Raw genomic sequence first — 71,084 nt, 5'->3', positions numbered from 1 at the left:
CACGATCTGTTTATAACATTGCCTAATATTTTTGAAACTTAGAAATTTGGGAAATGCGAGTGCGAGATGTGTGACGTGAGGTCTCTCTCTTTTTTCTTCTTCTTCTTCGTTTTCCTCTTTTACCTCTTTTGTGTGGTCACGTAGGTAATAAAAATAATGAAAAACAATTCAGCGTTTTCTTAAAGGAGAAGAAGATTAATTAATCGCATAAAAAGGGTGATTTCAAATTAATATTTGACCTCTTTTACCACACGTTATTCAATTAGTAACAAATTAATAAATTTTAAAATTAGAAATAGGGTTATGTTTAGAAACTTGTTATTATTATTTTAATGATATTCTGGACCGTTTCAATTTAAAGTATAGAATAATATTATATTGGCTGTACCTGCAAATTGCTAGTAATGTGTTTCAGAGGTAGAATTTTGAAATTTTCTTCTTCTGCAAGAAGTCTCCATCGATGGTGGCTAGGGGATAAATAAACTTTTTATACCAAATACGTATCCTCAAGTGCTCCTCTTGACCGCAGCTTAGTTTTTCTTTTTTTCTTTTCTTAAGGGCGAGCGCTGTTCGGCAAAGAATAATTAATTACCCGATTTGGTTTTTTATATAGATAGAGGTCCAAGAATTTAAATTTCTTTTATTAAATTAAAATATGAATTGGTTTCAAGAGGCGACTTTTACTTTCAACCCGATTCATTGCTTACGTGTCTTTTACGCCCAGTCATTGTGAACTAGTTAAAAGAAAAGTTATTTGGGGAGGGAGAACCAAATTATCAGGATTTTTTTTAATTTTTTTTATGATGTCATATTACAACTTTGGTTATGCATATAGAAAATGATGATGAGCAAAGTTGCTCGTATGATATTTTTCTGAGTGCATTAGTTGGCCAGGCCACTAGGCAACAAAGAATTAGCTGGAACGTAGTGAATATGAATTGTGTATTCACTGTGCTTCACCTTATTCCTGAACAGAATAAATACACCACGTTTCAGGAAAATAATAATAATACAATAAAATACATCAACTTTTACAATTTTTCCAAAATGTTTATCTTCTAGCATTTCCTCTTCTTTGCAAAAAGTATTTTTCAGCTTACATTTTCTTTTTTAATTTTGTGTGTCATGACTGTCTGAATTGAGAGGCAAGGAACTAGTATCTTTTTCTATAATAATCTCATGTTGCGTACAAGGGGGAGAAAGAAAGACAGGTTTTGGAGGAATTTCAATTGCATCTACATTTCCCGATAACATTTCCAACACTCCTGTCCTTGAAGGACGATCTTTAGGATTTATTTGAATGCACCATAGACCTACTGTAATCATCTTCCTTGATATATCATCGTCCTCTTCTGCGATAGAATCTGCAATCTCTATATTCTTTTCTTCAATTAATTTATCGTATATCCAATCCGGAAAATATGCTTCACTTGAAGTGCTTAATATGTTACGTTCAACCTGTTTCCTTCCCCCTATCATTTCTAAGAGCAACATCCCGTAGCTATAGACATCAGATTTATGCGACGGATTTCCTAGGTTTCTCATGAAAATCTCAGGAGCAATATAACCAATTGTTCCTCTTGCATCCGTCATTGTCACTACACTTCTATTCCGAGAGTATATTTTTGCCAATCCAAAATCAGAGATTTTTGGATTCAAATTTTGATCTAGCAACACATTTTGCGGCTTTATGTCTAGATGCAAGATTCGCGACTCACAACCATTGTGTAAATACTCTATTCCGTGAGCAATTCCTATAGCAATTTCAAGCATCCTTGATAGTCTTAAGGATAAGCTAAACTCCCCATTAGATAATAAGTCGGCTAGCGATCCATTAGGCATATATTCATATATCAGAGCTTGTTTTGAACCATTCCAGCTGAACCCTAATAATCTTATAACATTAAAATGATGTATCGTACCGATGGTGGCAACTTCATTCACAAAATCGCGACCATTGCTGCTCAACTTCTCTAGTAGTTTGATTGCAACTAGGCGACCATCAGATAGTCTTCCCTTGTAGACATTTCCATAGCCTCCTTCACCTAGTTTTTCCCTGAATCCATTCGTCATCTTCCTTATATCTCTGTATGAATAATTGCTTAGCAAGGCTGATTGATAAGTTTTAACAAATTGCTCAACATTTTTCCTATTTTCAGTGTTTTGGTTCTTCTTCCTCTTCAAGGCCGGCACTCGTCCTTTTAAGACTAGAAGGACTACAAGAAGCAAAGTAAAACAACTTCCAGTTGCAATACCTATACATATTAATAAGCAACACGAGTATAAGAGATTTAACTAAAGTTACAAGTTTGATATCGTTGTTAGCTGCTACAGAAATGCATCTATCAGTTTCCAATTTTCTTTCTTGAGTTCTCATAATTAAATAAGAAGCTTGAGTGTTTCTCCCAGTAACAAATTAATGATCAATCAAATTTAACATTGTCACATACCTATGATAAGTTCCCGTTTTTTTGGATTCTTCTTTGAGCTTCCCGGCCTGCATGATTATACAAGTTATGATGATTAATTGATTTAAAGTAAAGTCTTACCTGGATATGAATTCTGCAACTCGATCCACCTATTATGACTATTTTAAAAAGAAAAATATTAGCCGATAATTTAAAACGGTCAAGCTCTCTAGACTACCAATCTTGAATCCCATTGTTGAATTAGTCCAATATTAGATGGTCGTCAATTATATAAATGAAGTAAGAAATTAAAATTGATAACCATTATCGAACACTATATAAATGAAATGGTAAAAGCTTTTTCTAATTAATTTAAAAATTTAAGCCTACTGATTCTTCTAAATTGGTACTTGACAGAATCAGAAATAATACCCTTACTTCTGTGTCGATTGCTGATAAGATTCATATGGAATTTGTCATAATCATCAATATGGATTCAATATTTCATTATATAATATCATTAATTTTTTTTGTTCGTTTCCAAGTCATTGTTCTTCTAGAGGTAAATGAAACATGAATATAAGATTTAAGTAATAGAAATCAATAAGTGCCAAGACTTTTCTGGTCTTGGCAAATGAAAGATTGTAAATTTGCGTTTCGTCATTTCTTTTATTAATGTTGGGGTTTTATTCTAGTCATTGTTAGTTGGTTGATCTGTTCTTTGTGTTGGTCTGTTGACTCGTGTAAATAGCTAGACATTGACATTTCATACTATTTATAATATAAGTTGTATACATTTAAAAAAATCTCATTGTACACGCTTAAATAAAAGAAATTTATTCTATAAAACATATTTATCTTTTTTAAGTTGTATCCACCTATACTATTGATAAATAGAATGCTTAAATATTATACAATTAAATTACTGTCTTGTTACTGTATATACCAATTCATATATGCCACATAATTGGAAAAAGAAAAGTCTTCGCAGATATTAGCATCATGGCGAGGAATCGAGGAACTTACTTGTGAAAGCAAACAATTCTGCCCAAGCTCCCGTCAAATCCACATCGTCCCCCTACTGAACTACAGTTGGTGCACTCTTTAAAATCAGGCCAAGTCAAAGCGAACCCATCGACCAATATATGAGCCAGTTGAATCCGATGATCATCAGAAGTACCATTACTTATATTCAAGAAACTATTGCTAGGAACCGTCACGACACTACATTCGCTTGGTGCTAACAAAGGGCTGAGTTTCAGCTGACTGGGGGGATCCCATACATAAAGTTTATCCCCTTCCATACAAGTAAAACTATAGCTACCCTTCTCAAGGAAATCTTTGGAAAGCTCTAGCTCGGCTGGACACATAAGTAAAGTGAAGTTAAGGGTCCCAGGAGGAAGACTGAGGCTGAGAGAAGGATTATAGGTACTAGAAACTGTAAAGTTCCGCAAAGAAGAGCAGGAACCAGCAGTCAAGTCTTTGATAAGTTGAATGTCAACAGCAGTGATCAAGCGATCCGACAAGTATAGGTCTTTAACTTGGAAAAACCTACCGGAGAGAATGATACCTGAAGAAAGGTCATCGCATGTGATTTGGTAGCTAGGAAGGCCGCAGGTTTTGGGCCCTGAACCGAATGTGAGAGAAGAAAAAGGGAAGGAGAAAGTGATGTTGCCGCACTTGAACGGCGTGCAGAGGTCGTAGTCTGAGGTACTGTTCTGTGATTTGATATGGGTAGGGAAGGTAGTTGAGATGATCAATGATAGTGTTATTATGAATGAAGAGAGGACAGAAGAAACTGGAGCCGGTTTGCTCAACATTTAATTGGCCTTGATGATTTTGAGTGGATATTGTAATTCCCTGTTTGTGTTTAAACAAAAAAAAAACAAAAAATCGTCTTGTATTTGGCCTTTTTCATTTCCCCTTTTTTTCCCGATTTGTTGGGTCACTTACCGTAAGTCAACCTTCCTACAGGAGTGCTGTTTGTGGAGAAGTTTTACTTAGTCTTAGTCGGTAAGAAGCTAAATTTACTTGGTCCTTTTTTTCTGGTCAGGAAATCTACCTAGTCAATTGGGCTTTGATTGTGTTGGCTTTTTCGAAGCCTTAAGCTTCTGTAAACTGGGCTTTTAATCTGCCATAATCTTTTCGATCCCTTCTTATGAGTAAGAAAACAATCAAAGGGAGAAGGAAAATTCCATACATTATGGCTCTAGGATCGACAGATCACAGGGTCTCGTGCTTTTCTAGTGGGTTTAATCTCATATCCCTTGCCCCCTCTTGTGTTGGAGAAGACAACCGCGATGACGGAGAAGGTTGGCAGAGATGAACCATAACTACTGTTTTGGAATAAAGTCTCCCTAATCTTGTTGCTTAGATTCAATTTAACACTTTTTTAAATTTTTGATATTTTAATTTAAATCTTTACATATTTAACTCAAATTAGCTCTTTATTTAATAAAAATGAGAGAATAAGTTAAACACTCCCTAAAAAAAAGAGTGGATAGAATGAAAAATAAAAAAAACTAATTTTTTATATTAAATTATTTAAATTAAAAAATATATATTGATATTTAAATAAAATATATAAAAAATAAATATTGCTATAGTGCTCTTACTATTTTTTATTAATACAACAAGAGGGGTATATTATGACGATAATTTAACAACGCTTTTAAATAATATCGCCAAAAATTAGAAATTAACAACACTTGCTAAAAAGCGTCTGTCAATTACAAACATTAGCAATACATATGAGTAAGTGTCAATATAATTATCAATTTAACGATGATATTTACTATAACGTCATTATTTATATAAAAGTACCTATGGTTTTACTAAAATGTTATTAAAAATACTTATATTGTTACTGGTGTGTTATTAAAATGGTAACACTCTTAAATAGAAGCGTCATCAATTTCAGCAACACTAATATGAGGTGTCACTAGATTAGTAATACATTGAATATAAGGACGAAAACTATAAAGTGTCATTAAATTAATGACGCTCTCTATAATATGTTGTCAAACTTGACAATTCATTATGTTATGTGTATTAGTATTCTACTATAATAAAGACTCTATTTAAAGGTGTCTTTATTAAAAGAACTCATTAACTCAATCACGATAATAAAGAATCTTCTTTAGTTCCCAATTTTTCTTTTTCCTCATGTCGCATAAATTATCAATATATTATTCTTTTTTCATTTATTTTTGACAATTTGAAGAATTATACATTAGATATGTGAATATAATAATATTTTTTAATTTCTAATTTTAATTTAATCTTCAATTAAATTATATGAAATATGGAATCACAGAGGATACGTGTGGCCCTTGCAATTTCTAAATGATATATGGAATCATCCATGAACTCTCATATGCAAAGCTTTATAAATTTTATTATGGCTTTCATGGCATTAATCTAGTATTAATATCAGGATGCAAATTTAAATCCTTTTCTCTTGTTTATCATAAATTCTTAAAAGTTTAAGTGATAATTACATTTTTCACTTTCCACTTATCCCTCTTCAATGCACGTTTTTTTTGTGCTCTCAAGACTTGTTATCTTCTTTCACACTACTGTGTTGCTACCATTTCACTATTTTCTTTGCCAAAAATCTTCAGCACCAAGTACATGATTACATCATTCCTTTTAACTGTTATGAAGGAGAATTAATCATTAGAATTGTTAGTATGCTAATGGACTTTTATATTTGTTCTTAGAGCATTAGAACTCTCTATGCATGCGTTGAAGCCTTTGTTTCTGTTTTTCTAAATAAGTATTTTAAGTGTTTAAGATGATGAATTGGTATATAAAGTTTGGTCCTTTCATGGTGATTTTTACTGCTAATGGTCACATATTGTGGCTCAATCTTTTTCTTGTCACAGATAAGAATTCCAAAAATATTATGGAGTAATTATTTTGGTATTTTAGGAATTTGTTAATTTAGTTACTTATAATATATTATATATTTTATGAGTTGATATGAAATCAATTGTTAGTGTTAATTAGTAGGTGATTTTATAGCCCCTACTAATGGTAAGTTTTATATAATAATAATTAGATAAAGGCTCTTATTATTTTTAGTATAGTTATATTTTTTTCTCTTATATTAATGTATATGTGAATCTAATTATTAATGAATCCTTTAATAGTTGTGTTAATAGGAGACAACTACTAATATAGTTACAGAACGTACATCAACATTTGAGGAACATGATGCAAATGTTATTAAAGATGAAGTGTTTATTGAGCTCTTAAGACAAGATCAATATAAGAGGGTGAAAGGATATGGTGTAGGAGTAACACCATCACAACTATTTGGATCGAAATTTCGGCCAATAAAAATAAGACAGACTGAAATGGATAACATGCAAAATGAACTTTTTGAAATGCATGCACATTATGAAACAAAGATAGCAAATTTGAAAGATGAGTATGAATGGAAAATGGCAAATATGAAAGCGAATTATGAATGAAAAGTGGCTAGGTTATAAAAATACATGGATAATTTTCGAATGGAATTTTTTCACTTTAGAAGTTTTATATAAGAGGTATACACTAATAAATATTAAGCTTTCATATTAAATTATAAATTATGAAAAACTAATCTTGATTTTTGTGTTAAATAGTTCTAATTTATCATTATGGTATTGTTGCTTTTGCAGAGTTACCCAAATTCTTTAGAATTTGAAGATTCTTAAACTTGAATTAAATATAAGTATATTATATATTATGAATCTTTACTTTATGATATTTGAAATGAATTTTTTTTTATTTTAAATTTTACTCTAGATGTATACTTTTATTTTATTGCTCATTCTTGATTTTATTATTTTACATATAAATTAAGATCTTTATTAATCTTTTTTTGTGTCAGTTGTTAGTCTTCAGTTCACATGCTTAGTCGTCTACTCTAATTTTATTTTTAATTTTTTTAAATCTTTCAAACTCTTAACACAAATTTTTCTATCTTTTTATTCATAAAATCAGCCATTTCGGCGGTAGTTAATCATTTTCTTCTATTAGTTTTGAAGTTCACTGGTTCCTTTTATTATTTTTTATTCCTTTCTTTTTACCTTTGGGGTTAAATTACATGTTTTGTGTTTTTAATGGGTAGCTTGAATAATTCAGATTTGACATTTGGGGGACGAGATTTCTAAATTAAATAATTAATCACTTAAATTTACAAACATACAAATTAATAAAAATTGGAAACATGTGTGCGCAGCCATTATATTGAGAGAGAGCATTTTGGGGCTTTAACTGACTGAATGACAACATGATTCATGTGATGGGCCATGGCATGAAAATAGAGGACATAACTATCGCCCAACTTAAATATGTGGGGAATCATTTCCACTTATTGATGGGCCCAATCTTCTATCTTCGAATGGTCCACATCAAGCTAAAACTTCTTCCCCTGAACTAATAATAATAGTGGACTTTTCACAAACTAAAATAATATAGAAAAAATAATAAAAATATCTATATTTTTATCTTTTTATTAAATTTACTATATTTTTTTAATTTTAATTTTTATTGTGTTAAAATATTAAAAATATAATCTTTTAGTTTTTATTTTATTTTTAGATAAAACAACTAAACAATAACTAAAGAACAATTAAAAACACCTCAAAAATAACCACAAAATAACTAAAAATAATCAAAACGTAAATTTGAAAAAAAAAGATAGAAAAAAGCAATATTTTTAAAAAAAAATTACACAGTAAAAATAATATTTTTTTATTAATTTTAGAAGATTTCTAAAAAGTTTCCGAATTTTTCAAAGTTATTTTATTTTCTCCATTTTATACTTCTCTTTTTCTATATCAAAGAAATTAATAATTATTTTTCACTTTTATATATCCAATACACGTTTAAATTCTTCTTTTCTACTTTGTTATTATATTGGAATAGTCATAATAAATTCTACAATAATTATAAAAAGGCAATTCAATCTAATTTAACTATTTTCTTAATAATTAAATCCATTACATATTATCTTAATCCAAATTAATTATTAAGAAACAACAATTAATATAAAATGATAATTTAGTCTAATTTAACTAATTTTTTATAATTAAATCTATTAATATTTTCTTAATCCAAATTAACTATTAAAAAACAACAGTTAATATGAGAGAGAGAGAGTAATAGACAGGGTAATTACTACTTACCCATTGTGTTTTGATTTACTATACTAACATGTCTTTTTAATTTTTTTAATCCTCTGATAGGTCACTTATTTTTATTGGATTTATTTTTATTAGTCATGATATATACATTATCGCTGAATTATAAAGATGAGCCGTTGATGGTCGCAACAGTTATATTCATGTATATGTTTGCATCCTCTAATAAATTTCTATAAAAAGGTTTACGTTTGGCATCATCTGTTGAATCTAAGATTATTGCTTTGTGGTTGAATTCAATTGTAAGTCTTTTCTTGTTTCTCTTTCTCCCTTTATAATGTTGTTTCTGTTTTAGTAATGTTTAGTTTGTTCGGATTTTGTTCAATTTTGTTGTCTCTTTGTTTTTGTTTAGAATAGCATCTTGTATTAGTATCTTTCTTAAAGTTTTAAAAATATATTATATAATTCCATCTATTTCACTGTATTATACTAACACCCTCTTTTATTAATTTTTTTATTAATTAATTTTTAAATAAAATAACAGAGTTATATTTTATTTCCACTCCATTTACTGCATTTAAACTCCCCCATTTTTTATCATTAGAAGTAAAATGGTTAAATACTTTATTATACTAATATCTTACTCACATACGTTACATATAAATATTGATAGGTGAACTCATTTTTTATTGTAATAATAAATAGAATAATTATTTAATATAAAATACTAAATACTCTTAATATTAAAGAATAACATAATCTTTGTATTATAATCAATATATCTAAATTTCATTTTCATTAATTAATTAATCCATTTGTGATTTTATGGTGATCGCATATAATTTATTATATTCATAAATGCATTGTTCCACTCTTGAAGTTTCATCTGTACAAGAATAATATCACATGTTAATTTGCTAAACCGATTCACTTTACTTAAATATCCATATAATCTTCTAAGTTAATGTTCATTTTGCAAATATATTGTAAGTTTTTTACTTTTGTAGCATACAACAATAATAATAATGATAATAATAATAATGATAATAATAATAATAATAATAATAATATTATTATTATTATTATTATTATTAATATTAATATTATTAATATCAATTTATTGTTTTTCAATATGTTGATTATAATTTATTGTCCGTTGCCTGTATCTATCAAGAAAAATAATATTTGTAATTATCTATAGTTTCTGACAGAATGATCCAAAGCAACTTAGAATACAATTAGATATATATATATATATATATATATATATATATATATATATATATATATATATATATATATATCATTTATATTTTTTATTAATATTTTTAGTTAGTTGCATTTTTTAGTAGGATTATTAATAAAAATATAGTTTGTTAATAGTTTTTTTAAGTCTTTAATAGTTAATAATGAACCAACTTAATAAAACTTTCTGACATATTAATACCTTATTATCTAATAGGTTCATATATATATATATATATATATATATATATTAAGATTACTAGTTCCATCTTTATAAAATAACTTATATTCCATATTATTTGTATTTTACAATTAATTCCGATAATTAGATTTCATACTTATATAGCAAATTATGATTATAATTAATTTTTTAATTTTACTTTAACTAAGTTCCACTGTGCAAAATACTCCTAATTTATTAAAAGTGTGACCTTCTTTTGTAGCCAAATAGGTGAGAATGAGGGAACTATGCAAGATAAAACACTGTTATTTCCTTTATAAATAGTAGTTAAATAATAAAAGTTTATCATTGCATATAATATTATTTATCTATTTTTTAATATAATAAAATTCTATTTTATAATTAACATTCAAATCTTAATAGAATAAAACTTATAGAGTTAAACATATATTTGTTGTTGTTAATATTATTTATTAATAAATATTAAATTAACCCTATTTAAGTAAATAATTTAGCAAGACCTTTTAGTTAAATTTCTTCGTTCACCAACTCCGTACTTTTATATATACTAATTGTAATAGTAAATCACAACAAAAACTAAAGAGAGAAAAATAGAAAATTATAATGCTTTATTTATATTTGCGTCGAACCCTAACTTGATGGTGAATAAACTTAAATGCTGTCGGAGATCCTCGACCAGAATTATAAAAAAAAAAAAAAAACAAGCAAAATTATCAAGCGAACACCAAATAGTTTTTTGGTAATTTTAAATAATTATTAGAAAAGAAAAGGAAGAGTAAATTGTAAAGCTTTTTCTTAGACACCAGATACAAATTTGACATAGAGTTGAAAAGCAACAAACAATTATAAAGACAGCTCCAAGCAAAGTGAACCAAATCCATGCTTAATCGAACAATTGCTAATTGTTAGGAAAAAGATAACAGATTAAGTTTGCATCAGTGTCCGTCCGTGTCTTTGGTTTTTGAACTTGTTCTTAAACAGTAGAAAACCTTTGTTCAGTATATGTTGGCCTATTCTACTTCCAGCTCAAACAAAAAAAAAAAAAAAAAAAAAAAGAAAGAAAGAAAAGAAAAGCAAAAGAAAAAAGAGAACTTGGTGGAGTTTGAAAGGTTGATTTCTCTTTATCAGGCAAATCACTAATAACTACTAATCATAGCTAATCTGAATCATTTATTTCAGATCAAATGAATCAGAGTAGATGTACCACACAGCTGCAATAGCTTAATCTGATAATTGCAGCAGCATGCTTTAATACATGCCTTCCCAGCATGAGCAACTATTGCTGACCCCAGAAGATCATTTTTCTTTTTTTGATCAAAGGATAATATTTAAATATCGTTAAGATCCTCTAACAAGAGCAAAAGGAGGGAATAGTTCTCAACAGAGTAGCATTTGCTACTCAATCTGCCCCTGAAGATCACTTCACTTATTAGGATGGTGGCAAATGGTTTAAAAAATGAGTTAAAGGGATGCCAGATATGGAGATCAATATTCTCTACCTTTGAAAATTATGACAAAAGTAACCTCATGTTTGAGAGGAGAAACATTGTAATTCTCTTTCCATTATCTGGAATCATACAAATTCAACATTGAGAACGCAAACACTGCAAATGGTCACCATACAAACACCAGGTGCCCTAAAACCATCACCCCCCGCACCATGGATATTGACCATCATTCCACCATCATCATAAATAATGACTTGGCATTAATTAGAAATCCAACAAAATGCAGACCAACCATGGCCATATCATCAACTCAGGTATATGGCCGATGGTCCTGCACTGAACCATTGATTAGACAAAATCTGAGCCAATCATTCTACATTTCTCCAAAATGATTTTCATAGAGCCTCCAGTACTTCTGCAGGACTACCACTCACAAAAATTCAACTAAAACATTTTTAAGAATACAGGTTGCAGATCTGGAAACATGACTTTTACGTTTCCATATTTGCAATAAGTTTATCTCGAGTTAGTCATCAACAGCAAAAAGATCATGGAGTATATAATATGGGGCCCATCCACCATGAATAGGTGGAATGGGTGGATCCAGTGCAGGTGGAAAAATTGAAATATTGAATTAACTATTGTAATGACGTATGATTTACAAAGCCATGTGGAATGGACAATTGAGATTTATGCACTGAGGTGTTAACCTATTTCAGCTATAAGAAAGTTATGCCCTCACTGGTTTGAAGTTGAGCAGTGTGAATTTGTTGAATCAACCTTGATTACTCTAGTATTATAAGATCCACAATACCTGCACTTATGGTACAACCAGTGAAATGGTGCTGTACCCTTCTTCTCACAGTCATTGCACAATATATCCTGGATTACAGAAATCAGTTTTAACATCACATAGTAAGACCAAGAAGCAGAAGAAGATACCAGATAATTTACCTGACAGCGATCCCGGTATTCTTCTGGAAGCTCCTCAGAAGCCAATAGTGCATCAAGCATACCAAAGTAAACCTGAAAAAAGAAATTTACAAAATAATAGAGATCCTTTCATGAATCTCAAAAGGCATACTTCTTTATTTCAGTCTCAGCGCAAATATGGGTGTGGCAAGGACACTCCCTCCACATTCCAATTTACAAGTCAAAATCAAAATGAATCGGTATCTGATACTTTACACTAATGCATGTTTAGTACTAAGAAGCCTATAAAATTGTGAAGGACTAAGTTCATATATCTTAACAAAGGGGGATAAAAGAAGAAAAGAAAAGTTCAATTTCACATGAGACCATTAGCCTTTCACTTTATAGTTACACAACTGAGAAACTAGAGTGTTATTTCAATATTTCTTCATTTCCCCTCGCTTCCATAAGAATTATTAGAGGGCAAGAGAGATCCCAGTTGTTTTGACTTGTTCTCGACAGCCTACAGGCTTAGATCGCAGGGATCAACAAGCCTCTTCTGTTGGAATTATAGTCATATCTAAATCTGAACATAATTCCCAAAGTGAATCACATGTTCCTTGGTATGCACAATTCTTTCATGAAAACTCAATACATCAGTGAAAAAACATCATCTACATTCATAAAAATCGAGTAGGTTTAACAGATAGTTCATTAAAACTTACCGACATATCTCCCAGGGATTTGCTACAAATTGGACAAATGTAGTGACTGCAAGTATATGCCTGTTAAAGATATGTACCAAAAATTCAAAAAATGATTGCTTTTCTTGCAATAGGTAATATTTGAGAAAGGTCAATAAAGCAAAAGGCAAAACCCATTAAAGGAATGGACCTGAAAGCAATTTGAATGCATAAAATGGCCGCAAGGAAGAGCTTTAACACTTAAACTTGACGTGAACAAACAGTCACAACAAATCGGGCAATTCATCTCCATGCCTTTCTCTCGGCATTTGTGATCCAGTAATTTCATTGCCAGGCAACAATTACACTTCATGCAATGAAAGAAGTCAACACCAAGTCCATTTCCAACGCGACATAAATTGCAGAAAGGACAATGATAAATATCCCTGAAAGAAATTAAAGGAATAGAAGGAAATATATTAATAAGAGATCTAATCTAATGGCAGTTATCACAGACCAACACAACAGGTTATCAGGTTTCTTTCAAAAAGGAAAAGTAACAAAAAGGAAATGTAACAAAAAGGAAAAAAAAAAGAGAGATAAGAAGTCAAGGGATATATCCTATATGACAGCAGATTAAAGCTGTCAGGTTCCTTCTAGAGGCGTAGTAGAGCTAAGCTGAGTCGAAACAGTGTGAGGCTTGAGCTCAACTTGATCACAAAACTCAAAGCTCAAAACACGAGCCAAGCTCAATGGAACTTTACTTTTGAAGCTTGAGCTTGATTATATGGGATATTGGAAGTACTAAAGCTCAATTCAACTCAACTCTGCTCAATTACTAGGATTAGAGCTTTTGACAACCTAAAAACTAAACTAGAATAGCTCAATTGAGCTTGAGTAGTAGATGAAATGAATTATAAAGGTATAAAATAGTAAAGAATCAATTAGGCTTGCGAGCTTCTCGAGCTGGGCATAATGGGTCTCAAACTCAACTTGTCAATCCACTCGAGTAGTTCGAGTTCAAGCTCGACTTCATTAATATCAAGTCAACCGTAAGTGTTTTTTCAAGTTAATATGAGTAACTTGCGAGTTGAATCGACTCATTTACACCCCTAATTTCCTCTGAGAATAAAAAACCACCCGTAATCTCCTTCACAATAGAATCCAGTACACAAAAATACACTACTTCGTTCTCTTTAGATTCACATAAACTGGGCATACCACACAACTGACTCCAGACACCCTTTTTGATATAATTAATAAATTTCCACTGCAGAAAAATTACAGGACGCAAGACTGCTGAAAAAACACGAAATAGAAATGATATATAATCCTTTACTCAAAGCCAACATATCAAACAATTGACCAACTAATTACAGTATATTTTGTAAGACTAATGTCTTTTAAACGTTCTAGCAACAATCTATATGAAAAGACAAGGCATCTTATTAAAGCCCATACCTTTCATCATCAAAAAATTTACAGATACTGCAATAGTATTTCGCCATTTGCAAACCGCCACAAGAAGGTGTAGTGCAAGCTGGTCCAATGGGCTGAATGTTCAGGCAGCGCATACACATCATTTCAGTTGTAGCCTTCCTGAGAGTATAAATACAATTAAAGTTTATAGAAGACAAGCAGTCCAGCCAAAACCAGATTTGACAATATGTAACAAAGATTTACCTATCCATTGAATGGTCACTGACTTTATCGTGGCAGAACCTGCACGTAAATAACTTGCTGCAGCAGGCAGCACGAAGTTTACAGTTTCGCTTGTAATGCTCACATCCAAAAATTTGTTTCTCTAGATCACGAAATGAAGGAAAACATCCAAGTAAGTCTTCACTGTTTGAGCATTCATCAGTTCTTGCTTGAGGTGACTTCTGCTGAGCAGCTATCCAGCGACTAAAAGAACCCAGATACTGATCAGGGCAAGCAGAAAAATAATAGTTCAAGCAAGTGCAGACAAAACACAGCATAAACACACCTCGTCATCAGATTTTGAATGAGGTACGCTTTTCTTCTTGGATCAAGAGATGAATCACGAGAGACTTTTCTTATTTCTGCTTCCAGTTCATTTTGATTCATCCGGAAAATATCTTTCCAGCCAGGCTTAAATGTATGATCGCTGTGATCCAAGCTTTCATGGAGATCAGCACCTAAATAAGAGAACAAAGAAACACAACCCAAGAAAATCTCCACAATGTTATATTTATTGCATAGAAAGGGGAAAAAAAGAAGCTAATTTCAAGAAGTAGAATTTCAGCATTCTTTCAAAATTGCAGTCACAATATCATTCAACAGAGAATAACAAACAGATACTCAGAAATAAGAAAAGAATCTTGCGGACCTAGGGATATACAGCTCTCTGATGTTGCTTGTGAAGCTGCAGCAGAAGTACCCTCCCACCATTCATTGAGCCACTCACTGAACATTGTGTTTTTTGTCGCATTTTTCCATGTATCCATCATTTTGTTCTGCTCCTCCAGAGTAAGAGCAGATGTAACCCATGGCAGCATCGACTGAAGCACCTCTGCACCTGTAGAACCAATTATTCGTCCAACAATTTTATCCTGTTCCTCCACTGAAAAATGCATGTCAAATAAAGGCCACAACTCAAGTTCTTCCCTGAAAACATGTTGATCCAGTGTTACTCGTATGGATTTGCACATGCCCTGAAGCTTTGTTGCAAGCTCATTATACTGCCTAAAAGTATCATCACTATGACCAGAAGCATCATAACCATTTCCAGTTAGATCATCAGAAATCCTAGCACTCTTCAGGCATTCTTGAAATTTTGTAAGCTCAGAGAGCGCAGATGAGATATCTTCAAATAGTTTCTCTTCCTGCTTGTGGTCCAGAGTGTAAGAGTGGCTAACATTATGGAGCGTCTCTTTAGATTCTAATGCTGGAAAAACTATATCATCCTCTGCATTACTGTGAGCTCTGTATAAACCCCATAAGAGACGAAATCTACCCGTAAACTGCCTGAGCAAAGCTTCATTACAATCATTAAGTTTTCCTGATTCAACGTCCAAATATTCCAAGTCCTTGCGGATGGCTTTATGAAATTTAAATATGTTATCGATTGGACGTGATGCACAAGTTGTATCAGTGGGACTTATATCTGTTTCCCAATTAAAAAGACTAGAGTTGATGGAGGGAGCAGAAGGACTAAAAGTCAAGGAACGCAGAGATTTTGCTGCAGAAAGAGAACTAATTCCTAGATTACTGTTGTTCACTCCTAACCCAGGGACGCAACATGCCTTATTACCACAAGGAAATTTGGGAATAGTCTCTAAAGAATGACAAGCATTATTATCTTCCTGTAATAATAAGTTTCCGCGCTTAACCGGCCGTCTTCTGTCATCTACTTCTTCTGTTTGGATAAAAGAAGGCTTCTCATTGATGGATAACGTAGGATTGCAATCACAACATGATTTTTTGATATCCTCCTGTGCTCCAGTTAGAATTCTTGCAGGACAACAACCAATTGCACCTGAAGATAAACAAGTGCTCCTAGGACAACCTTTGCAAGCCCAACCAGAAAAAAGCGTAACTAATGCAGAATCTGAAGCTGGAGCTGCACCATATCATTCCATGAGTTAAAGAATGACAAAAGGAGAAAATGCAGAGAACACAGAAAATATACTTGTTAATAAAATTAATCAATAATGGTAGAGAGGAATAGTTGGAATTAATGTTCAACCTGCCATATACATGTTTTGAAGAAAAGACTTGGCTTCTTCCTCACTAAGTGATCCTACCAACCATGGTAAGACACATTCAATCAATTTCAAGGGCATCACACATAAGCTTTGATAAAGAAGTTCACGCTGTCTTTTGGCACTAAAATGCTTTCGAGCAAGTGGGAGAACCTACCAACAAAAATATGTGCATTATTTTAAGATATTATATAAATGCCAATCAATATGGTAGCAGGATGAAGACTTGTTAAGAAATAAGAAACTAGTTATTAAGCATATGCCATCAATGGGAAAGACATGCTTCATATACTATTGCACAGCAATGTACCTGAGCTTCCTCATTTTGGAAGTGTTTCTGTATGGAATCCATGATATGATCAGCTTGCATACACAATTTTGTGTAGAATTCAGTATGAGATGTATTTGCTCCAGCACTTTGAATGCTCTCTATCAGACATCTAAGCTTGTCGAACTGAATTTCTTCTTCTGCATGCTCCTCGGCAAAATTGAGTTCTGCATCTACAGCGGGGAATATAACTTTGTCCTCAGCAATACTGCAGTGGAGACAGACAAGAAAAGCCCACTTCACAATGGTAAATGGTCACAGCATAGGCAGCAAAGAAACTTCATAATCCTTGCATTCTCTATTGCTATTTCAAGGAGAGAGAAAGAGTTTCAAATCTGTTATAAGCTAGAAGTAAAGCCCAGAAAGGCACAAAGCTGAGAGAAGAGAGAATCACTAGTGTTTCGCTTTTTGGTAACAACGTGCAATAAGACCCTGCAAAAGGATTTTACAGCTTAAAGCTTTCCACACTTTGTGGACTAGAAGTTTTTGTCCCAAGGCTGTGCTTTCAAAACATAAATACGATAACAGAGGCAATATTTCATGCATCAGGCCAGTGTCAAGAACCTATCTCCAATAACTGATCATCCTAATGCACTTTTAATGCACTATTGTTGAACTTAAGCTTGTTGTGTTTGGACAATGTTTAGTTCACTGGAAAAGAAAAATAAAACAAAAGATAATAGACAACCACACCTGTGAAATATGCAAACTTCTGCAATGAACTGCAGCCTTTCATTGAATGCAGACAGATCATAGAAATCTCCAGAAAGTTGTATCTTTCTAGCTGCTTCAGCTATGTCATTCAACTCTCTTCTTATTGCAGCATGCCAAAGCAAAATATCATCAATGGGATGGAACGAAGTTGAATCCGCAAGATCAGAAGTGAGCTCCATATATTTCCTTTTACCAATTCTAGAAGATTCACATGCACAATTTATCTTCTTGCTTTCACATATTAAGGCTGGTCGACCTGAATCTTCGCACAAGATCTTGGAATCATCTTTGCAACCTGTACACATATCGGACAGTTTTGCACCTTTCATCCAGGCAAAAATTACCTTCATCAACCAGAAATTAAAAGTCAGCCTTCTTTCCATTTCTATAAATTCAATCTGAAGATTGAATGCACACCAAAAAAGACCATCACCTGATGAAGAAGTTTCTCTTTTGGGATTATCTTGCACAAGCATTTGTGCATATCTTGATACTCCTCAGATGACACAGATGAAGAAAGCCAAGGAAGAAACTCTGCCATCATATTAACAGGAATACTGCACAGAAATTGCCATACCAACGATGCTTGCTCTTCAAAAGAAAATTTCTCAATAAGCAACGGAAAGACCTGCAACATTAACCACAAGCTAGTGAGATTCAACGTTCCTTTTCAATTCAGCATAACAAAGCCTATTCGCATTATTAACAAAATATGATAGCCAAATAAACATAGAGGTTGCAATGACATGGATAGTTGGCAACTTAGGAAGCATATAACTTCAACTTTAACTTCCCAAGTAAATCCGAATAAAATACCGTCAACTCTATATTACATAAGCAGCAGTCTCCCCTGGAGTGGCAAGAAGATGCAAACTCTATACCTTGGAAGAACCCTTAAAAAGGATCAAATACTGTCTCGCTATATTAATTTCAGAACCATTAATGTATTATAGAGCAAAAGGTTAGCAGGACATAGACTCCTCATGATTGATTATTTGATATACTGTACGCCTGTCCATAGATATTTCTCTTTTTCATTTTTTTCTTGAAAGAAAACAATGTCGAACTATTGCATAGAATGGAGCTTTCCTCTTCATAATATTAATGTTACAAATTAATTATTGAACTTTGTGTTTGGTTGAAATCCATTTCATTTGCAAATGAAATCTTATATTTGATGTGTTAAATAATAATTATAAAATTCATTTTAAATGAATGAAGATTGCGTTTGGAACACATTACAATAAGAAAAAATCTATTAAGAGAGAAAATAAAATGAAATATCAAAGTTGAAAGAGATACTTTGATCTTATAAAATATATAGGCTTACTAACGTAGAATTCATTTGGAAACTAACTATTCCACTAGAATTTAGTTTAGTTATAACCAATTCCATATATTTAATTATGTAAACTTTCATTCCAAGTTGTCAACCAAACACATAAACTTTAAATTTGCATATGAATTCCATAAAATTTTATGTAATCCATTTCAACTGAACGCAATGAGAAATAATACAACTTGGGAAATCTCTACCAATTTGTCATGCCACCACATAACCATAACAGATCTTCCATACAGATTAACTAAGATGCAAAGGAGGAGCAACATCAGGCATAACAAGCAAACACAATCTAAACACCATGTGAAAGAAGAACATTTAGACTAGCTAAAATAATTATTATAAGAGCATTTACTGTCAAACAAGCAAAACAACACTTGTAACTTGTTGCACATTACAATTGTATTACCACAATGTGAAGGGGTAATAATAGTAATCATGTCAACCCAAATATTATTGTTCCAACTTTTGACATAAAATAAACAACAATTTTGCTAATCCCAATTACTACCACTAATTGACCTAAGCTAATTTAATCACTAATTGGTCTAAACTAATTTATTTATTGTGAACAAAGCATGGAAGGTAGGGATTCTCAAAAGCACATACTTAACAAAAAAGTATCTCCAAATATGAGTCTATCCTGATTGCCACAAATTGAACTGAGGATACAATCACCATATGTTGAAGGAAAGACAACATTTTGTGGTCATACTAAGCAGTTCTATGCATGTTAAAACTTCTTGGGAAGTGCAAATCCTAAGCCTTATATGCTGCCTAATTACAAGAATCTGCTATATTAAAGACTCGGATACATGCACCAGTAAAATGAAGAATGCATAGCTCATCCCAACAAGTTACATAATATTCAGCTTGTTCAACTTAGTTTGTCAAAATGTACAATAAGAACAATGCAAACCTATCATCAAATTGAACACAAATAAATACCTGCTCCTCTTCCTTGGACATATGCTGGCTAATTGATGTTTGAAGAGCTCCGGTACGAGAAGCTAACTCTCTGCGGTAGCTTTCTTCATTTTGCTTATTGGAATTCAGAAGCTCATATAATTGATCAAAAAGAACACTTTCTCCCTCATGTTCCAGAGAGTATGTTCTTGCCACATTCTTCACCCGTATATCAAGAGCTGGAAAGATAACCTAAATTTTGCAAAATAATATATTGTTAAAATCTTCAACTAATATGTACTTAAAGAAACATGAGTTGCATGGCATGCTGTTGGTGACAAAGAGCTAAAGTATCCAAGTGAAAACATTGAAGTTTCCATTAGGACTTAATCAAAATTAACCTCTGATGTTCATCATATTTTCCTATTCCAACCTAGATTATAACAAGATGAATGCAGCTGCATGCTATAAATCATAAACCGTGTGGCAATATTTAAACTGATAGCCAGGGGAAAGGAAAGATCATTCCAGTATCAGCTAAGGTGTCTTGCACAGCCAAAGCCTTCTTAGATATCACAAAACTTTAACATGCTTAGCTGATGTTTTCCCAATTTTGAACCCGCCAGCTTAAGGTCATTTCATATCAAACAATACCCATCTCACAAACAAATCTGAATGGCGGAATTATCAATTAAACAATAAAGACACTGGGAAAGCTAGTGTATGAGAGAGAATATTTGTTTTCACTAAACGGAACAGAAGTGCAAAACCATGTGAAATTCAATAATTAGTAACTTGAAAAGAAATTTCAATATAATATCAAATGCTTGGATTGCGAAGGCATCTCTGGGAGCAATTAATGGTGAATAATGCATGCCAGAATCAAGGGTATGCAGTTAAAAGTTCATACATTACTGTCTGTGGAGTCTCTTGCTCAACCACATTACGATATCAAAGAAGCATTTAATATATTTTTATACTAGGATAAATAACAAGGAAAATTGCAAACCAAAACAGCACAGAAGTCAAAAGTCTCATCATATATTTTCATGATTATCATATCCACAGCAGTCAAGTGTGTGAATCTAACATATTATGCTGTGGCAAGCCCAATAATTTGACCTTCTTACTAAACAGCTACCTAGTGAACATAATTAAACAAATAAATCAAACAAAAGAGTTGATAAGAAGTATTTTCACTCAGGAACAGACATAAAGCATCTCATGTTTAAAAAATTTCATGAAACCTAAAATTAAATGAATAACAGAGCATCATTGTTTTGTCCCCCACACCTCCAATATAAAAACAGAGTGAGAGGTAGTAGCTGGAGCATCCAAAACTCAGATCCAATAAAAATATAACCAATGTACTTCTATCGACTCTAATTCAACCCAAGGAAAATATGGCCTTTTATGATACAGCTAAGCTAACTGAGATTGCAATGCAGTTTCAATGGACAAAAGGAAAGAGACGTGTCAACTGATCCATTTCTAACAGGGTTGAAAATTGGTAGTTCCAAATCATGCAAAAGTTATAAAGCAAAAGGCACAAGCCTTTATTACACACCAGTTTCATGAAAGACATAAGTCTTATTTATAACCAAAAAGACTATATCTGAATGTCTCCCTAGTAGCAGTAGAATGTATAAATTCTTTAAACTAGCAGTATGGCAGCTATTTCCCCAATGAGTTACATGCGTTTCTAATTTGCAAACTTAACATCAAATTGAATTCAGCTTGTCAGGACCAGATACTAGAAGCAGCTTGAGGCTTGGGGTTACAGTAAACGTACACAACTTTATCCAGTTTCAAGACCGTGAATCGAATTGTCACTAAAGATTCTAGGTGCTGATGTAGAAATAAAAATTCTATTCCATCAGAAAAGGAGATTCAAATTCTATTCAACTTTTGGCACAAAACTGCCACCATGTTAACTGGAATAACATAGAAGTTTCTATTTCTCACTGTCTATTATCCCTTGCTTCCTATTAAGCAAATTAAAGCTTGTTTACAAGCAACATAAAAGAAACTAAGAAATAGAAAAGGAAAAGAAAAACTCTTATGTTTATGCAATAAAAGTTTTAAAAAGAAATTAATCCAAACACTTCATGAAATGAAAAATTAGATACGAATAGAAAATCCAATTAGGTATATCTAAAACAATAATTATAAAAAACCTAACAGCTACCTCGTCTTCAGCATTGCAGTGATGCTTATAAATCGCGCGAAGAAAATGATATCTCTGAAGCAAAGGCTTAATATCACCACCAGTACTGGTGGCAAAAGCCATAGCGGCACGGTGGAGTCCATCGAGCTCAGACCTAATAGCTTTATGAAAGAAAAGAAAAATAAGAATTGGAGATTTAAGAGCTGAATTCTTATTAATATTATTGTTATTATTTTTCGAAGGCGTAGAAGTAGAAGAAGGATCTATTGCTTTCACTGGTCCCGCCATTACCGCTACTCCTCCTCCATCCACTCCTGAAAATGGCGTCGCCATTACAGTTCAAAAAAAAAAAAAGAGAAAAAGAATTCGTCGCGAAAGATCTCGAAATAATAAACTATATCTTGAAATCCCTAGTTTCTCTCACTTCTAAATTTCTATCGTGCTAACAATTTGCATAAACTTCCATTGCTGCTATTTTGGAGTGTTGATAAAAACAAAAGAAATTATATGATTAAATAAAGAGCGAGATTTCTATTGTTCTTTTTCTTTTTTCTTTTTTGGCTTTGTTTGTTCTTTGTTAGCAAAAAGGGAGAGAAGGATGTAAGCGAGAGAGAGAGAGAGAGAGAGAGACGATGGGCTTTGTTTTATAGTTAGTCCACGCGGCAGTAATCGGTTGCTCTGTTCACCATCATCAGTTCAACATTTTTCCCCTCCGTTTTCCTTTATTATTTTTCTTACCTGTTCTTTTTTAATCTTAAAACATTTTAAAGAATGATTTTTTCTTGAAAAAAGAAATTATTCAGTAGTTGAATAAAAATAATAATAATTCAGTAGTTATCTCTGGATACAGAAAAAATAGATTACGCAACCTGCTACGGTTTACAATAATACGTCACTTCTTTTTTGCTGACTGTGCTGGGTCCTAATTAAAATTCTTGTGATTTATGAATGATCGTGAATTCTGTTTATTTTTTCTTTATTGCCTAGTTGGCTTTGCATTTTAATTGATTCAAGTTTTTGAACACATGGAATTTGACCGACTACTGTTAGATTGAAAATTATTTTTGTTTTATTATTTTTTGGTTTAATTCATATCAAGTCCTACTCACTTGATACGGTATAGTATTGTAATTATATAAAATTATTTTATTAATAAAATAATATTAAAAATAATTTAATAAAAATATTTATATTATATTAAGACATTAAAATTAAAATTGGACTATACAGTGTTACTGGTACTTAATCTTGAAAAATAAAATATTAATGTTTTCTAAAAGAGTAAATCTAGATAAATGCTTTTTATGAGAATATTATGTTTATTAAAATAAATTATTATTTTTTGCAATAATTATCCTTAGATAACTAAAACTAGTCACGTCTTATAATGAGAATCACAAACTAAAAATCAAGTAATGAAATAATAAAATCATTGCCCCTAGAATATATATTTTCAAAGAGGTTGAATAAATTTTAATTTAAATTGACTGTTATTAATTTAACAAAGAAATATGTCATCCTCAAAAGTTATTATATTTTGATTATTTTTATAAAAAAAGTAAGAAGCCTAATAAAATTATTAATAAATAGCAAATAATAGAAAAAATAAAACATTACATTTTCTGTGTAGCGCTTAAATAGTAGTAGACAAGTGAATTGTGTGTGATGTTAAATTGACTTTTTAATAAAAAGAAAAATAATAACAGTAAAATCTAAATTTCTCCAAAAGAAAATATAAAATATTTGAATAATAATAACGATTTTATTTATTTCAGATGGTCTTTAATACATTGAAGCATACAGGAATTCTTAAATTTAAACTAAAAGAACTTTCCTTATATTTTCATTAAACTTTTATTTATATAATTCCATTAATAAGTCATGACCTATGTTCATAGAGATTAATATAAAAAAAGAGTGATATCCATTAGCATTAAATTATTTTATGTTTTGTGTTGGTTAAACTGTTAATTTATCCTTTGAATTTAGAGTAAATGATTAATTCACTCAATATTTAATATTTTAAAAGATCTACTCTCAACTTACTAAGAATCGTCAATTTACTCCTATATTCATAAAAAAGAAAAAAAAATTAAATCGAGTCTTATTATAATAAATGTTATTAAATTATAATAAAATTATTTAATTGCAATAAAATTTTATTATAATATCTAACATAGATAACTAGATAATATTTCTTACTAAAATCATATGAAATTATACTTTTATAAGATTAGAGTAAAATGTTATATTTTAGTAATTTTCTTAATTTTTAATAAAAACAATTTGATAATCATTTTAGTCTCAAACTTAATTCAAATTTTCATAATTTGATATGGTACATAGCTTTATATTTCAGAATTACTAGATTTACTATGATAAAAATTATTATAAAACCATACAATTATATTTTTAACTTTTATAGATATAATAAATTATTATAATCTATAATTATTAATTATTTTAGTTGACAATTATTAAGTTTTATTAGAAACTAAGATCAAATTATGTCAAATAATTTTACTTTAATTCAGTTAAAAGTATTTTTATAGAGTTTAATAAGTATTACACTTTCAGAGTTAAATTGAATTTTTATTATAAATTCAAAAATTTAATTATTATAAAATAGCAATTTCTGATAAATTACCGAACAGACTAGAAAGAAAGTTAAAGTATAGATAAATTACTCATTACTTCTAAAATATAGGGGTAAGATTGTTACTTTATCCTTTTTCTGGTTGGATAAATAAATAAAACACTGGAATGATATGGATTTAGGGCGTTGGCATGACACGTGGTATGACTGAGAAAAGAGGAGCCAGGTAAGATAAGAAAGGCAAAGGCAGCAGTAAGTATGGGGACAGGATCCGTGCGCGCATATGTGGAGCACGGGTGAATCTCGCTCCACCACGGATGGGGGCGGGACCCTTCTTGACTTGTCAACGGAGTCCACCTCAGCTTCCAACGAGTCTGGAATCTGGATTTCGTAGATTCAGTGTGCTGACATGGACTCTGCAAAACGGTGCCTGTTATTAACTCCAAGGGTATCATGGTCATTTCGAATTTGTCAATCACAGACAAAACAAGGGTCTGTTAGATTACGAATTAAGATTACTAAAGAGGCCAATGCGCTAGAAAAACGTTGAAAAGCTTAATTTTGTCAACCGTATGACATCAACTTGGTCGAATTATTCTCGAGAGCTGTTTCGTTCACATTAAATTCATAATTAAATCCCATTGATTAAACATGGTAGACTGATTCTGAATAATATTTTTGATCTGGAAAGTATGTTATAAGATCAGTCAGAAGTATCTAATTCAAAATATTTTACAAATCTATCTACATTTATATGTATTTTTTAATTCAATAAACTTTCTAGTAAATAATATCTACAATACAGAAAAAAAAACCATAATAGAGAAATACAATTTGATGGAATAATTAGGGTCATCCAATTAATCACTCTATTTGTAGTTCTATAAAAGACTTTAGTTATACTATTAAAAATAACTTTATAATCAAACCAGAATTACAGTAACAGTATCAATTTCTCATACTCTATTTATATGAAAAAAGAATGGCATTTTTAAGAACGAAAATAATTCATTTTTAAGATTTTAATAAAATATTATATTTTATCAATTGACGATGAATAAGATATCTAAATTTTTCTTTGCATAAGATATTAAAATGTATTTTACTTACTTCATCTATTATTTTTCTATCATAATTTTTATAAACAACTGCTCAAGCTATAGTATTCAAAAATACATTAAATGTTGTATTTAGCTATTTAGATATTATTAAAAATAAATATAAAATTCTTACTCAAGATTCTAAATTTTAAATCCATACATGTATATAATTTGAATTATAAATATAGTTCAAGTAGTAAATGTTTATTCTTAAAAATAAATGTACTGTGCTGAAGACACTTTTTTATTAATTACAATTATTTATAATGAAATCTTGAGTTCAGAAATTGGGCACGAGTCTAATTCAAAATAAACTATGAAGATAGTAATTAGTGTGAGGAGCAATTAATAATTAAAAAAATTGTAAAAAGTTAAAAATGTTTAGAAAATGATGAGAACAAAATTTGCAAGGGATACAATGGTAACTATATAAGAGAGAAGGGAAAGTTGAATGGTAATCACAAGGATGGCATGAAGGGAGCACAAGAAGCCGTTAGGTGGCACGAGAAATGCCCGTGTCGTGGTCACACCTCGCGAGGCTATCAAATATGAATACAACACTTAAAACAGACACGGGACCATCGTCCTTCTCATTTGATTAATTAGCGTGAACCGGATGCCTTGCCTTCAATTCAAAGTCAAATATGAGCAATTTTAATTTAATTGTAACTTTTTCTCAAAATAAACATTATTTGTTGGATAAGTTATATTTATTTGTCTTTTTCAATTCAACACTTCTAAACAAAAAATATTATATTGTTTGTTTCTTTCAATTTATATGTGAATTAAAAAAAATTTAAGGTTTTAAAATGAATACCATAATTTTCATTTCTATTTTTTTAAAACACACTTATTAAACTTTTTATAAATTTTATAATTTTAGACATAATATATATATATATATATATATATATATATGGAAATAATTTCATTATGGACTACATTTATCTTTCAATAATTAAAAAAATCAAATAGTAAATTTTAAGAAAAAAGAATACTGAAATTCGAATTCTGCTCTTTTTGAATATAAAAATAAAATAATAGTAAATTGCACTTGGTTAGTAAATTGTGATTAGATGGCAACATATTAGAAGCATTTAGACTTGACCACCATTGTATCATGAACTAATGCAGAAATTAATTAAATAGAGGAGATTCTTTTTCAATTTGTGTATGAGTTACAAGAGCCATTATTTGTTTATATACAAATGAAAATACAAAATCTTATACATGATTCCAGAGTAATATAAAGTATAGCAATCCCTTTGATTATTCAACAGTTGATCCATTGAAAAATGCTGATATTCTTCTCCTCTCAACTTAACGTGATATTATAAAATGCTAATTTGAGTTGGCTAATCTGATCACAAAACCAGTTAAATTGAGAAGATGAGTTTTTTTTTTTTTTTAAAGTAAATAATAAAAAAGATAAAATAATATAAAATTGAACGCTTATCTATAATTCAATATTCGTTGAATTAGATGGTTTACTATGTGAGATTAATTTAGATAGATATTCAATCTTGATTATGTATAGGTATATCGGACATAAAAATAATAAAATAAAATATTATAATTTTATTGGATAAATTTTTTAGTAATACAATGAATTAAGGTTATGTAATAATTTCTTTATTCAAAAATAAAAGCCATACATGCAAAATAAAATTATTAAAATTTATTGGATAAAAAAGACATAACATAAAGAGAACATGACAAAGAGTAAAAAGTTTTGTTTTGACACAGTAAAATCATAAAATAGAAAAATAAATAAAAATAGAAATATTCCTAGGGCCGTAAAGGATAGAGGTCTCAATCCTCTTTGTTTGTTTTTTTTTTTTTGGAATACACTTTTCTTGTTAATATATATATATATATATATATATATATATATATATATATATATATATATTTAAATACTTTTAAATGCATTTAATTTAAGAAATTATTTTTTCTACTTTGAATAAATTTAATTTACTATTTATAGTCATAAATATTACTATTTAGTAAATTTTAATATATATAAAATAAAAATATTAAGTTATAAAAATATTTAGTAAATTTTAATATATATAAAATATTAAGTTATAAAAAATGATAAATTATTTCTAAATATAGAGATAGCGTATCGAATATTATTATTTATTTTTGTTACTGTAACTTAATTGGAGAGAAATCTATTTAAAATTATAGTATATTTAACTACATTTTAAGAGATTTTATTAACCGAATAAATTTAGTTATATGTCAATTGAGAATTAAAAATAAATATTTAATTAGTTTTACATATCAAAAATAATAAAAATAAATTTTAATATTTATATTATTAAAAGACTATCAAATTAACTATTGCTTAGGGCTATAACTATAATTGAGCCGGCCCTAGATACAAGGCTAATAAATGAGAAAATCACAATAATCCTACGCATGATCTTAGGCTAATAATATTCCGTCGGATTAATTAACAGTTGACCCATTGAATATGCAAAAAAAAAATAGAGACAGAAGTAGGAGATCAACTGTCACATCTTGATTTTATTAACAGCAAATTACTGAAAAATGTTTCCTAATTTTTTTATATAATTCATATTTACTTTCAACGAACTTTAATCTCTCAATCAAAATAATATTTTCTTCTCTATAGAATTGTTATTGAATTTTGTTAACTAACAGCATTTTAATCCCCAATAAGTTAATAATTTGAGTTATTTTATTTACAATGTAAGAGATTAAAAAGTAAATTTATTCTTAAAATTGGGGACTAATATTTAATATAAGAACTAAAGGATAAAAAATTTAACATAAGAATTTGAGTATATATATTTTTTTCAAAAATTAAAAAAGGATTACATTTAATTTTAACATAAGAAAAACAAGAATGTGAATTTAAAATTTTATAAGATTAATTAGAATTGCATCTGTGCAATGCGAAGATAACAACTTGAGAAATCAAAATCAATACGACAACAACAACAACCATCCGAATATTAAAGAAATATAGGAAAGTAACAACAAACAGAATTAGACAATTCCAAAATAATTAAACAATAAGGTGTACATGTGAAATAAAGAAACATAGTGAAACATGCTACGTACTGAAGACCATATTACTATATTATTATCATAGATAATTTTAATAAATAAAAAAAGAAAACAGACTGAAACAAGAGAAAGAAGTGTTTGATTTTTAAAGTGTAGAAAAATAAGCAATCTTGGGTAGGACTTCAACTCCCCCACTGAAAACAGGATTGCATGTGTCATGGGTGATGATGAATTGAATCAAAGGCTTATTTCGTGCATGAGGCCATAATAGAAGTAATGGGAAAATTAATTAAGTGTCGAATCCTAAAGTTTAGGATGTGGCGAAGCTATTAGCAAGATGACTTGACTTTTTTTATATTTTAATTTGATTTTTGTCATCCATATCTTACATTCAGCCATAGTTGGATTATTTACATTTATCATAAATATACTTTTTATTTTATTTTATTACAGAAGGGTTATTGAATGTACAAACAAATTCCTACATTAGCTAGAAATGGAGAGAATCATGAATGTAATAATAAGTATGGATAAATCTCTAGACCAAATAAACAATACAGAGATTTGTAGTGTCCATATTTAGTACAAGCCTGTGAATTTATATAACAAAGGTTGAACATAATAATTTCTTTTAATATGTTGTTATATAATTTAACTAGTAGGTAGAATTTTTCTTCTCCTTATTAATCAATTAGCATGATGATCATTCTCTTCTTCTTAAAATAATGTCATTTTTTCAGAAGAAAATATCAATTTGATTAAAAAAGTCAAAATCTATGTTAATTATTTTCAAACGTATTGATTTAATGGATAAACTAAAACTTAATATTCAAGAGGACCAATATATATGTTTAACAAAGTGTAAAACAAAAAGAAAATTATATGACCGTTTATTTCATACATGAAATAAAGATAATAGTTGTTATTTGACAAATATAGTAACTAAAGTTATGAATTTCATTTCGGCCGTCATTTTAAAATTATTATTGAAATAAAAATTTTAATATTGGAGTATTTTGATATTCTGTTTCAGACTGTTCTAAATTATATATAATTTAATTTTAAACCATTAAAGTATAACATTATAAAATCATTATCCATAATTTAATTAGATAGTATACTAGAAATTAACAAGCAAACATATATCTAAATCTTTATTATTATAGAATTACAATAATAAAATCTTTTTTTATACACAACCAATTAAGGTACAAAATAGTATCTTCTAGGACAAAGCCATGAAAATCAAATTACATAAGTTCTAAATCGGTATGATTGAGTGATATAAGGTTAAATCACAAAAAAATTTAATAAATTAGTGAAAAGAATCTATAATTAATTAAACTATATAACATAAAATGAGATGATAAATAAAGATAAATAGATGATTATACGAGATTTTTAAATTTTTAATTTTAAAATTTTAGATTTCAATTCATTTTATTGATGGAAACAAAAATAATTCATTGAGTTAGGATTAAGTGTTATTAAATTATTTAACTCAATTTAATAATATAATTTTTTTTATAAAATTACTTCATCTCGATCTATCTCATTAATTTCATTCAAAATGGTCATTTCGGTCAAATCTCGATTTTTCCGGTTTGAAATTACCAAGATTTTAACTGATATGAAACAAAATCTATCTATATATATATATATATATATATATATATATATATATATATATATATATATATATATATATATAATAAAACTGGCCATTCTAGCTATTCTGAAATGTAACATAATCAATAACTTTGATAGTAAGTGTTTATGAATATAGTTTTCTTAAGAAAAATAAATATAAAAGGAATGTGTTTTGTTCGTATTCATCGGCAATGTGCATTAGCATAAGCTTGCACATTTGTAAATTCCATGGCTAAGAAATGAAAATAAATGAGACATTTTTTGGTTTCTTAATTCAAATATGATATTTAAGGTAGTAATGACAAACTTCCCATTTTAACTTGCTCTATCTGAGATTCAAACTTAAAATTTTATACTTTTAAAAATATCTTCTTTATTAGTAAAGTTACACTAATTGATAAAACAACTCAAATTTTTAGTTAAATTGCACTAAATTAATAAAATAACTCAAATTTTTATTATAATAGAACACGAATAAACCGAGCATAAATGTCAAATAAAAATAAAAGCAAAAGTGATCAATTAAATACTCTAACTTACTAATAAAACTCAATACTTGACTCCTCACATCTGTGCTTTAGCATACTTTAGAATCTGATACAAAAGATTATACTTATACTTATGCAGAGTGTCTTCTTGACCTAACTAATGATCTAAGAAGAATAATTAAACAAAACTTGAGAAATAAAAATATATTTGCCAAGAAGATGAACTCTATAAGATGAATGCGAGGAAAATGCTTTCTTAACTCTTTTCTATGTTCTTGCACTTGAGTTCCTTAATTCATAATCCTAAAAAATTGAATCCAATTAATAAGTATAATCATATGTGTGGCTTATTTAATTTCTACTGGACTGGCTTTCCTTTTTGTTTTTTTTTTCCTCTTTCCCTATAAAAGACCTGGATTTCCCATATCACCTCACCATTAAAAGAATTTTTAAGAAAAGAAAGTCTTATTAATTATGGACATAAGACCAATCACTTTCAATACCAAAAATTCCATTTGAACAGCAGTCTACCACAAATTTTATTGTTAAATAAACGATAAATAGTTTAAATATTTTATACTTAAATAATTAAAATAAGTATTTTAATTTATATAATTTATTATATGAGAGTATCTTTTAATATCAAACACATTCGATTCTTGGTGACCCACTACTGTTATGCCTCAGTGGCGGCAGGACACAAACAACTCCTTCTGTTTCTTGCTTTTGATATGTGAAACTTAATTAACTAAAGGCCTCTCCAGTCATAGGTCACACCTGTATGAAGAAAAAAACAAAAGTAAATAAAGAAACATTGGAATGGGATTTTCTTGAAATTCTTTATAGGTCATTGACAATTTCTTATTTGGTCATGCAATAAAACTATATATATGTATATGACAGTGATTGTCAGGGCACTTGTATATATATCTGAATCAAGCCAAAAACTCAAAACACAAAACATATTTCTTTACAAAAAGGAATTGGGTAAAGCACTATATAAGATTATGTGGACGTGTGTGTGTTGGTAAGAGGATGAATGAGGAACACCAACCAATAAATTTAATGATCGAGTGTGTCATCCTTATGTTTGGCACACTTTCTTTCAATTAAATAATTTTGTCACTTAAATTGTGGATAACCCACCAAGCAAGCATACAAAGTTTCCACTAACTTTGTCCAAATTTGGCCTGTCCACCGGCTAAAGATTAATTAAACAACTTTCCCACAGAATTTGGCAGCTTTGAATTTAATGGATTGGTTGATAAGTTGGAGAGCATAGTAAGGATATTGTGCGCAGATTTTGGAAAATGATTCCAATAAATGATCTTTGTAAAGAAAGTCTTCAGTCCCACTAGAAGAGAGTTCAGTTGATTTTTTCTTTTTTAATTTTTTTTACAATGTCTACAATGGTATCCACGTCCTTCTTTAGATAAATATCAGTAGCCTGAAATTTTTATGGTAAGTGAGAGAAAAGAAGCTTCTAATGCATGTGAAAAGCCAAATCCTATTCCCAAATGCCTTCTCTAGTGTCCCGTAGTTTCTTTAATTTTACCCCGACTCATATGTGGTGCTATAGCAGACTTATTTTCCAATTTGCAAGCATATTGATTAGCCCTTTTTAAGTATGTCGAACTTAGGCAAACAAGCTAGAAAAATACTAGCTAACCAAGCTTAAGAACCAAATCGAGCACAAGAGTATAGTAAATCACGTTTATAAACAACTCTATGCACACTATTTTGCTCATAATGTAGTACATGTAGAATTGGGTCTTCCTTCTTGATCCCAATATTATTGATTGCCAAGTAGATTCCCATTTCAGTTAATTATAAATTTATGAACATTTTGCAGTAGAAAAAACTCGTATGGTTACGTCCAATAAAAATTATTACCATATGAAAAGATTTTGCAAGCTAATCTCTAGTTTCTAATATACCATTTTCAGAGTGAATGGGTCAATTTCTAAAAAAAAAAATATTACTTGTAACTTATTAGTATTTTAGTACTGATCTGATTGCAATATATTTATTATCTCATTGAAAATTCAATTTTATAGCTCATATATTTATTTTTTGGACCCTACAGATGGTAAATATTTTGGCTTTTCATTATATCCAGTTGTGATACTTAGACCCAAATCCGCGACACTGTCATCATTCAAGGTAAATTACAGTTATTTGTTATAATTTGATCCTTGAGGAAGCAACATTAGCTCCGTAATTTATCAGATTGATACTTGAAATCTCAAGAATCCCTAAGGCCCGATGAATATTGTCAATATTCTATCAATACAAGCGAGTAAAAACCAGAACCTTATCAGCTAATACTTGATGACCTAAATGTTTGATTAAAAAAAGAAAGGTAAAGTCCGATCACAAAGAAGTCGAGCAAATACATGGAGCTCTGATTCTGCAGTTGAAACAACGCATAATTATAACATAAGAAAGAAGTGGTTGACCCTCTAAAATGGCTGACCTGTGGACACTAATAAAAGAAAAAAGAAATAGAAAAAGGAAAATACATGAAATATACTTGAGCTTCTGTTACACATGCACCCTGGAAAAGAAAAATGGTTTGACTAGATAATGCACTGTCTAACCAAAATGAGAAATGTAGGCCAAATTGGGTAGCGTTACTTGGTGAACATTACTCCTGCTACACTACCTAATTCATGGTGGCTTCCACAATTTCATGCCCAAAGTTGATTCACCCTTAGCCCTTTTCTGTTGGGTCTCAATTTATTAGGCTTTTCACAGAGTTCGATTTTGGCATCTCTTCCATGAAGAGATAATTTTCCTTCTAGTTTTAGAAAGAGAAAAAGCCAATTCTAGTTAGCATAGGAAAATGGGTCTTCATTACAATGGAAAAAAGAAAAAAAGAAAAAACCAGTAACATATGGGTGCTTTTCTGCGGTACCTTTCTTTTATTAGTTTATTATTTGTTCTGCTTCTATCACTCGTGTGCCTTTCCACCAATTTATGCCATTTGCTTGCACCTTGCAGTAAAACCCTCCACCATATAGTCATGGTGTCAAATCTTTCTCCTGCAAAGCCCACATTAATTCCTTTATCAATATTTGAAATAACATTTTTTTTTTTTGAAAAAAAGATTTAAAGTAGATTGCTGTTTGATATTGATTGTCTCCACCAAAAATGATTGGACACTAAATCATTACAACTTTGGATTGACTTCAATCTTTTTAAGATTGCTGTTTGACATTGATTGTCTTGTTGGAGCAACAATACTCATACCTCTATTTTCTTTAATTCATAACCCTGTTCTTGAAAATTCCTAGAATGAAACAGATTTTTGTTGTTCGCAACTCATAAAGTAACTAACCAATATAAAATAAATTAAATATATGCGGAGTATTGACTGAAAAAAAAATAAAAAAAAAGTATATTCTTGATATTGGCAATGTCAAGCCAAGCCAAGCCATTCCATTTTTATTTGGGCTTAGGTCCATACGGAAGTCATAGTTATCGAAGCCTATGAAAAATGGACCGACGATCCGAAATGTATAGGATTTTTTGGGCAAAATGTTAGCATTGACAGCAAGTTGAAAGGGCAATTTGACACTTGAGCCTAAGGGCCTCTTCGGTAAATAGTTGCAGATAGCTAAAAGCCGGTAGTTGTTACTATTATTGATAGACAGTAACTAATAATCGGTAAAATTAGTTATAATTATTTCTTTTTATTATTTAATGAACGATATAAACATTAATTATTATATTTATTTTGAGCAAAAAGAATAATTATATTTTTTTATTAGGCTTAAAGAAATATACGTATATGTTTTTTGTTATTAGCATATAGAGCTATTATCTAAATTTATTTTAATAGCAATCAATAAAAAAATAAAGAAATAATAATAATAAGTGTTAAGTGGAAAAATTGGACCAACTAATAATATATTATTTTTAAAATTTAAAACAATTTTAATTTTATTTGGTATGGAAAAAATCCAAATCTAAAATAAACGAATATAAAAAAATAAAATCAATCATAATTTATAAATAAAAATAAGTTATGCTCTCTTCAAGCTATACTAAAATTTTGATAGTCTTGAATTTCTAGATCTAGAAAGATAAATAATTTTAATTTAAGAATGAAAAATATGAAAATAGAAATCTTATACTCAAAAGAAAAAAATTAAAAGCTTAAATATTAATTTCTCTTAATTTTTTAATTTAGATTTTTGAAATAAAAAATGATTATTATTATTTAAATCTAAAAAATTATTTATAATAATTTTAATTTAAAAACTAATATAAACTGTAGCGGTTAATAGACTCAGAAACCATCCTCAACTGCTTAAAAAAAATTATCAAAATATATTGACATTACTGTTAAAAACTAAACAACTATCAGCTCTCTCCAACGGTATGCCAAACTAAAGGAACAACAGAAGTACCGAACTCGACAATTTTCAGTTCTTTCAACTAACCCAAACTGTCACTGTCGCTCCCATTAATTTCAAACACAATTCGTTGCCGTTTCAGATGAAACCAGCACTCCAATCAATTTTCCATTTCTCACTTCCTTCAACCCTCACATTGACCTCTCTCTGTACCACAATCTTTTTAGAGAGCCAAAAAAAATGGCCACTTACAACGTAGCTTTGATTCTCAAAAACGCCTTGAAAGAAGCTGAATTCCTGTTGATCAAACAAAGCCCACCTCCCAAACTCGGCAATGAAGAATACGACTCTTTTGTCGATTCTGATCTCTGGGACTTGCCTTCCACCAAACTTAACCTTGTTGATGGAGAATTGGAGCCTGCAATTCTAATTGACGGAATGGATTCGCATTTGGGGAAATTTAATGCTACGAAATATGATATCGAATCGGCTATGAAGAGGGTACTTTTCAAGTTTTAATTTTGTGGGAATTGTATTTTTTTTTTCAAAATAAAAGAGTTTTGAATTGGGTATGTGAAGGTATTGGAGCAACTGGGGACTAAGGCAGTTGAAGTCAAAGACTGGAGCTTTTTCAAGTTTGTAGAAGAACCTGAGTTTGGTCCTGGATCGCCTATTCATACAATCTACATTACGGGGAGATTGGGAACAAGAAATGCAGATTCACCAAGTATGTTTACATCAAGGATGTTGGTTATCGGTTAATTTTTGGAATTATTTTATTTTTCTTGACTAGTTACTTAAAAATATAAGCAGTCACTGTTGCATTGGAATTCAGTCAGTCTCACTGCGGCAGATGATCGCTCTTTCTTTAGTCTTTAGTTAGAACTGCCACCGGAAAGAACTTCAATCAAAGGAAGCTCGATATGACTGGGAGGCTAGTTTAGGCTCGCACACTTTTGTTTCTTTATGGAATTACTCAGAAAGCTTTCGAGTTACTTGTCATTAAACAACAATGCGATATCATATTTGGGAATCAGGGGAGTTCAATTTGTGATGATAATACAACTTAGATAGGAAGAGTTTTTGTTTTTTTTGATACATATGCTTGAAATCATTTTATAAATGTTCTCATTTCACTATTTCTTCAATGTTCAGCAAAAAAGTTTGACTAATCTGTAAACAAACACAATCTCTGTTTGCAGAATTATGGAAGTGGATGTCTATTCAGAGTTGTCTGAATGACCTTGTAGATGTGAAACCCAATAGAGATCGTATCGGACCCTTGGTAGTGATTGGTGTTATTACTGACTCGCTGCAATCTCCAAGGATAAAAGTTGATACCACTTTGCACCACCAGGTTTGCTTGATAGATTTCTTGAAGCAGAAGCATAATTTCTTAGTTTCATATCAAGTGCAGAATTGAAAATGTAGTTGCACTTAGAGACTTCCAAATCTTTCAGCTGGTGCCTATTATGCTTTGAAAAGCTCTGGTTTTTATGAAGCATTACCTGAAAAGCTACATGAATTATTTTGATTGTTTTTAAAAGTGACTTAGTTAGTTTCAAATCTACCCTCCATGTGATAGGTGCCTACTTTTCTCCCATCCAATTACTTCATGCAAATATTTCATGAAATTTTTTCGCAGTATATAGCACTACTCTTATGCTTTTAGACTTTGGCTATACAACCCTGAAAAGCACACTTTTAAGCTGTTTGACCTTCTTCCGCTAGAAGTAACAGGGTTCACTCAAAAATTTGTACCTCTGTTAGTAGCTTAGAGTGTTTTCTTCCACAAATTTGCTTTTGGATGTGACTCGCTCTGACAATTGCCTCTTGAAACTCAGAATTTATTGTTAACCGAATGGAATTATATTCTCTTGACATTACACTAATGATTTGGCCCCCAGATGCCTTCATTTCTGAGCTTTATGAAAACCTTATAGATGTAAGTATATGTACCCCTTTAACTAAACAGCCATGTATATTTCTTGTTTTTTACATTAGCTTCTATGTCAACTCCAGAAATCACACTAAATCTCATTTTCAGGAGTACCCTCCAGGTGTTGCAGTGGTGCCAATGAAAAGTAGGACAACAAAGCCTTTCTGCACAACAAACTTGGTCATATTTGCACCTCAGAATGTCTCAAAAGATGGTGAAGATTCTAGTTTTGTAGCTTGTGGAGATGCATTAATAATAGACCCAGGGTGTCTTACTGATTTTCATGGGGAGGTATGTCGTGTTGTTCCTTGACCACTAATCTGATGTTTTTGATAAATGGTTTCTTTCAGAGTCACATTTTTCTCAGAAATGGTAACAGAGGGTCTGGAACATCCAATGTACTTAGAAAATCATGCCTTGCATTTCTTGACCTACTGTGCTAGTATATTCAGGGTAATTAGTTTATTATGGAACTCTAATTGACTTAAATGAATTAAAACCTGTACCAGTCTTTTAAAATTCTATATCCTAGACAATACCCATTGATGCTCATAGTTTTATCATTTTTAAAGGAACTAAAAGCAGGATTTATCTTGTTTGAATGTTGTAAAATCACACTCCTTCAGGTAAGATCTGCAAACTAATCTTTTACTTTTACTTAAGCATATGAAAGACATATATAATAAGTAAAAGAAATGGCATGGTATCTACTCCAATGTGGTTAAACATTGTTCTATATTGGAAGGCTTAAAAGCCTTGAATTTTTTTGCAGCACATATAGTCCCTTGTTAATTGTAATCTTTTTGTCAAATTTAATCTATGATCTAAGACAGAGAAAGACATAAAATTAGAAGTTCAATTACTTGATTCTAGATTCAGTTTAATTAGCATTATGGTGCAAGCATGATACATTGGTTCTTGCATGGGTCTCTCTTATATTATTTATTTCCTTGATATTGTTGTCTATGATGTCAGTCAAGTTTACAGTAGCTTGAATAGTTTTTTTATTTTATTTTTTTGAATCATAGTCTTAAATAGTTTATTCTGGTGGTTTTTATTATTAAACTTTTTTACACCTGTTCGATATTTTTTTCCTTGATCAGCTCTTGAAAATTGTTGCTGCTCTGTCCAGAAAGTTAGTAGTCTTTGTTACCCATCACCACCACGACCATGTTGATGGTATGGCCATTACTGACATTGTGTATACAAGATTGTTTTCTATCTTGTGCCAGCTAACCTTCATAATTAGAGTTCGATCTCCATTCTCATAAACTCCTGCCCCCCTCTTTTCCCATTTTGAACCTTGCACTTAATTCAACTCAGGAATATTTTAATGAGTCCTATACCACTAAGCCTCAAGGCTGTGCACAAGATTTTGCTTCAAAATTAAGAAAACACTTAGTTGGAAATTGCTTTATATGCCTCTATCTGTTAGAGTTGGAATTGCTTTATAAGAGAACACTTCGTATAATTCTTATGACTTATCTACATAATAACTAGAAAGCTAATATGTATGCCAAAAAATATTATTGGTAGATAGGAAAAGACAGCGAAGCACTGATGTGGGATACAATATCCATAACTTCCTTTTTGGGTACATTTTTTAATCTTTGGTTCTGTATGTCTTACTTGAGATAATTACTGGAAAAGTTGTTTGAATTCTAGCTTTATGAGCCGCACATAATTAAACAGCTTCTGTTCTGGTTATAATTTTCTGTTTCAGGTCTTTCTGTTATCCAAAAATGCAATCCTGATGCAACATTATTAGCACATGAGAACACCATGCGCCGCATTAAGAAAGGTTATAACTATTAACTTTGAATTTTCTTGTAGACTTTGATAAAGTGGTGACACCATTTTCTGATAGAGTTGTAGTGTGATTTTTGTAAAGTGTGTGTGTATATATATATATATATATATTTTTTTTTCTTTCTGAATTATGATTGAAACTTATTTTAAATCGTAGTTATTTTATCTGAGAAAATAATAATTAGTACTGAACACAAGTTCCAAGCATGGATAAATGATGCAAACAAGGAAAACATCAACAAAAACAAAATTCAAAAGCTCAAGAGATTCAGAATTTTGATCTAAAATTTACAATTTCAATATCCAAAGGGTATTTCTGTAATATTCATGAATTCTGTCCCTTTATAAACAAAATTTTCCAATCTCATTCAGTTTGTGGACTTTACTATTCATATAATGCCAGGTGATTGGTCTCTTGGCTACACCTCAGTTGCTGGAGGAGAAGATATTTGCATTGGTGGTCAAAGGTTGAAAGTCATTTTTGCTCCGGTAATCCATGGTTCATTTGTATTTGCTATTGAAGTTATAGCTATGACAAATGACTGTGATTAATTGCGATTCTATCGCGGGTTTTAGAAAAATTACCATTTAATCTTAAATATGTTTGAAAACTATCCCCTTGGCTTGAAACCCACTTAAGTCAACAGTGCAAAGGCTTTTTGCCTATTAAGTGTAAGTGAGTGGTCACAATTTTTTGCTTGTTGTATAGAAGGAATATATCTATGCATATATGACTTTTACCATTGTCCCTTAGACAAAGCTCAGCATTTTAACTCGTTGACTCTAAAATACGTTCTTATTCATTATTCAGGGACATACAGATGGCCATGTAGCACTACTTCATGTCAGTACTCACTCACTGATTGTAGGTGACCATTGCGTGGGGTAAGATCCTTCAGGAAACTACCATCATGACACTCTCAACCATGTGATTGAGAAATTTGTAAATGATGCAAGGATTACTTAACATTTCATAATAGGAAACCATAATCATGTAAAGCCAAAAATACCCTCCTTTTAACGCTTGCATGTGAGGGTGATTTTTGTGCAATAATGAGGTTTTCTCCATTGTGACCTACAGGCCACAGGTTCAAACTGTAGAAACAGTCTCCTTTCAGTCCTAGGTTAATGCTGGGCACCTCTTACCTCATTAGAGCTCATAATGCAGGAAGTCTCATGCATTCTGACTAAACTTTAATGTTGTTTCTTTATGTGTAAAGAAAATAAATGAATTTGGTCGAATTCATAAAAAAGTGGCGTCTGCATCTGCAGACTGCAGTTTTAATATAGTTAGTTTTTGCCTATGATTATGTGAGAGAAATGAAAGGCATGTTTAGTTGATCTTTGATTAAAGCAAGTATAGAGTGACAAATTACTCATGTAGTGGCTGGTGAACTCCAAAATAATTTTTGACGTCTATCCTAAAATTGCCGTACAGGGTACTTGAAAGGATTTAGGCTCATGATAAGAATTTTCCTCTCGTTTTCTTCTTTCACATTTCATATTAATACTACTCATTTATTATAAGATTTGTTTGTATATGTAAATGCTGCACTTAGTTTAGCTTATGCAGAAAATCAAAGATATGGAGTATGAGGAGTATATTTCCTATGTAAAAATCACAATATTGTTATGTGAATGAATCACAAATGTGTGTCAGTTTAGCTGGAATAATGTTATATTTGGAATGAATTGATTTCATGTGTTCTCTACCTCCTTCCCCCACCTTTCTAACTTTATTCCTTTCATGAAAAGGAATAATTTATTCCTTTTGTTATCTAAAAATTGCATCACTAATCTATTTATCGGTTTGTTGCAGTCAAGGAAGTTCCCTCTTGGACATTAATTCTGGCGGCAATATGATTGTAAGTAGATAAAGAATTGCCAAAGATAGGTAGAACTGGAACTTATCATATGGGATGGGGGGGCTAATTTTTCTTTTTTTTTTTTAGTAGATGGAGCTAAAATAAAAATTTTAAAAACTTAAAAAAAAGTGAAACTTATGACAAAAATATAAAGATTAAAAAGATAAAATATAAGAATGTATTGAGAGTTTAAAATAAAGGCTTAAGCAGATATAATTGATTTCCATAAAAAATGTAGGGGCTGGAATACATTATTTATTCTGTTGGTAAAAGGATGATCAACAGTAGTGGGGTGGGGGTTGTACTGTGTATTTAGATTCTTTTGCATCATATAGAATAAGCTTGCTACATCTGACTTCTTTTAGGTAAGATGGAGATCTTAGCTTTGCACATTTCTAGATGTGTAGGGTGTGACAATATCTTCTTTTAAATGGACCGTAATTGTAATTGGAAATAACCTGCCTGTGTTAATAACTGCATGAATTTGCAAATAAACAAGAATGCTTAATAGAAAATAAAGTAAAGCATTATCAATGAATTTAATACGGTTGCATATAAAATTTGTTTATCCTCCAGCATGGCAAAGTTTGTTCAAAGTTTTATATCTTGTGCAGGACTACTTCCAGTCTACTTACACATTTATTGACATGGCCCCGCATGCTTTAATCCCAATGCACGGGAGAGTCAATCTGTGGCCAAAGCACATGCTTTGTGCATATCTCAAGTACTATCCGAATCACTTTCCTGCTTCTGAAAAACTACATGGGGCCTGTTTTTGGCTAGAGTCTGTGTAGAGATTCACCCACCATAGCATTTTGGGAATGTATTTTACACCTTTGTCAAGCATTTTCTATTCCTTTATGCTAGTAAGATATTAGGTCACTCTTTCATGGCCAAGTTTGAGCTAGTGATACTAGCTCATATAAGATGTGAACACTTCATATCTGAAACATTCATTTGTGCTTCGCCACCTCTATGAATGGTGGATGGTCATATTATTGAATCAATAGTCTCTAGCTCACTCAATCGTGCTGCATGAGCTAACAGGATTATCAAATATGTACGATTAATATTGTAATTTTCTTTTTCTTAGGAACCGTAAAAGTAGAGAAAAGGACATTCTGAAAGCTATAGAAAATGGAGCAAAGACATTAATTGACATAGTTGCAAGTGTTTATTCTGAGGTCGATCCTGGTTTGTGGATTCCTGCAGCATCAAATGTGCAGCTTCATGTGGATCATCTGGCACAGCAAAATAAATTACCAAAGGTAACATCTCTTGTTTTTATGCTATGGACTTCCTTTCCCTGGCTGTATATGGTTATATACAGTAAATTTCCCTTCTCAAAGAACATAACATCTCCCATTTTCAATTTCTATTTAGTTTTAATGGTCGCCTTTCACCTTTAATTGTTTTTATCAATCTACACTCTCATCAGTCAAGGGGCCAACTTCACAAATGCAGTCACTAAATTCAAACATGTCTTCACTAGACATAGAAATAACAGGTTTTTTCCTGATACATACGACTTTATGAATGTCGTGGATAGCCTATCTTGTTCATATGTAATAGCTTTTATCAGAGTAAATCAATTTGGCAAAAAGTGAGCCAGGGTTGAATAGAAAATATCTATTTGGTTTTATCTACCCATCCAATTGAAAAGCAATAGGGATAGAGAGAGAAGTGTAGGTGGAGAGAAAGGAAGATTGGCTGTAACCTTGAACATCTGTAGCACAATAGCAGAAATTAGGTCACAGTACAGATATAACCCTAGGAAAGAAGAATTTACTTGCATGTGACCAAATGTAACTTTGGGAAACAGGTCTGCTGAATGTTACTGTTTTTTTTTTTTTTTTTCTCAGTTTCAAAAACACCACACAACAGAGGCCACATTACGGTAGTAGTTATGTACTCACGGACCTACCTCTAGCATCTTATATGATCATTTTTATAAAATTCCATTGGTTTTATAGAATTGTAGCGTTTTCTTGCATTGGAAATATTAAAATATGGGATGATAATAACAAGGTGGTTTGAATTTCTATTGCTAGCTTGCTCATGCTACTCTGCAAGCATATATGTACAATGACACATTCCTCTTTGTGTCAAATCCCAACAATTTCTCTGGAGTGTGCAGGGCTTTTCTTTAGATACATTCAATTGCAGTGTGGTTACATTTGTTGACGACCTGAATAAATTTAAGCCTAAGTGAGGAAAGCTGCTCCCTTTGGCCCACTATCTACTTTTCTTAGGTTGGACCACTTTCCTGATTTAAAATTTCCCTAATCATTATAAACCATAAATTTCCATACAGATGCTATTTTTCACTTTTTGCAAACAGAGTATCAGTCATAATAAATATATGTGAATATTAATACTGATGACTAGTCCAATCTGTTGTGCAGGAATTTTCACTCCAGAAGTTCCGGAGAACTTGTAGGCTGCATTTCTTTGCCAGATGGGTGTGGGCATACCTTACTGGTGGGTTTCTCACGGGGTGTAAGAAGCTAAATAAACCTAAATTACTAATTGCTGGAGCGATGGCTGGCTTTGCTGTAGTTTACTCGGTTAGATACAAGCATAGTTGGAAATAAAATGGGCGAAGGTATATTCTTTGGTCCTTCCTACCAATATTAAATGCACTATAACATTTATATTTCGGATGGTTGAACAGAAAATCATTATCAACATTATCTCCTACAGGAATTAGAGGGTTGCTAAAAATTGTTTACCATTTGTTGCAAATTGATAACTATCAATGCACATTGTCTAATTTTGCAGTTCACTCCTCTTCAACAGAAACAGCTAAACCTCCTGATAAAGGATAAAAAGAAATCATGCATAAGAATAGCTATTAGTGCAAAACTAATAATCACTTATTCCACTGCTAAAATTCTTTTCCTCTTCAAAGGAAACAACTAAACTTTCCTGATAAAAAGTATTTTTCTTTCAACTTCATTTCATTTGATGGCTGTTCTCTTTGCCTTCTTTGATACAGCAACAGCACTCACCATGTCTTACTTAGATCCCAATTAGCTACTTGTCAATATTTTCATATTAAAAAAAAAAAAACAGCATTTTAGATGATAATAAAGCTATGTTATATGTGATTGATAATGTATACATTAAGTGAAGCATGCATGCTAATTGTAATGGCAAGAGGCCAAGGATGTATTACCCAAAGCAAGATAGCAATGACTTTTATCATGCTTTCTATTGTGCATGTAAATAGCAGTTGTGAATCCTCCTTGTCCTGGCACTTCCCCATGTGCCTTGGTCCTTGCCTATTTTCATGTCGAACGGCCCTAGCTACCATAATTATACCTTTAACAACTCCAGTTATCAGGCACTAAGAGAAAATCTTTGCTAGCTGCTGAAAAGTCTTAAGCTCTAGAAAGAAAACAAAAAAGAGATAATGCAATATCATTGTGTTTGTAGAGGATTTCTCCGTACTATTAAGAAAGAAGTTGCAGGAATTTTTGTACTCGTCTTTATGTTACAACCATCACAGTACTATGTCTGTTACTGACATCGTTTCTTCTACTTAATCTCAAAAAATTTATACCTTCCCTTCAGTTGGATAAGTTTACACCTGTAGCATCTGGTCTCCGTAGACAGGATACCAATTTTTCAATTAGCAATAAGCAAAACTCCACATATATATTGGGTTCTTTGCAGCCAGTTGAATGGGAAAGAGCAACAATGTTAGATGCCTAATGGTGTACTTGACTTCTCCAACGAGAGATCTGTGCTATTGTCCAAATTTTGTATTCCTTACTTTACTATCATTTACAACCACTTCATGAACTATAACCAAAGTTTCCAAGGTTCATTTGATGATCCAAGATCAATTGGCGTGGCCACTATAACAAGCGGATGTGGCCAATCGCGGCATTGTTCGATAGGGGCAGAGGTCGCCAATGGTTCGAAGTTCACCGCAAATTTGCAATCAAGATGGTGGCCGACCTAAAATATTCTTTTGCTTTCAGAGACCGTTATAAAATCTTTTAAAATTATTATTGAATAAACTCTGATTTTTCAATTTCATCAGAGTCATTATAACCCACTACACTCCCTTAAATGGTGCATGGATGGGCATTACTTCCAAACAAATGTGACCGAGATTCTGCCTGAGCTTAATCCAAAAAGAAGCATTACTTTGGTTGACGGGTCTCAAGGTGGCTCACATCCTAGAAGATTTGTGACTTGTGAGAGAGGATGTGCTGAAGGATCAGGAATGGGTATAATTTTCTCCAGCCTGTGTTTGGGGACCTACAAGGGCTTGTATGCATTGTTGTTGTCTCTCTTTTTTCTATCTATGAATATAATCTATTTACTGTAAAGAAGAAAAAAGGAGAAAGAGTTCTGGGATTCTAAGAATCTGATATTGTTATTGTTCAAAAAATAATTAAGAATACAATTACCCATGCTTAACTTGTTTGATAGCACTCGATAAAATTAGTGAAGCAGTCGAGATTGATGCCAGGATATATGTCTTGTCTTTGTACCAAAAGAATGATTTTGTTTTCTCAATAGTTATTTGGAGAGATTTCCAAGGAAATCTAGTTGACATTTCCAAAGAATCCAACATCTCAAGAATTTTTCCAACAAGGATTAATGGGTTTTGTCAATATCTCCACCCTAAAACTAAAGTTCTAGGCTTCTAACAACCTCATTTTATTACTAGTACGAAAAAAAATTATGTATTTTAATTTTATATATATTAAGAATTAGTTTTTCTTATAATTAACATAATTAATTTTTTTAATTTATCAATTCTAACTACAAACTAAACTTTTATTTTAATTTAGAAATACAGTTTTAGGAAAGCAAAAATACTAGATTTTTATTTTTGAAGCAAAAACTTTAAGTTATTACTAAGATTGGATAATGCTACATAGTTTATTTTAATTTGTCTTAGTTCTTGTCTATTTTGACATGGTATTATAATGCTTTATATTAACATCCTTAAGTTGCTTTTTTATTTAACAAAGTAAATTTATATAAATATTATATATCACATGAGCTGAAAGAAGTTGACACAAATAAAATTAAAATATTTATTATTTGTTTTTAAACAATTAGTCCTCACAAAATTTTTGGTTTGTTGGGTATTTGTTTCTAGCACTAATTGGTGGCGATTCCAAGAAAATCCAAATGACAAATCCAAATAGTGAAGAAATTTCCAAATGGGTTCGGTGATATTTTCAATTGGGATACGTTTCTAATCATTCCTTAATCAACTGCATGAAACTGTGTAATCTTTTCACCATTTCAGCCTTTTCTCATGGCCAAAGGAGTTTCTTATATCTTAGCTCTAAACCATGTTTTTGCCCAGAAAAGAAAAGGGTTGTTGTAGCCAACAAGTAAAGTACTTGTCTTTCTCTTTTTAAAACCAAAAAAGAATAAAAAAATGCAAGCACCTTCCATTTTTTTGTGTGTATTACAAATGAAAGTACCTCACTTTCATGGAAGGCTAGGGTAGTATTAACTGGCGGCTCAATTTCCTGATTACCAAAAAATTCAAAGTCCACGGGAATGGGCTTTTGTTTTTTCTACTTTGCCAAACAGATGATACATATGAATGGTTTGAATTGCTACATTCAAGTTTTATACCAGGTCAAAACTATATATATATATATATTGGCCTTTGTGTTGAAAAGACATTGGTGTTCTGTTATCATACATTTGTGAATCTGTGGAAGCAGCAAAAATAAGGGTTGTACATGCCAAAATATTACTCTTCTCTAGTTGAAGTGTATATATTAATTTTAAATTGTTAAGTATGTACTAATTATATATATATATATATATATATATATATATATATATATATATCATATTAAAGTATATAATTATATTGATTGCATGTTTTTGAATCTTTGAATATTATATATACACAACTGGTTGGTTTGAAAAGAGAGAAAAGTCCTATTTGGTCTACAAAGCCATCATACACATGCACTAATTGGCCACCCATAAATTGAAGCCAAAAGAGCCATCTTAATTATCTATTTATTTCATTTTCCTCTGTCCCCTTTAAGCTTAACCTTCTCTCTCTCTCTCTCTCTCTATACAAGTCATAAACTTGAAACTTGTGTTCTCGTTCTTTTTACTTTCTTTTTTTCTAAGTTCATCTCATTCCTTCATCATCTTCTTACATCATGCTTATTATCTCAGAAATTTTTGATGTGGTTCTCTGTTTATTAATAATTACTTCTTTCATCATAGATTTTGTTACTTTCTAATCATATTTATATTGGGTTTCTAAATAAGTTACAATATTAAATATATTAATTGCTGAAACAGTAGAAGTTTTAATAAGCTCTCTGTCAGTTTCATTCTCTCTCACCTTTTCTTTTTCCTTTTTTCTTCTAACTGAAGTCTCTTGAGCTCAAAGAAAAGGGAACTTCTTGGATCAAGAAAGGCACAAACCTTTCACTTCAATACTATATACTTTGTACAGTTTCTTTCAAGTTATTGAAATATAGACATCCTTTTTGCACTAAAACCCAGAAAGAAGCACCCATTTTTCCCTTGTTATAATCATGAAGAATCCTCAAAAACAAAACCAGGTCACTTCATTTACAAAACAATTCAATACCCAGTTGCAGCTTGTAAATGTCGTTTCTTTTTTCTTCCTATTCTGCTGTGGATTAACAACAGGTCTCATTCTCAGTTCCTACCTCAAAAACATATCTTTCAATCTTCACATCACACGGTTCTCCCTTTCTGCCACTGCTACAGCAATACCACTATCGCCTGCAGAATCGACAAAGAATGAGACAACTGCAGCATTGCCTCGTGTTGGCCTGAAAGAATATCTGAAAGTGGCTGGTGACGCTAAGCACGATATGGAAGATGAGGAATTGTTGTGGAGAGCTTCAATGGCTCCAAGAATACCCCAGTATCCATTTGAAAGGGTCCCTAAGGTTGCATTCATGTTCCTGACAAGAGGTCCAGTTCTGATGGCTCCATTGTGGGAGAAGTTCTTTAAAGGGCACGAAGGATTGTATTCAATCTATGTTCACTCCAATCCGTCATATAATGAATCAGAGCCTGAAAGTCCTGTGTTTAATGGCCGAAGAATTCCTAGCAAGGTTAGTTTATTATTTTCACACTTTCTTGAGCTTGATCTTAATTTAACGTAGCATTTCTGAATTATAGAATTTTTATGTGCACATTAATTCTTACACAATTTTTTTAAAAAAATTTCTCTTAGCGATATATAAAATTACGAATTTTAGATAAATGAATCTGTTTCTTCTAATAACTGACAAAATTGACGAGTTCAATAATTATTAAATATTAAAACTATTAACTTGACTAAGAAGGCAAAAAGATTGAGTCTTCTTCTTTATATTCAATAAGTTAATACTTATAAATTACGTAAAATAGAAATTACCCAAACTAAACTAAGTTAAAAAAAAATTACAAGCTAAATAAGAAAGGATGAAGAACCAATTTCTTTTTTCCGAAAACATCAATTTTGATGGAATGTTTTGAGTAGGGAATGTCGTAATAAATAGAAAAAAGAAAGAAAAGAAAAAAAACACGAATAATGCTACTACTATATTATTATATTATTAGTGTATCAACAACCAAGAGAAATATTTTATTGGTGCCATAAATATCTTTTTAATAATTAAATAATTATAAAGCATTCTCATCAAAATCTATTAATTGTTAAATAACAGAATTTTATATATATATATTAAAAGGACTTTCACATTTCATCTGTGAACTAAATGCCACTGGTTTGGAACGTGTGCAGTGGATGGATAACCTGATCAAAATTCTTTCAATTAAAGATAGAATCAAACAGCATTAAGTGCCTGTTTCATGCTAATCCGTTTCTCGCTTATGCTGTTATTGCTTTTCAATACTAGCACACACCATTTATCATCAAAAGCCAAGCAAATTACTGACCACTTTCACCTAAAGACGAAATCAATGCACAATTTCATATAGTACATGATTGGTGGACCAGTGCATTTACTTTGATCCAGGGTATGTTGATAACAACTGATGATGAAGAAAGACCCATGTGTTCTATTGCATTATCTCAGCAGAATATACATTGCCATTAATATTGTTAGGCAGCTTATTAATTTGTGAAAGCAAATGTTTAGTTTGTACGTATAGATTTTTAACAGCACAACAGCTGCCCTTTAGCACCAAATCCTTACAGTCTTGTTTCACAAGGAGGGATGGATAGGATTCAGGACATCCATTGATTGTCCAGCTTGTCTTGATGTTCCATTTGGGTCATCCTGACGTAAATTTTTTGCCACTTGATAAGGAAGTCCTTCACAATTGTCCAAATTAAGACCCACCCACTGTCTCTCTTAAGACATTATAGAATGTATGCCACTCTTAATGGAGATGTAAACTCTCCCGATCTGCATTAGTCGTTCATATCCTAAGACTTTGCAGTGCCAGACAATTTCAACTTAGAAAATTTGCTGTGGCAGATGGTCAAGTTTTACATTTAACTCTGTTTTCCGCTACGCGTTGCGTCCATAACATGCGAATAATAGTCAAGATTTTTGAGTCCATCTACTCGTCCCCAACCTTTAACTCATAGGGGATACAAAAAGAAAAGAATATCAGAATTTGAAACTTTACAAGGCAAACACTCTACCATTAAGTTATTTGCTCAACAACGCAAATAAGATATTGAATTGAGAAAATACAGGAAAAAAGAATTTCAAGCTCTAATTATGTTAATTATTTTATCTGCCATTGTTATTAATTCTTTCCTGTGCATAATTCATTTCAGGAGGTCAAATGGGGAAATGTCAATATGATTGAAGCAGAGAGACGCCTTTTAGCCAATGCACTTCTTGACATATCAAGCCAGCGTTTTGTTCTCCTCTCGGAGTCATGCATTCCTCTCTTTAACTTCTCTACTGTCTACTCTTACCTAATGAACTCTAACAAGAATTTTGTGGAAGCCTACGACTTAGACAATCCTGTTGGTCGCGGCCGATATAACTCTCACATGAGTCCTGAAATCACCATTGATCAATGGAGGAAAGGCTCGCAGTGGTTCGAAATGGATCGAGAACTTGCCGTAGAGGTTGTATCGGATCAGAAATATTTTCCAATTTTTCAGAAGTACTGCCGTGGCAATTGTTATGCAGATGAGCATTATTTGCCAACATTTGTGAGCATCAAACACTGGGAGAGGAACTCTAACAGGACTCTGACTTGGGTTGATTGGTCGAGAGGCGGGCCCCATCCAACTAGGTTTATAAGAACAGAGGTGACTGTTGAGTTCTTGGAGAACATGAGAAGCAGCAGCAAGTGCTTGTATAATGGAAATAGCAGCACTACTACTTGTTTCTTGTTTGCAAGAAAATTCCTGCCTACTGCTTTGGATAGGCTGTTGAGATTTGCACCAAAAGTAATGCATTTCAACAGATGAATTTGGGGGAGTTTCACATTTATTCTTTATTCTTTAATTTGTATAGAATTTTTAAGCAAAAGGTCAATCAATTGCCCTTATTAATTACTTCTTTTTGTTATATATAAAACATGAGAAAATTGGTAACTTCATTTTCTTCTCTGGGTAGCCAACTGGTGGTGATTTTTTTCGCTGTCATAAAATAGCTATCATAATTAATTTATTTACATCAATATTTATTACATTCTGACTAGAGAAAACATTGACAAACTTTTCTATGCTCTACATTATAAAGAACTAACGAACTTCAAAACTTTGCAATTAAAGTAGATAAAAGAAGTGCCAAATTAATGTTTGTCTCAGAAACAGGGGATTAAGCGTTCAGAATTCCAAACGGTTAGTGTAAATGCAGCAATTATTGTATATTAAAAATTTTAATACAGTTAATATTATTTAAGAATTTAATTAAGCTGTTTCTTATATAAAATTTTATATTTTATTACAATTCTATATGGATTAAGGCTCCAATGGGTAATTATTAGGATAGAATCTTGTTTAGTCTTATTCTTTGTGCCTCATCATTTGCCATCTACTGCAGGCATGGCAATTATTAGTTTTTTCTTCCTTTTATTTTCAGACTGAAAGGCAAGAAGAAGAATATGATTTGATTAAGGCCAAATGCTCATTTAACAGGAAAAGAAAAAGACTCTGGTTAAGAATCTCTAAAGTAAAAATAGAAAAAGGCAACCCTTGATTTACACCTAACCTTCTTAATCTCAGTACTTTATAAAATTAAATAAACGCCAAGAAATAATCTTTCACTCACTGGCTAGCTCCACACGTGTCCTCAGACACGCAAGGCGAATCCGAAACCGAGTCGTATGTTTCATGACAGGGCGATACTTCCACTCCTCGCATCTCCTCAATCATCTTAACCACGTGGCTAATTCTAGGCCGTTGATCAGGCGGTGATGCAGTACACGCCATAGCAATCTGCAACACTCCCACCATCTCCTCCTCAATATCCTTATACCTCATCAACTCTAAATCAAAAACCTCAGCCGTCCATTCTTCTCTCACAACAGACTGGACCCACCTAGGCAAATCCACGACCCCACCGTACCCACTTCCGGGGCCACCGCAGTCCATTATAGAAGGGCATTTCCCCGTTAATAACTCAAGTAGCAACACCCCAAACGAGTACACATCAGATTTCTGATTTGGTTTCCGACCGTCGGATGATAATTCAGGGGCACGGTAACCATTGGGTCTAGGGGCAGCATTGGTGGGTGATGCAAAGAGAGAGAGCCCAAAGTCTGAGACGCGTGCATTGCCTGATTTGTCCAAAAGGATGTTTGTGGATTTGATGTTACCATGTGTGAGCTTAAGAGACTTGCATGAGTTGTGAATAAAGGCTAGCCCACGGGCTGCTCCTGCTGCTATTTTGAGCCTCGTGGTCCAGTCTAGTGGAGTTCTTCCCGGTCCTCGGTTACCTGTCGGGTTAGATAAATCAATTAAAACCACCACCGGGTTCTCAAGAAAATTACAAGTTTGACACTAGATAGAAGAGACATAATTGAGGTACCAAGTCATTTTCATATGGCATAAGACAAGTATCACTATCACATGCATGTTCTACCCAATAACTGTTCAACATCGTTTTAGATACGAGTCCCATCAACTCAGGTCATCGTGCTTCCTAAAAATTTGGCTTTATGTTAGCCAACCCAATATAAACATCCTAAACAACAAACAAAATTTGATACAAAGTTGAAACTGCCCCATAGCTGCTAGTGGAATTAATTTAATATAAGATGCAACAAATAAAACAAACAAATTATCCATTATTCCAATGCTAAAATCCACGCAGGTCAGTCCAGTTAATAAGAAAGATGCATTCTTTCAAAAAAGATTAGAACTTTAAAATTATCCAAAAAGGAAATAATCAGATGTTAATATTCCGAAAAAGAGAATAAAATATTAACTAAAAGAAAATGTTCCAGATGTTAAATAAAGCATACGGAGTACGTATGCTATTGGGTATTATATGGTTAATTGAGCTTTACTTTTTGGTCGTATTTATTAGCTGGAAAGTGGTTAGATCAGGACCCAGAAAAGAACAAAAAGGAAAAGGCAAAAAAAGAAGGCAATTATCTGTTGGAACTGTGCTATCTCATTAGGAATCCAAGTTCCCAAATATTGCAAGTTTTCCTGTCATGTTGTGTTCACTGTTCCCTTGTTTGTAATTGGTACGAAAATGGACACAACTAAAACTATTTCTATGTGGACCCCATGATCTCCAATTTACAAAATGACAAACCCTAACACCCTTCCCCCCCCCCCCCCCTCTCCCTCTCACCAGGTGAGTGTAGCAAATAACAGTGTAATGCTAAAGCCAAAGCCAGCTTTTGCATTTTTCTACTTGGTCAGGAATCATCAGAATTACATAACTGTGGTCTATGCTTATCCCCAGCATATGAAAATTGTGATTAACCTCTTTTCTTTACACTGGCAAATCCTCCAAAGATATAAAAAGTTGATGAAAATTAAAAATCTCGGCGGACCCATATTATCCTACCTACTAGTGTGGGAAGCTCACATGTGTACACCCACGCCGAGGGCAACAATGTCTCTCTCTCTCTCCCGCCCACTAGTCCATGATCCCAAAATAATTTGTACCCTGTTTTCTTCCTTGAGCCCCAAATACTCATATCATTAGTATCAATCATATTAATAAATGTGTTTGGCTGCTAAGACTATGCAAGAAAATGCGCCATGAAATTAACCTAATTAACCAAAGTCCTAACTACCAAAACCCAGAAAATTCTCCAACTTAATCAAGAATGAGAAAAAAAAAAGAAAAAAAAAGACAGTCAAATGTATAGTGACGTACCGTGAAGAAGCCAAAACAAGCTACCATTAGGCATGTAATCATAGACGAGAAGCTTCTCTTCTCTAGCAAAATAATAAGCTTTCAAGCTAACCAAATTCGGATGCCTTAATCTCCCTAAAACCTCCATATGCTGCTCAAACTCTCTCTTCCCTCCAACATTAGCATCCTTCAGTCTTTTAACAGCCACCACATTCCCGTCATCGAGCACCGCCTTATATGCCGTTCCGAACCCACCTTTCCCCAACATCTCCGCAGATGCTCTTAACAAATCTTCCAGCTCGAACTTTTTCACCCCTTCGAAGAACACCATCCGACCCCGCTCGAACCCTGCTTGGTTGGGGTATGGACTCGACGAGTACACTATTTTCTCCGTTTCTAGTAGCTTTGACCCCTTGCCTTCGCGCATTTTAGCTGCATAGTTCCTCCAGAAGTAGCAGTATAGAAGAAGAGAGATTACTGATAAGACTAAAACATCGCCAAGTACAATGGCTATTATAGCTAAACGGCCTATTTTGGTTGTTTTGTTATGGGTCGTGTTTGTTGCTTTGTTTGGAGGTATCGAGCTTGGTGATGATGATACTACAGGCATTAATGGAGAAGCAATAGCACCATCAGATCCGGGTTTTGCTGGGTCGGTTACTACACTACCCTTACATACCTGCATTGGGGATCCACAAAGACCAGCGTTTTGAGCAAAAACAGAAACAGGAAGACCTGATAAAGATTTGGGTATTTCACCAGAAAGTTCGTTGCTTGAAACATTAAAATCTTGCAAAGTTGGGATATTTAAGCCAGCAATAGGACCACTAAACCGGTTTTCTTCGAGCCGGAGAGTTAACAAATGGGTCAAACGGTTAACCGTGGAAAATGGGATATTACCGGAGAAGTTATTGTAAGATAGATCCAAACGGTAAAGACGGAAAAGAGACTGTATAGAACCTGGAAAGTTACCAGAAAACTGATTATGAGACAAAAATAGAAGCTTCAAGGCAGTGAGGTTAGAGAGGTCAGGTAATGGACCAGAAAAGTTATTTCTTTTAAGACTAAGGACGCGAAGCTGAGTGAGAGATGTTAATGGTTGGAAAGAGCCATTTAAGCCAAGATTTTCGAGTACAAGACGAGAAACTCTGTTCTTGAAACAGAATACACCGGTAAAATTACAAGGGTCGTCGTTGGCTGTTGAGTTCCAGTCTGCAAGATTGTTTGATGCGTCTGATAAAGCTTTGAACTTCAACAAAGGTTCCAAATCTAGGTTTGGCGAAGAAGCTTGTAGAAGATGGAAACAAAGACACAAAACAAAGAAGGTGGAGTGAGAGACTAAAGATATCGGTGGGTCTTTTGCCGCCATTGTTGATCTGCAAAATTTGTGGAGAGTGAAGGAGAGCGCTGAGCTTGGAAGTGAGTTTATGGAGCAGTGAGCGATGTTATTTTTTGTAGAGACGAGGATAGGAATGTAATTAATGAGAAAGTGAAGGGGCTTCGCGGTAATAAATGAGGAATAATACAGTTTGGGAAAATGACTGGCGATTGAGGTGGATAGAACGAGATGGTTGAAGTGAAAAATGTGTAACGTGTACTCTTATGTACTGTCTAGTTAAATTTTAACTGAAAAGACTTCACTGTCCTTATTGTAATGGTTCTTTGTCCGTCTTCTTTGCTTTCCGGCAAGATTATTTTCATTAAGTCTTTCTTTAATAAATATAGGAGTGTTAGGCCTTCAGCTTCAATCAAATAGGCCATAGATATAGATCGAGATTCACTCACAAGACAAGAGATTTGTCCCACCGGTTTTTTGTAAGGCAAAATTCAATTTTTAGCCTCAACTTTTCATGACTCTGGAAATTGCCCAACTGTTTAAAGTATATAATCACAGTTGGTATTTTGTATGTGACAAGAGTTTTAAAAGAAAATCAAACTTTTTGTAATTATTAGTATCCTGATAGTAAAAATTGCACTATATTTTATTCTTTTGGTTTTTCCTTCTAAAGTGTTTAATTTCTTTTTATGCAATTAAGTGTGTAGAATTTACATGAGTGCTGCTGGGACCTATCTTCTTGCTTTGTCAATTGCCACCTGTAGTAGTGCTGCTAAATATGACCAAATATCTCCAGAAAATTCATTCATTAATGATAATTGTGAAATAGAATACAAGAACCCTTTTTCTTTTTATGTATTCCAATTTGTAATTGAGTTTTTGGGAAACCCTTGTTATCTTTTACATAAATAATCGGAGCCCGTTTGAATTCTTGAAGAAATGGATTAGGTTTGAGTACTTGGAAAAGAGATGGGTTTATTGGTTTCTATGAGTAAGTTTGGACGAGGGCGTTCAAAATTGTCTAAGAATAAGTAGAGAATTTTAGATTTGTGTTTAGAGACTAAATTGATTTGATTTAGATGAGACTGATTCTCTTCTTAGGTTTTTTGTTATACACCATTTGAATCTTCAACCTTCATTTCCAAATGAGGTTTTTCTAATGTGGTAAGTTTACAAATCGTCTAAAAGAGCTCATTTGTACATGTTCTTGCAAAATTCCTGCGGAAAATTATATAATCATGGAAGTGGCAGTCTCACAGGCATGGCAAGAGGTGGTAGGATTGGGTAATGAATTGATATCAAATATGAATCTGGTATTGAAGCAATGATGGCAGAGGGGTAGAGCAGCAGCAACAGGACCTGATTTTGTCCATAATTGGAACATCTCTCGTACTTGCATAGTTTTCTGACGCGCGTGCCCCTTCCTCTCGTTTCCTTTCACTGTATTTGTAATTTAACACCAGAGCTGATCAGGCCAGGTAGGGCTGAGTTACAGCTGAGCTTCGTCCGGCTAGTTTTCGATTATGCAGATTCAAATTTTTAACTAAATCGAATCCCTAGTTAAAAATATATAATTTTCTTAATTTAATTGTTTTTTAAATCAGATTTATTAAATGGGTTTTAAACTAGAATTTAACCCTATTAGCATAAAATTAGCTATTCTTATATTTTTTCTTAAAAATTTATTTAATTTAAATATATATTTCTACCTAAATGCTAAATGGGTAAGTACTTATTAAATTTATTAATTTTAACTAATTAAATATGTGTCAGCTAAATTAAGACGACAAGACTTATATATGTTAATTTATTTTTTATTTATTGCGGTATATATTTTAAAATAATTATAGCTTAATTAAATTTTTAGATAAAATAATTTTTTCCGGGCGACAATTAACTTTTATGTTAAAACAAAAAGAATCGGTAGCTGAACCAAAGTCGCAATGCACGTTGTTAAGTTCTTGGTTCAATGTGACATATGAATATAGAAGAAGGGATCATAAGGGTTCTTAATTATTTGCTTTGTGTTTTAATAAAGACGAGGTCTTTGTGTTCTCGATGTTCTTGCAATTCGCAGCTTTTGCTTTTTCTGAATAGAAGCTACAACCAGTCATTTCTTGCTGGGACCACGGCTTTCTTGTGTATTTTTCGACCTTAGCAAAATAAAAGTCGAGAAAGAAGACTTCCGTCGATGAGTTTAACTCATACGTAGCTTTCTTTTTTTGAGGTGTGAACCGGTGTTAAACCAAAATACCCAACAAGTATTATCTCTTTCTGAAAAGGATGCGATCCAGTCGCACCTTCCAGTAAGGCTACATTGTAGAAAGTATTATTGGGTTTAGACCAAAATTCTCAATCCATAAATATAAATTAGATTTAATTAAGTTTATAATTTTAATAAATATTATAAAGCGTTTAAATTCGACTCATCAAAATCACTCAAATTCGAGTCGAATTTCGACTCGATCAATTGACTCGACTCGAACATTATCAAAATACTAGAAGGCTACTTAAACTTGTGGGGATTCAGTGGTATGAAAACCAAAAACTATTCTCAAAATCAAACTCAACATCTTACATCTTACAGTAGAAAGTAGTAATTGTAGAACTGTTGTTTTCTTTTTTCTTTTTCAGTAATTGTATTTTTCAAATGATTTTTCTTTACATGATTATGTAAAAACTGCAAATAGTTTATTCTGGTTACATCATAAAAGCAAAAGTTAATTCATAGTTTATTTTGGAAAAAAATTAATCATTAACTTCTTTTTATGAAATTAATCATTAACTTTGAATAATTGCAAATAAAAAAATTATCGATAACTGTGGAGTCTAAAGTAGGAATTAAGAAATGGTTAATCAAATATTAAAATGTGTAAGAATGCACGTAGAGTTAGACCAATACTTTACTTTTTTATTAGCATATATTTTTTGGACTGAATTTACTCTTTTTTATTTTATTTTATGTCTCCAATGAGAGATACAATAAATATACCCTTCGCCATTAATTTATTTGATTTGGTGTTTCCAATGAAAATAAAGCATTAAGAAAAGTGTAAAGAAGAATATTGACCTGTGGGGGACAAAGGGGAGCCTTATGCTCCAACTCAAATTTGGCTTTTTCAGTGCCTTACAGAAAAGTAATCTTCTTAGCAATGTGCTTGGACGAGCGTAACAGGGGATTTAAGCATTAAGCTCTTCTCTTCCACATATCATTCCTTATGATATTCTTTTAAAATATTAAAACTACAATATTTTTGGATTATAATTTTGATTTTTATTATTTTTAAATAAAATAACTAAAAAACAACTGAATGACAATCAAACAATAACTGAAAAATAACTATATTATAGATTTAAAAATACTTTTAAAAAAAACTATACGATAAAAAAATAATAAATATTTTTTTATTTTAAGATATTTTTAGAAAGTTTCTCTTTTTTCCGTATTTATTACAGGCCCAAGCGCGGTCACTAAAAAAAATAAAGAAAATTGTGTTAAATTTTCCACTTGTATTAATGATTATACAAGTGATGAAATTGCACTATTACTAGTAAATAGTAGGGATGAGAGCCTCTGAACTCTCACAAGCGAGAACTAATTACTGTGTTAACCATTACAAATAATTACATTGCTGAGAAATAAAAACTTTGATTGATAAATCATGGAAATGAAGATCATTGATGAATACTAGTGTTTCATGTTCTTAAAATTGTAAACTTACTGTTAAATTTACTTATTTTTTAATTTTTAACAAAAAGAAAAAATTGCTGTGGCTGAGTCTTTAGCTAAAGCCTCTTGTTCCATGCCAGGTTGAGTTGTTTGGGATGATATGCCTCCCAACTTTATTGCAAGCCTTTTTAGGCACTGATATTTCTCAGGAATGAAGTTCCTATTTTCCTGCCATCAGGCCCAATATCTAATAATATTACTTTCCGGGCTAGTCCCTAAGTTTTGTCAAATTTACATGTGCTACATGAAGGCTTAGTGCCTTGGTCTACGCTCATCCTTTGAAGTCCTAAAGTGTTCTCAGGCCCATGCATATCAATGGTTATGGTGCTCTAAGTTTTTTCTTAGGCATATTAATGCAAAAGATAACGAAATTGGTAGACCATAATTTGTCCATCCATTAGAAGAATCATGAGTTTCGAATATAAAGACTTTCATTTTTTGAAACACAAATGAAAGAAGAAGTTACATTATTCGTAAGTATTATTCTTGGGAAACACTTGACATCATTCACCTTTATCAAATTTAGGCCATTTGTCCCAACTGAAGATGCTTAAATTGGAATTGTGCAGTGACAGAACTGTCAAGGAGAATACCAATTTGGAATGAGGTTCAGATAGACCACTGAATTTTGTGGGCGGGGCTAAATATGCCCTTTTGACCCTTTATGGCTATTTAAGTCCAAAACTTACCAATAACAACTCACTTTAATTCTTTTTGTAGTTCATGGAGCACGTCCCTTGCATGCTACATATAATAATAAAAAATATTAAAATAAAGTAAAAAATAACAAAATTAAATAGACAATTAATATAATAACGTTTATTTTGTTAGTTAGAATCTCTAATTTGTTAAACCTAATTTATTAATTCGATTTTCACATCCTCTAATTCTCCAAAATGTCTTCAAATTCTTCTTCATCTTATCATTCTTTTCATTCAGCTTGTCATTTACTATGGTTTAATGGACCTAGATTCGATATGGTGCGCCTACAAAGAAATGTAAGTTTCATTCCCATCCTTTGAAGGCACCAATGTGGGTTTCTTGGATGAATCTAAATCCAAGAAGGAGATTCTTCACACGTCCTAAGACGAGGTAAAGTGATTTAGTTTTGTAATTTTTGATATTGGAATTGGTATTATTTGGTGTTGATATTATCTATATTGGTTTGCAAGGAAAAGGAAAATGTCACTACTTTGAGTGAAAAAATATTAAATTTACTGAAAGATCAATTGAGATGACTAATGGATTGAGGAGAGAAAGGAAAGATCTCAATCAACACTTGGAATGGTCTCAAAAGTATGGATGTGATAAATGTATAGATATGAATGAGGTGGATTATAAAATGAAGAAACTCAAAAGTAAGCTAAGGAGGATGAATAGAATGCTAAAGGCTCTACTTGAATTTGTTAATATTATAGCTATGCTTGTTGTAGCTTGCAAGTTTTAAAGAAATTAGCTAATTATATTCAATTACATAAATATTGTAAAATATACAAAAAAAAAGGATAAATTCTGCAAAATATCACTGCAAAAACAAATAATTTAAATAGCACATTTAACTATCACAGAAATGTGGTTGCTATTTAGCTACCACACAGAGACCACTTTACTACTACTGAGAAACCAACGTATATTTTATGTTATTTATCGACCACTTTGCGACGATATAACGACCAAATAAATTAGCAGCCACTTAGCTAAATTTTTGCACGTAATTTAACGACCACTTAGAGACCATATATATGGTCTCTGGTTTAGAGACTACACGATGTGGTCGCTAAAACGAGCGCCAATATTTTATGCATAAAATAGCGATCGTTTAAAGATCAAAAATATGATTTCTAATTTAGAGGTCACAAAATGTGGTCACTAAAACAGGCGACAAACTTTTACACTTAAAACAGTAATCACTTAGAGACTACAAAAGTGGTCGCTGAATTGAGAGCTAAATGTATTTAAAAAAGTATTAACAAATTATATATAATATTAATAGTATTAAAAATAGAAAAATAATATTTGAATATTTTGTAATTATTATATCTTTTTTATATATTCATTTATTATTTTATTTTTATTATTTTTAAATTTTATATTTAATAATATATGTTATTATAATACATATGTGTGCATAAAATATATATAGAGATTAATTAATTATTTAATATATTTATTTTTATTATATTATATAATTTTAGTATATTTTCAATTATTTTATTATATATAATTATTTTATTAAATTATTAATTTGTTTCTCTTTTTACAAATTTTTATTTTTTTTATTTTTTTTCTATTTCAGCAACCACATTAAAGACCACCAGAGATGTGGTCGCTATATGTGAATTATATCAAAACAGAAGCTCTTTCTCCTCGCCTCTCCCAACAGTTTTCATCCAAAAAAAATCCTAAATCACCATTTGTGGCGCCACCAATCTCCACCGCGACTCTTCTCCTTCTTGTGTGCCGCTGCTCAACGTCTCTCTTTCTGCAAGTTCTCCACCGCTGCTCTTTCTCCTCCCTCTTGTGCGCCATTACTCAATATCTCTGTCTCTCTGCATGTATGAATATGATATGGCTTCACATTTACAAATAATCCATTAAATCACATGTATCTGTTACTGGTTTCGAAAATCTCACTTGTATTTGTTACTAAATGGAAAACATAATCCACTTCTATAAGATTATAGTAGCGCCCGATGTTGTCTTCTACCAAGTAAAGCAGCTAATTACAAACCTCTGAAAATTCTTATCATTAATACTGGTCTTCTCTTTCTTTATATCACTTGTTTTAATTTTTGATGAATTGATGATATCTTCAACTGCAGAATTAGAAATTAAGGGGTCTTTATTCTATTTTTCTGAGATAATTGGGATCCAATAGTACGAAATCTTAATTATACTTACTGTAATGTTTTTCTTTTATTTGATTTTGATTTTTCTGAGAAATTATATATTTAAATCATTTTTTTTTTCTTAAAATTCAGACCACATCTGGATTACATTAAAGTTTAACCCTTGTTAAAGAAAAACAATTAGCAAAAACTAATATTTGTGGCTTCAGATTTTTTTATTAAGAGTATTGGGCTTAACTTTGTAATTCGATCTTCACCTTTATGTTTGATTTTAGCTTCATGAAGCTTTTTTAAATAAATTTAAAAGTCTATCAATTTCATTAATTTTTATGGTATTTGAAGTTACCATGGACTGCATATGACAATGGGAACTGATAATATAACTTATTCTGGTACCAATTAATTTTACAGTGATTATGCTCCTCTGCATAGCACTTGATATTTTCAGAGGTTTGTAATTAATGTATCCACGCTTTCTAGTTGACATTTTCAGAATTAGTCGGAAAATAGAATCCACTTCTACAAGATATAGCAGTGCCCAATTCATTGATGAACAAAATGAATTTGTTACTGATTTTAGTTAATTCCTCGTGTGCTAGTACATAGTTATTCATACTTAGTACTAGTCATCAATTTATGTTTTATGAATTATTCATGTTGTAAATTCTAGATTTAGTTGTCCAAATTATAACTTTATGCCGACAAATATATTTTCCTTCCTTCACAATTAGTTAAAAATAATCTAATCAGTTTACATCATTTTTTGCACTAAGTATAAAAGTTTCTGCTAATTTAACTTGGAGCTGGGACTACAAAACCTTCATTCTTTTAGTAGTTTCCTTGCTTAGTTGTTTTCTACATTCTTATTTTTGTAGCTTAAAGTTATTATGACTCGTTCAATTGCTGCTTCTGTACTTCTTGGCAATTCCCATAGTCACTTTCCTTTGACGAGTGTTCCTCCTTTCAGAAATTTATTTATCTAGCTGGTTGTTGCTAATTAGTCAATCCTTTTTACAAGTTAGAACTGTTATTATCAAGACGGTTCCTAGCAAAGTCCTCGACTATGCTTCTCTCATTCATTTTGCCTATCGTTAAAAAAGAAGAAGAAAAACAATAAACATTCTGTTCAAATAACTTAGTTAGCCATTATAATTAGAACTCTATTCTTGAATTAATTCCTTAATTTTATAGTTTTGAAATATAGTTTAACTAGAAATAATTTATAATATATCATTGTAATAAATAAATAATTTTAGTTTATTTAATTTATATATTGTAATAATATTTAATGATTATGTAGGAAAGCCTTGAGGAGCGCACAGCGGAGGCGTCTCATGCTGAAATCGGTAATCGGTTGACATTGTCCTAGGAGGAGGATGAGAGAATATTCCTAGAGATAGTTCAAGGTTCATCGCATAGCAGATATGTATATAGGACGAGCAAAAATAATTTGTCTTCGTATCATATCTAGTGGTCTCTAAACTGTTATTTTTTTATAGTGTATGGTGCAGACTGTAAAAATCGCAAAACTAAACAGTTCCTGTTGAAAAAGTATTATGCATATAAAATAAAATGTATGATACTTGTTCAAAGAATAAAATGATAATATAAATATGAATTAAAAGAGTATCATAAAGCAGATAATGAAATAAGTGGTGTGATATACCAATAGATGCAATGTTTACATCTGCTAATAGAAAATAACATATACAAAAAACTGTAAACTCAAAAGTTTACCTAAATCTTCTTCTATCTGCACTTTTTATGCCATGTACATATAGCTTTTTCTATGGCATTTATAATTTTTAAAAAATATAAAAAGATTCCATTGACAATTTAAACATGGTATATGCCATTTACATCCAAAATCAAAAACCCAAAAAGCTACGCAATTTCGTCACTTGCAATGCAAAAAGAAGATCAAGTGACATCTATCAACAAAAAAACTGTCAAATGTTAGTTTCTCCAAGGAGGCCTTCTTTGCAAAGCTGGCCTCTCATAATTTTGTGTCCTTTGTGTTGGTTGTGTGTTTGTCACTGTGGATGTTGGTGGACCAGCTGCCGTTGATGATTCCTGTAAGTTTGCAACTGGTGGAGCACCGTTGACATTGATCCCTTCCTCTACATTTATATTCTTTCTCTTTAAATTTCATATATGACTCTGTCTTTGTGCCTCTAAGTGACTAGCAGTAATTGAAGGTGAGCCCCCTCATTTTAGGATTGGTGCTTGAAATCATCCATAAAATGGATTCCCTTTAACTCTTTCAGGTACTGTATAATGCCTAACGATCCTCTGATTTTGTACAAAAACTGTAGTCCCAGTACCTATTACTCTTTCACTCATTAATCCAGACTGCATAACAAAATAAAATTATAAGCAGTATAATATATCTCAACCAAATCTAATAAGAAGAAAGCTTGCATTTAAAGTAGCTTTTCCTATAACTTCATCAATCAACATCCATATCCATTTTGTTTTCTACTAGCTCCTCTGTGTTTTTTTTTATTAGGTTGCTTTGGTGCTTTTGTTAGTATTTCTTTCACAGTCCTAGTAGCAACTCTCTTGGCTTTGAGTGCTTTAGTCTCTCTCAAATGCCTAATCTCTTCCTGTTGACCAAGTTAAGCTACTAAATCATCATCTTTAAATTTGTATATAGATACTTATGAAATTCATGACTGCAAAATATTACCATTAACTCTGTAGCAAGTTCAACATCTTCTGGCAGCCCTTCTGCTGGTGCATTTTGAGGTATTTCAAATAAAGTATTGGCTTGAGATGTGGCAGCTCTTTCAGCTTAAAATGGCTGCCCATTGATTAAAATAGATAAATATCCTAAAAACATACTCTATATAAACATTAAATGAAATTCTCCATCACTTACAATTTTGCCTTTGAATGGACAACCCTTTTTGTTATGGTCTTTCTGCTTACACAAACTGCAAGTCATCTCTACACCTTTTTTTGATATTTTTTCTTGCTTTTTTTGGTTCATCAATATCCTTTTTTCTTTGTTTTTTTTGGTCTACCAAACATGATTTTGAATTCAGGTGGCTCTAATGAGGGTTTGTGGGATTGTGGCCACATCTGCCTGCCTTTGCATGAGTACATAACATAGTTGTAGCTGCTCTTGTAAGTTTTTTTGCTATACCATCTGCTAACAATCTTCAACACATTTCTCACTATGGTATATGGCATAGATAGCATGGGGGCAGAGAATGCTTGTAAGATCCCATGATCTATAGGTACATGATCTGCCCTCTAAATCAATTATGTGTCTATCTATCCTCTCAGTTATTTCATACCCATGTGCACCATTGAACTCAAGTTGGCATTTAAAAACTTTGTCTATGTGCTTCTCAATTTTCTCCATTGCACTTGGACTTATATTAGATCTCCACTTCTCAGCTTTTCTAAACCTCTCCTTTATCCTATTTATCATCCTAATTCTAATATATTCTCACATTTTCACTATATACCAGCACCTTGCATCTAAAATGGTTCCATTAAAGGCCTCACACATATTATTATCAATTACATCAGACTTACATGTAGTCCTCTAATAAGCCCTGCACCATGCAATTGGGGGGTATCTTAGCACATCCTGTATTGAACCTATGGCCAAAACATCTAATTTTTCCAATTGGTCTATGAAATACTCTTTGTAGCTATTCTTGACACATTTCTAGAAATGAATTTGTAACTCTAAGTCTCTCCACCTATTCTGTCATCTTGACCAAATATGCGTAGCACACTATTGATACTCAACAAAGGGTAATTCTAAGCTCTTCTTGCACAATATTTATTGTATTTTCAGTACCTACCTTATAATTCCCAACTGCATCTCCTTCATCCTTTTCAAGATCATCTACATTTGTATTTTCTATATGCTTTTCATCTTGTGGTAACACATGCTCTGTACTCTAATAATGATCTCTCATTTTTTTCTCTAGCCTCCTCCAACTCATCATCATAGCCATCTAAAACAACACCATCATCTGTATGAAAATCTGTTGTTGCTTTTGTGTTTTTAAAATTTTCACAGTTTTCCCTACTTTCATCTATTAGTGCATCAACAGCTGATGTTGCCTCTGTCACTCCATTATCCAATTATGCTTCATTACTGTTACTCATTGTCCACTTCAACAGTGGAACATCTAAAACAATTTCAGGCTCATCCACTTTGTGTTCGCAGTAGCACTCAATCTCATATGTACCATTCAAATAACTAAATATTTTATAAATACTATAGTCATCTTTAAGTAACCTTACACCGTTAGATAGACAATTTCCAAGTGCTAACCAATATGTAATTGGCATTTGAGCATAATCCAAACTCTTCACATACTTTTCTAACCTAAAATAATGTATCCTATCTCTATATGCAATAAACAATACAGCTTCTTCACCATTTTCATATCTTAATTCAAAATCTTTTATAAACTTTCTCCTATGATGAAACTTAAAAAAAATTCCAGTCACAAACATCCTACATCAACATACATAAAAGTGTTTAAAACATCATCAAACCAAAAATGTTTAAAATCGAAACCCTTCCTCATTCCTACTGTATCTTTCAAGATAAAAATAAATGTCATATCAACATTCTTTAAGTGCATCAAAGCTTAAAAACGAAAGTTAAAAGAAGAAAAGTTGAGGTTATCGTACCTTATAGCTTCGTCAAATGGAAGATTAGCTTCTTGTTATGATGCTCTAGCATCTTAGATTTCTTGTCATTGTAAGCATTTCAGTTCTTTTTGGTTTTGAAATCCCTAATATTTTCTCCAATTTCTTCAATTCTACAATATTCTAAAACCCACGGCTCTACCCACTTTTTTCATAAGCCATCCTTCAGTTGACACGTGCTTTCAATACCCGCTCATTTTCTTAGTAAAATAACCAAAATAAAACTATGTAATATTATTACAAATATCTAATTTTTTTAATATTTCCTTAGTTAACTCATGCTCCTTAGTTTAAATGTGCAAGGGACGCGCTCCATGAACTACATAAAAGGATTAAACTGGGTTGTTATTAGTAAGTATTGGACTTAAATAACTATAAAAGGTCAAAAGGGCCTATTTGGCCCCGCCCGCTAAGTTCAGTGGCCTATCTGACCCTTATTCCTACCAATTTCCCTCTAGAATTTTCCACAACTGAAGATTGCAGCACATAAAGACCTGTGGTTCACAGTTTTGATTACGGCTGCTCCTTGCTTACATACATTTTGCAGTCTGAGTGAATCTTCTACATATGCCCTTTCTCTGTGGCAGTTCATTTTTCCCATGATTAAATCAGGATATCCAGGATTGACAGAGATAACAAGTTCTTAACTTCTAAATGGTTATTAATGCAATATGATTGGTTTTTTTAGGTCACTAAACTTTTCTGTCTGCGTACTTCGTAATAGGATATTGTCCGGACAAGATTAAGGAAGGCCACAAATCATAATAAACATCGGTGTTGTATTGCGGGGAAGATAGAGTTGTTTTTAGAGTCTCAAAAAGTTTGTTGGGCAACTTGCTTAAATTGCTCGACCAGTTATAGTTAGTTACATAGATACATACCAGGCCACGTTATTAAATTATTTAACTAAACCAGCTGGGTAGACAACTAGGTATAAAAGACTGCCTTCTGGCGTCAAATTTATTGTTGATCTTTAGGGAGTTTTCCTCAACTAGACAACCTGATAGCATTTCTGATCTATATAAACAGATTCGCAAGGAAACTTTGCGGCTTGATCAAACTGCAACTACCAGTAGTAGACTCTTGTATCTTAAAATGCAAGGAAATAAAATTATCTCAAAACAGGTGCTCGTCAAACCAACTCTGCCTGAATTGCGAAAACTCATTTCCCATTATTTGAATATTACATATACATTTGTGGCATCATCGTAGTGGCATTCAGATAATTGCCTGACCTAGAAAATTGCTGTTTAAAAGAAAAAAAAAAATTAAGAGATAAAGAATGAAGGAAGCAAGATATTTATGCCACTTTAACCCCACTTGGGCGTTTTCCTTCCATGGCGTCCTTCTTATCGCGACAATCAGCACAAAGGAAAGGTCCTTGCCAGGGCTTTGAACTGGTAGAGAAGATTGAACCAGCATGAACAGAGATACCCTCACTCGAAGCCAGGTCAACTTGACATACAGCGCATGTAAAAAGACCGGAAGTCGACTGTGTTGTCGATTCATCATTCCCTAGTCTGAAAGAAAAATGAAGAATACATTAAGATATAAGGATTCCCCCTTAGATTACAAGTGCGAATGACAAGAAATGAAAGAGAAATGAATACCATACAGACAACCCAACCAGCCCACTAGATGAACTCAAAATAAACCACAAAGAATGGAAATGTTAAACGCTCCAACCTGGAGTATCTTGGCATAACAAAAAAGGCATTGCACTCCGGCACATTTCACATTGTGCATTTGACAGACTTTCAGGCACAAACTGTTTAACACTGTCCATTAATGGCAAAACTGCAGGCTGTATAAGGAGGTAACTGAGGAAACTTGCAACTCAACCGAAGGCAAAGAACATTAACTAACCCCACAACCAAAACTTTGAACAAACAATTAAAAAGACTTAAGGGTCCCCTGTGGTTTGCAGCCTCTCAGGTTTGCTTTTTTAAGTTCCATGAATCATCAATTGCACAAGTAAATCAAAGGCACTCTTAAACTTGCTTTCTACCCCTTAGCGCAAAGACTCAAATCTAAGCCTATTAAAACCCTATTATCAGAGCCAAGACCAAAATGCAGTATTGTTTATTGCATTAATAAACTTGCAGCATCAAGCATTTGGAATGGCGGACTCAATCAATTAGAACTGACCTTAAAGCTAACAGCCAGTTAATTAATGAGAAAAAAAGTTTTGGCCACAAGCAGCAATCCTCATCCAAAGACAAAAATTACCTACTTATTAAATAATCTCTGGTTTCATGTCAATTTCATTGAGTAGGACAATTCTGATATAGAAGCCTTCCATCTGGACCAGTTCTCATTGGAGCAGTTGAGCTAAATGTGCAACTCAGTGTGGACCATTTCATGTTGTCTTCGATCCAGAACCATTACAAAAGGGGCCAAACCTCAAATTTTCAACCAAGGACCAACTAACCCACAGAAATTGATACCAAACAAATTGGAGCAACTCATGCAGATTTTTCTTTGTATCATGTATAGTTGAGGTATTTCTTTGCAGGCTTTATATTATTTTCCTTTTCTTAGACACTGCACAGCATATGACTCGTAGAGGGTGTCTGTATGTATTGACTCAATTCCTAACTATGAAAATTAGAGAGAGAGAGGATAGACCTTTATGTTATGGTAATGACTCAAAAAGGGGCAAAATAGTGATAAGTGCAACAGGAAAGGAATTTAAAAAACTGTCCAACTAAAGTCTCTCAGCTATATATTGGATATAAGAAATTCTTAATCAGTATGTTGAAAACACTAGCTATTACATCAAAATAAATTTATAGGCAATAAAGTAATCATTGAATTTATTCTTTAAAGATTAATGTATACCATGACCAAATTATACTCTAGAAAGTGAAATGATTGAACCAACTGTGCCCAAAGGACTTGGATAATGTTGATTGTGGGTGAAGAAATTTAAAATGACTACTAACATATAGAATAGAATCAACATATATCTTTGAAATATGATGCGAAAACAATAGCACTAACCTTTCCGCAAGCATGGCTGATCCTTCTTCAAACAATTCTTCAACTATGCCTACAGCAGAAAGCTTTTTAGATAGCTTATTAGCAGCATCTCTTGATTTCTTCCTGAATAATAAGGCTCTAAGCTTGTTCTGTTTCTTGGGTGGAGTTAAGGGTTGTACTGAATTTTCAGGAGGAATTATGTCAACAACTATGCAGGTTGTATCATCCTTTAGTCCCCTTGTCCTTAATGCTTCCTAGACCAATCAAATAAGCAAGAAAGAATCTTGAGCATCTTTAAAAACATAAGTATACCACTGACGACATTTATTCAGGTAAGACTTGAACGTTTATCATTAGCACACTGGTTATTGTAACCTGTGTGCCAGAACTTGGAACATTTTCCAACTCAAGTAGTACTAGGGATGAGAAACAGGCAACAGCACATCACAGAATTTACTCACCTTCACAACTTGTCTAGCGGCAAGTTCAGCTGGCAACCCACGGCAAGACTTTGCTGCCATTTCAGATGAAAGGGCATCCCAGATGCCATCAGAAGCAATTATAAGCCTGCCACCTGCATTTGATAGCTTTTACGTGGATTGAAGAAAGTTAGAGTTCATTGTGTAGACAGACCTAGCAATATCCAGCATAATTGCATAGAAACCACACAAAAGACAGAAATAAGAAACAAAACATAGTCAAGTAAAGAATCCATAATACAGGTGGAGAAAAGAGATGCTTACCTTCACTTGCTTAACATAGGGAACTGGAACTATAAACTCTCCAACATCCATGTCTCCAATTGACCTAGAAAGGCATAACCCTCCAGGCCAACAACGGAGTGGACCAATCTGTAAAGGTTAAGCAGAGAAATTAAGCAAGATTGATATCAATTGAAAAGGATATTAATTATTTTAATGTTGACCAATTAGACTTGGATGTATGTTATCAGAAATATGTCTAAGATCTTGAAGCACCTCACCTCAACACCACCAACAATGCTAAGCCTTCCAACTTCCCCACCACTTGCAGTCACACGTTCTCTCCTGCAGGTAACAGTAGGATAAAATATATATCTGCAAATATTGTTAAAAACAATAAGGTATGCAAGATAGAAGCATACTCTTCTACATTCTCCTCAAGTCTATGGTCCACAGTTAAGGTGGAAACAGCACCGCCCTGAGCATCTAAAATACAACGTGAGTCTCCAACTGATGCAACAGTAACTGTCCACCCATCAACTATTACAAATGTTGCTGTAGTGCCTGATGTTTCTCCTGAAGACAGTTAGATGGAAAAGAAAGCATAAGTTTCACCTGAAGGAGCAACAAAATGGTATAGAACAGAAAAATACAACAAATCAAACAGTGAAGAATTGGGATCAATTCCATACCTCTGCTCTGAAACTCCTTGTCAGTCTTCACAAACCCAGCAACCAATGCTCGAGGTAAGGCTTGAAGCCACTCCTCCCGCCCAAGCCCACGAGGAATAGCACCTAAAATATGATTCAATAGATTCTCTCTAGTAAAAATTGCCGCGGCATTTCCATTGTGCCCATCAAAGATCTGGCAGTTGGTTAGAAGAGAACAATGACTATCCCTTAGCACAAGAAAGATTTAGCTTAAGAAAATATATTTAATTATACAACTTGCACTGCAATTTGCTCAAACACGATCAACTAATTTTTAAATTACATATATTTCTTTCTTGTTCTTCTTCTTATCTGAAATCTGGGAATAGAACAGGAAGAACAATAATTTTGAATAGTACATATAAACACTATGCAAGGTTGCAGGAGAGATTTCCCAAGTTGGGAGCTATGATCCCCTCTGGTAACCAAGGCCACCAATCTAACAAATTCAGTTTCATCTTATGTAGAAATATAATCACAACAACACTCTTTATCCAATTCAGGATCTTCAACATCACATGCTCACATCCCAAAGATGCAAAATCATTGCAGTTCCTGAGCTATGAAAAGATAGCAAGAGAGGAAAAGAATTACCGCAAACACAGAAAAGGTGGATGAGGAATTTCCTGGTACACGTTGACAATCAGTCTTAATCAGGAAATAGTCTTCCCCTTTCCTAGACTGGGCTGCAGAACCACATCTTACAGTTGGCTTCTCCATCTTTTCATTCTTCATCTCTCTGCTGATC

General features: G+C 32.0%; 7 protein-coding genes across 14 annotated transcripts in view; 2 read left to right on the top strand and 5 right to left on the bottom strand.

Moving 5' to 3' along the window:
- Positions 1–104, bottom strand: part of LOC8260386 (chaperone protein dnaJ 15) — a 9,639-nt gene extending 9,535 nt beyond the window's left edge. Inside the window, exon 1 of the mRNA XM_048372762.1 lies at positions 1–104. This exon is cut by the window's left edge and continues 427 nt beyond it. The gene's annotated coding sequence lies outside the window, so the exon portion shown is untranslated.
- An 886-nt stretch (positions 105–990) lies between these two features.
- On the bottom strand, positions 991–4,495 carry LOC8260388 (LEAF RUST 10 DISEASE-RESISTANCE LOCUS RECEPTOR-LIKE PROTEIN KINASE-like 2.4). Its single transcript, XM_025158737.2, has 3 exons — positions 3,435–4,495; positions 2,451–2,497; positions 991–2,255 (listed from the first exon to the last, which is right to left on the bottom strand). The coding sequence occupies exons 1-3, from the start codon at positions 4,226–4,228 to the stop codon at positions 1,111–1,113; spliced, it is 1,986 nt and encodes a 661-aa protein (XP_025014505.2). The 5' UTR covers positions 4,229–4,495; the 3' UTR covers positions 991–1,110.
- A 7,477-nt stretch (positions 4,496–11,972) lies between these two features.
- Positions 11,973–22,878, bottom strand: LOC8260390 (zinc finger protein BRUTUS). Of its 2 annotated transcripts, XM_015724075.2 has the most exons (14): positions 22,236–22,868; positions 20,090–20,299; positions 18,233–18,427; positions 17,779–18,143; positions 17,068–17,293; positions 16,742–16,910; positions 15,383–16,615; positions 15,020–15,191; positions 14,716–14,937; positions 14,494–14,631; positions 13,244–13,478; positions 13,075–13,134; positions 12,392–12,463; positions 11,973–12,319 (listed from the first exon to the last, which is right to left on the bottom strand). In XM_015724075.2, the coding sequence occupies exons 1-14, from the start codon at positions 22,545–22,547 to the stop codon at positions 12,176–12,178; spliced, it is 3,753 nt and encodes a 1,250-aa protein (XP_015579561.2). In that variant the 5' UTR covers positions 22,548–22,868; the 3' UTR covers positions 11,973–12,175. The 2 variants fall into 2 exon arrangements, 1 of the variants encoding a protein (XP_015579561.2); XR_007215474.1 differs by lacking the exons at positions 11,973–12,319; positions 12,392–12,463; positions 13,075–13,134 and having other exon boundaries at positions 13,277–13,478; positions 14,494–14,627; positions 22,236–22,878.
- Positions 22,879–35,091: 12,213 nt separating this feature from the next.
- On the top strand, positions 35,092–45,647 carry LOC8260391. Of its 5 annotated transcripts, none has more exons than XR_007215630.1 (13): positions 35,092–35,952; positions 36,031–36,178; positions 36,654–36,808; positions 37,499–37,681; positions 38,494–38,569; positions 39,114–39,191; positions 39,603–39,688; positions 40,011–40,084; positions 41,019–41,064; positions 41,679–41,788; positions 42,158–42,332; positions 43,116–43,316; positions 43,470–43,695. XR_007215630.1 is itself a non-coding variant. In XM_048373354.1 (13 exons), exons 1-12 carry the CDS (start codon positions 35,692–35,694, stop codon positions 43,656–43,658), a joined length of 1,581 nt encoding a protein of 526 aa, XP_048229311.1. In that variant the 5' UTR covers positions 35,094–35,691; the 3' UTR covers positions 43,659–43,669; positions 45,116–45,647. The 5 variants fall into 5 exon arrangements, 4 of the variants coding, with proteins under 4 accessions (XP_048229311.1, XP_015579563.1, XP_015579565.1 ...); XM_048373354.1 differs by lacking the exon at positions 43,116–43,316 and adding an exon at positions 45,116–45,647 and having other exon boundaries at positions 35,094–35,952; positions 43,470–43,669; XM_015724077.3 differs by lacking the exon at positions 43,116–43,316 and adding an exon at positions 44,743–45,076 and having other exon boundaries at positions 35,094–35,952; positions 43,470–43,669.
- Positions 45,648–47,115: 1,468 nt separating this feature from the next.
- Positions 47,116–50,625, top strand: LOC8284913 (glycosyltransferase BC10). The gene is made up of 2 exons (XM_002535195.4): positions 47,116–48,164; positions 49,847–50,625. Exons 1-2 carry the CDS (start codon positions 47,613–47,615, stop codon positions 50,492–50,494), a joined length of 1,200 nt encoding a protein of 399 aa, XP_002535241.4. The 5' UTR covers positions 47,116–47,612; the 3' UTR covers positions 50,495–50,625.
- A 492-nt stretch (positions 50,626–51,117) lies between these two features.
- Positions 51,118–55,095, bottom strand: LOC8260393 (probable leucine-rich repeat receptor-like protein kinase At1g68400). The gene is made up of 2 exons (XM_048373023.1): positions 53,367–55,095; positions 51,118–51,966 (listed from the first exon to the last, which is right to left on the bottom strand). The coding sequence occupies exons 1-2, from the start codon at positions 54,712–54,714 to the stop codon at positions 51,296–51,298; spliced, it is 2,019 nt and encodes a 672-aa protein (XP_048228980.1). The 5' UTR covers positions 54,715–55,095; the 3' UTR covers positions 51,118–51,295.
- Positions 55,096–67,075: 11,980 nt separating this feature from the next.
- The window catches only part of LOC8271481 (probable protein phosphatase 2C 15), a 5,433-nt gene continuing 1,424 nt past the window's right edge, over positions 67,076–71,084 (bottom strand). For all 3 annotated transcript variants that reach the window (XM_002526964.4, XM_048373180.1, XM_015724085.3), the window contains exons 2-9: positions 70,931–71,084; positions 70,319–70,490; positions 70,049–70,202; positions 69,908–69,971; positions 69,669–69,776; positions 69,387–69,512; positions 68,947–69,179; positions 67,076–67,463 (exon numbers count right to left, since the gene is read on the bottom strand). The exon at positions 70,931–71,084 is cut by the window's right edge and continues 294 nt beyond it. In XM_002526964.4, coding sequence (XP_002527010.1) covers positions 67,244–67,463; positions 68,947–69,179; positions 69,387–69,512; positions 69,669–69,776; positions 69,908–69,971; positions 70,049–70,202; positions 70,319–70,490; positions 70,931–71,084 — 1,231 coding nt within the window. In that variant the 3' untranslated portion in view covers positions 67,076–67,243. The remainder of the gene's footprint in view (positions 67,464–68,946; positions 69,180–69,386; positions 69,513–69,668; positions 69,777–69,907; positions 69,972–70,048; positions 70,203–70,318; positions 70,491–70,930) is intronic.

The sequence above is a fragment of the Ricinus communis genome, chromosome 4 (genome assembly GCF_019578655.1).
Source record: "Ricinus communis isolate WT05 ecotype wild-type chromosome 4, ASM1957865v1, whole genome shotgun sequence".
Lineage (NCBI taxonomy): Eukaryota > Viridiplantae > Streptophyta > Magnoliopsida > Malpighiales > Euphorbiaceae > Ricinus > Ricinus communis.
Note: the sequence above shows the minus strand (reverse complement) of the source record. Positions and strands in the feature narration are given on the sequence as shown.

Excerpts from the sequence above, each read along its gene's own strand:
- LOC8260390 (XM_015724075.2), bottom strand. The coding sequence starts at position 22,547 with ATGGCGACGCCATTTTCAGGAGTGGATGGAGGAGGAGTAGCGGTAATG. Across the intron at positions 16,911-17,067 it reads TCCAAAATGAGGAAGCTCAG|GTTCTCCCACTTGCTCGAAA; the intron begins GTACATTGCTGT and ends TTTTGTTGGTAG. Across the intron at positions 12,320-12,391 it reads AATACCGGGATCGCTGTCAG|GATATATTGTGCAATGACTG; the intron begins GTAAATTATCTG and ends TCTGTAATCCAG.
- LOC8260393 (XM_048373023.1), bottom strand. The coding sequence starts at position 54,714 with ATGGCGGCAAAAGACCCACCGATATCTTTAGTCTCTCACTCCACCTTC. Across the intron at positions 51,967-53,366 it reads CTTGTTTTGGCTTCTTCACG|GTAACCGAGGACCGGGAAGA; the intron begins GTACGTCACTAT and ends CTAACCCGACAG.
- LOC8284913 (XM_002535195.4), top strand. The coding sequence starts at position 47,613 with ATGAAGAATCCTCAAAAACAAAACCAGGTCACTTCATTTACAAAACAA. Across the intron at positions 48,165-49,846 it reads GCCGAAGAATTCCTAGCAAG|GAGGTCAAATGGGGAAATGT; the intron begins GTTAGTTTATTA and ends AATTCATTTCAG.
- LOC8260388 (XM_025158737.2), bottom strand. The coding sequence starts at position 4,228 with ATGTTGAGCAAACCGGCTCCAGTTTCTTCTGTCCTCTCTTCATTCATA. Across the intron at positions 2,498-3,434 it reads AGAATTGTTTGCTTTCACAA|GCCGGGAAGCTCAAAGAAGA; the intron begins GTAAGTTCCTCG and ends ATAATCATGCAG. Across the intron at positions 2,256-2,450 it reads AAAACGGGAACTTATCATAG|GTATTGCAACTGGAAGTTGT; the intron begins GTATGTGACAAT and ends TAATATGTATAG.
- LOC8260391 (XM_048373354.1), top strand. The coding sequence starts at position 35,692 with ATGGCCACTTACAACGTAGCTTTGATTCTCAAAAACGCCTTGAAAGAA. Across the intron at positions 38,570-39,113 it reads CCACCACGACCATGTTGATG|GTCTTTCTGTTATCCAAAAA; the intron begins GTATGGCCATTA and ends TTTCTGTTTCAG. Across the intron at positions 39,689-40,010 it reads TGAAAGTCATTTTTGCTCCG|GGACATACAGATGGCCATGT; the intron begins GTAATCCATGGT and ends TTCATTATTCAG.